This window comes from Narcine bancroftii, unplaced genomic scaffold, assembly GCF_036971445.1.
Source record: "Narcine bancroftii isolate sNarBan1 unplaced genomic scaffold, sNarBan1.hap1 Scaffold_125, whole genome shotgun sequence".
NCBI lineage: Eukaryota > Metazoa > Chordata > Chondrichthyes > Torpediniformes > Narcinidae > Narcine > Narcine bancroftii.
In genome coordinates, this window is record NW_027211860.1 from 104,083 (window position 1) to 176,171 (window position 72,089).

The window sequence follows — 72,089 nt, forward strand, 5'->3', positions numbered from 1 at the left end:
CAATACAGTGACCATGGAAGCAGACCAGTGAGGGGTTCTGCAGCTGAAGGACCCACATAGGTGACAGGCTGTTGGTAAATTGAGGAAAGGAATCTACGCAGGCTGTGGGCTTCTGGACAAAGAAGTCAAGGAACTTACACCACGCTGTGGATTGCTAAATACTGGTTGGAAATTGGCTAAAAGGGTGTCAGGTATCAGACCTGGGATAAGAGTGGGTCCTAATGGGTTCCTAATCATGTCAGAGGTTCAAAAGTGGAGCTCACATTGCCAATGACTTGGATTGGTCTGTGAGCATTGAAAGACAATCCACAGACCATCAGTGACTTGGCCCAGGATTCAGGATGGTGGAGGGGGGGAGCAGGAGAGTATGAATTTTTTTTGCTTCCTTCTCTGACCGCAAGAGGCATTTCAGGCAACTTCTGTCAATGGCGAATCTGTCTGTCTTACAGCAGGAAATCAAATCAATTTTGTATCATATGATACTTTTTAATTACATGACAGTAAATTGTCTCCTAAAATAGAGAGAGAGGTTCAAGTTTCAAACTATTACAAACTCCACTCACCAGAGCCAACTGGATTATACCTCTTCCCATGTTTTTTTTTGCAAGGACACCATTGATTTTATCACAACTCCTCTGCTGCATCTGTCCTGTGACAGATTATATATTTTATATTGTATGTAAATACGTTTTTGATGGACGGATTGTAGGAGTCATGTAGGTCACAAACAAACACTAACAATTCGCAAAACATCTCTTACTTAAAATGCAAGAGCTTTGCTGAGAGTGAGTCATTCAGGCGCCGAGAGCCTTTGCAAAAACAAAACAAGGAGACTGTTTTGCTAAATAATTTCAAAAGCAGGTGTAAATGGATTATTGTTTTTAAAGCAACAAATAAATGGACTCAGAAGTTTTCTGTTCTAAGAAGGTCATGTGCTTTTGCAAGCAGAGAAGAGTCACCAAATAGGCTTTTTTCTAAAAGATAAAGATGCAAACTGGCATCTTGTTGAAACCCGATTTTGAAGACGGGTTGTGAGTTCTCAGTTCAGCCTGTTGAAAAACCTTGTTCTACATACAAGAGGAAATGGCTGGCTAGAAATGGTGTTTCAACTGAAACAAAAGGAACTCAATGGTGTCCTGCAGAAGAGGTTATTATTTGGAAAACCCTGATAGTGAAAGTTTCTTTGGCAAGTCACCAAAGTGACTGATCAGAGGGAATCCGTTTTGTGTGTCCAATGAACAAGAAATCCCTCTCTGAAACCAACAAGGGCCTTCCTGGAGGGTAAACATTTACTTTTAAGCACCAGATCTTGGTGAAAAGTCATAAATGTTGAATTCTGTGCATAGCATAAGAATTGATAGACACCAGTGAATTTGTAGGAGTGTCAAAGCACTTTATACACTTTAAATACACCTGCATTTAGAATTAGGAGTTACATTAATAGTGATAAGTTTAAGGTTGATTGTTTTTTTGTTTAAAAAAAATAAAAATTTCATTTGTTTAAGTATCCATTTGTCTTGGTGATTTTCTATTGCTGCGAGGTTTTGGGGTCCTCTGGGCCTGTAACAGTCCCAAGATGAGGTCTTCTACTCCAGGACACCCAAAATGTCTTGTTTCTTCAATAAATGCAGATTCCCCCTTACTGTCATTGAAAAAGCCTGCACCTATATCTCCAATTCTCTTTCTGCCCTTACCCCACCTCCTCTTCGGCACTACAAGGACAGAATCTCACAGGTTTCTCACTTACTACCCAACAGCTGCCACATCTGACACATTATCTTTTAACACTTCCAACTTCAGCACCATCCTCTAACCTGCAACATCTAACCTGCTCCACTCATATCCTCTTTTCACAGGTGCACGTCTTTCTGTGACTCCCTCGACGGCACTACCCTCTCCACCCACCACCACCTGATGCACTCCCCATTGGAACTACAGAAATTGCCAAACTTGTCCCTACATCTCCTCTCACCTCCATCCAAGGCCACAATCAGACCTTCCAGTTGAGGCAGAGTTTCACATGAACCCCATCCATCCTAATTTCCTACATTTGGATGACTCAGTTGACCTCGATATCTGCAAGATCAAATACAGACTGGGTGAACACTCTGCTAAACACCTGGGCTCTGTGGATCTGTGAACACAAATGTTTCTAATTTAAGTCGCCACTCACCTCTGTCTGATTTCACTGTTTCCATCTCTTGATCTATTGCCCATTTCAATATATTTACTCCTTGAAGGCAGAAGACTTGACAGTGGTGTTTTCTCCATATAGTTTACCTTTGAACAACTGGCAAAATTAAGTGGCAGTTGTTGCAGAATGAATGAGGTTATTGTTCAAAATCTGCCTGTGATCGAACGTATTCTTGGACTGAATAGACATCTGGGCCAAATGGCTATTTAAAGACAATCTGTACATGATTGTACATCCTAAAGTACAATGACTACTTCTATCCACTAAAGATTGTTAAAGAGCAAGAATAGTCAATACAATCACATAAAATTCTTATCCACACAGCACACGTATTACTACACCAAACAATCACTCCTCCTTATTGGTCAGGAAGGGCCTACACTTCCCAAGGAGGCTGAGGAGGTCAAGGCCAACGCCTCTCATCCTGAGATTTTACAGGAGCGCAGTTGAGTCTCCTGTCTGGCTACACCTTTGGATGGTCTAGTAGCTGTAAAGCATCAGTCAGGAATGATGCAAAGAGTTGTGAGGATCACTGGGGTGTCCCTTCCTTCTGTAGATGACATTTACTGGGAGTGTTGTTCAAATAGGGCTCAAGGAACAGTAAAAAGACCATTTCCGTGCAGTGTACAACATCTTTAACCACGTCCATCATCAAAATCAGGACTGCCAGGCTGGGGAATAGCTTCTTCCCACAGGCTGTGAGATGGATGAAAAGTATCCTGTAAGTGCGATAATCACCCCAAATATTTATGTATTTAGCGGCTACTTCGATAGAGCTACTAAAGCAACACACACACACACACACACACACACACACACCAGGCTAGTCAACACAAGACTGCTTTATTCAGACTTTACAGGCTTCTTTAATTTACTGCATGTCCCGGGCTCCATGGGTCAAGGTGGAACATCATTATGAGTTTGCTGCCAATCCACAGGACCACAGGTTTAAATTAAGCCCTGAGAGTGTCCCACGCCTTTCAGCAGGAGAATCCATAGATCAATGTGCCATTCCTCAGCACACAGCACCACGCGTGGTCAGTCAATTAAATGAATGAGTTCCCAGCTGTCTGTCTTATGAATTCACGCACCTGCCAAAGAACCTTGCCCACTCGGCCCACAAGACAACTGCTACATCCCCCCCCCCCCCCAGAACCGTCACCAGAAACTAACCCGCTGTCTTGCTGACCATGGATCCGTTATTTTGCTGAAGGCAAAAACGAGTGGCTGGTGGTCTGTGAACACAGTGAAATGCCGACTCTCCAAAACAAATCAGAAGTGCCGTGTGCCTTGATACAATGCACGATATTTCATCTCCAATGGCCATCAATGTCGGCTAAAGAATGTGAGATGTTGGCAATGGCCCTCGATGTACTGTTTTGGAGGTATTGAAATTCGGAGAGATAATACCGGGAAATTCATTGAGCAGGACAGCGTAGGCATCTTTGTGCAGGGTCTGGACCCCGAGATGGGAAACTCTCCCTTTGCTGCAGACTAGTGGGTATGTTTGAAAAGTGGTAGCATGAACCAATTTCCTCCAATTCACGTCTACTAGCAAGTCATGGGACTTTAAAAAATTTGCACCCATAATGGGTTGTGCAATGGAAGCCAATACGCAATTCCAATGGAATGTCACACCTCCTATCCCAAACATGACCCGTCATGTGCCAAAGCAGGGAATTATCATCCCATTTGCTGTTTGAAGAGCCAGGTATTGTTATTGATGTGGTTTATATTTCAAAATAGGTTGGGTGGGAGCAAACGGACCTCAGCACTTGTGTCTACAAGAAACGTGTCGTCTTGAAGATAAAATAGGCCCGTTCTTGTACCAGCTGCCGAGGCCAATAATAGAAGCTGGTTTTTCGTTTCCTGCCTTTCTTCTGTAATAGGTACGTGGCAGGACACATTTATGGGCATTTTTCCCACAATGGCGATGGTAAAAACACCATTTTTGCCGCCCGTCAGCGTCTTCATCCTTCTTTGACTGAACTGCTCTTCGAGGGAGGCAGTGTGGGTAAAACTAAAATATAAGAAGGGTGAGGTTATTATTATAAGGGTATATTATAGGCCGCCAAATGGGAAGAGGGAACTAGAAGAGCAAATGTGCAAGGAAGTAGCTGAGATGCCCAATAGGAATAGGCTTGGGGAAAAAGAGACCCCCATTCAACGTTGTCTCATATCGACCAATTTATTTTTTAAATGTAGATTATAAGATAGTAGCTAATAGACTTGCAAAGTATTTGACACGTTTAATACGTTGATCTAGCAGGTTTCATTAAGAATATATTTTCTTCTGAAAATATTGCTTGACTGTTGACGTTGTTTGAATCAATCAGTGATAGTGGTATTAGATGCGGAAAAAGCCTTTGATCAAGTTGAAAGGTACTTTTTATTTAAAATATTTGAAAGGTTTAAGTTTGGACCTTTTTTACCTTTTTTGGGTTAAAGCCTTGTATAAAAATCCTTTGGCGAGTATGGTGACGAATGGACAAATTTCAGATATGTTTAATTTAACACGCTCCACAAGGCAATGTTGTCCTTTGTCGACATTGGTGATAGAACCGGTAGCCCAGGCTAAAAGATAAAATGATAAAATTAGTGGGATTAAAATAAATGAAGAGGAATGTAAGATTCATTTGTTTGCAGATGATGTACCAATATATTTAACAAATCCTCAGCAATCATTATGACATCTGCAAACCTGTTTGGTACAATATGGAAAAATGTCTGCTTATAAGGTTAATTGGGATAAGAGGTACATATTATCAATTACAGAGGAAGATTATACTGCTGGTAAACAGATTACACAGCTTAGATGGACTAAGAAAATTAAATATTTATGGCTATTGTTTGATGCGTCTTATCAATATTTGTGTACGTTGAACTATGTTTTACTAAAGACAAAAATTAAAGCTGATTTAATTAAATGAAAAGGTCTTCCTCTGACATAAATGACACATGTGAATTGTGTTAAAATGAATATTTTTCCTTGTATTCATATCTTTTTCAATCAATTCTATGTTCACTTCCAAACATATTTTTTTAAAGAGTTATGCAGCAATCAGAATATTTTTATAGAAAAGTATATTGACTAGAGTATTATTGCAAACATTGACAGGAAAATATGCTTTCGAGACTACAATGGTCTCATTTTCAGAATTATTTATTAAACTATTAGTTAATTATCAGTTAAAATTTATTAATATGATGTTAGATGTTAATCAATCTCCTCGCTGGGCTAAAGAGGCATTTGCACAGATTTCTCATTCTATTATACATCAATGTATATTTTGATGGACTCCTCATCCTTTGCATTATTATAATGTGCCAGTATTATGACACTTAAGTGATATTTGGAATAAAAGAAATCAGGAAATAGGAACTGGAGATAAGGTTTCATTATAAATTCCATTATATCAGGATAAATTCATATCCTTCTTGATGAATAATCTCAATATTTAAAGATTTGCCATTTGAAAGGTATTCAAGTGTTTGCAGATTGTTTTGAAGATGGGATATTTCTTTCTTTTGATAGGCTTGAGGAAAATTTGAGGTACCATTAAATTCTTTCTTTGCATATTTTAAAGTATGTGCTCCAGTAGTGAAGAATTTTTGGCAGGAATTGAAGATGCCTAAGTTAACTAAATTTAAAAATGTAATTGTAAATGGGGCAGAAAGGGATTTATTTCAGAAATGTATTCTTTGTTGCAAGAGAAAATGGCTAAACTGGATTTAGATAAATCAAAGATTTAACCTTAAAATTATCTGAGGAAGGATGGACTACTATGTGTGAAGATAGTGTGACTAAATTTGGTGGACTATAATTTTCAACATCAGCTGTATTAAAAGCCGGAAAAGTTAAATAGATATGGATTTAGTCATTCAGATTTGTGTATTCATTGTGGGACTCAAATTGGTACTTTTTTTTTCAATTCTGTCTGGTTGTGTGATAAAGTAAGTCTTTTTGGAGAAAAAAATTAAAGAGTTTAAGGCGGATTAATGAGAGACTACTTTAATGTTAGATCCACTGCTTTTTTTAAATAGTGTATATTACAACTTTAACAATGGGTTTAAGAATGGATAAATCTCAAATTGAATTTATTCGGTTCACATTAGTATTGGCTAGTGAATGTATTGTTATTACGTGGATAAATTATGTGGATTTAAATATGAATCGTTGGCATAAAGAAAGCTTGTATTTGTTAGGAAAAGATAACATAATTTTCATAATAATTTTTTTTATGTGAAGACATGGTCTAAAATTTACAGTCTTTTGCCTCTCTTCCTTCTTAAAGAGTGGAGTAACATTTACAATTTCCCAGTGCAGACTTGGCAGACAAGGATAGATGGACTTTAAACATGAACATGGTGAGTAATTAGTGAAGCTATTCATTCAGATATACTCCTCACAACAAGGTAATTCCAAAACACACAAGTTATAGGGTTCCACATGAGAGGCGAGGCCAATAGCCGCAGTGATCAAGACAAAGCAGAATCATACACACCATTACTACCAAGATTTACATGAGTAACATATCAGAGTCAATGCGATACTTTAAGATGAGTTACAGCACAGTAACAGACCCTTTAGGCCCACAAGCCTGTGCCTCCCAATTCACCTTCAACCACCCCCCCATACTTTTTGAACAGTGGGAAAAATCCAGAGCCCCCCCCACCCAACGATGGAAGTGCTCAAAAGGCTGTTAGCCTGAAATACTTAGCCGTAATTCATGTAGTGCCCAGAGGCTCTGTGAGAACTCAAACCAATGCTGACTCGAACTGAACCCCTCAATCTGTTGTAATAGTGCCCAGAACACCAAAAAATGGAATCCAATGATCCATGAAAGCCCAAACAATTGTCTCTGCAGAGATGCCGATGATAGGAATTCCATCCTGCCACCTGGTTGTCCTGTCCTCAAATGTGATCAGATAAGTACATTGCCGAGATGGCGGAAGTGGACCTTCCAAGCCACAAGGTGCACATGCTGGACATGGGAATCCAAAACAACAAATTCCCCCAGCTTGAATTTCATGTGCCTGGAGACTTTCGGGCGTTGATCCAGCAAGTGAGTCCTTGCCCATAATCCAACATTCTGTTTAACATGAAGCCAGGTAAGATGTTCCTTAACCAGTTTGATTGATGCTCTTCTACCAGGAAGAGATAGATTGTGAAGAGAAATCTCCTGCCTCATAGCCGCCCACACAAATGGCATAGTCCTTTCTGTTGGGGAAAAAAAATCACAGACCAACTCTTCACCCAATTCATCCAGGGTCACATCTTGAAGAAGGAGACTAGAGTTGATCTGGTTTCACAGGATGAAATCGGGATCAGTGTGCCGTGCATGAACCATGGCAGTGAAATCAATGGCAGTAGTTGAATGTAATGTCACACCTGGATAGGGCACCAGCCACAGCATTCGCCTTTACTCAGATGTGTTGTGTGTCCAATGAAAATTGTAGGATGAAGTCCAAGTGCTGAATCTCTCTGGGCAAGTGGAGATGTGTGCTTCTACTTGCAGTATGCAAAAGAGGCTGGTGGTCTGTACAAATGGTCAAAGGATGACCTTCCAATAAAAAGTTGAAATATTGATTTGGAGATTGGGATTCATGAGGGAATTACAAATAAACTTATTTCCAAATTGTATCTTCTACTTCAAGAGGTATCTCCAAATCCAGACTTGAATAAATAAAAAGATGGAAATTGGATTTGACAACTGAAATTGACCCATTTTGCTGGTCTGACATTTGTTGGGACAGTAATTAATGTTTTCAATAGATAAGTTAATTATAAACTTATTCATCGATTATACTTAATGCCACATCAATTAATTTATTCCAAATTTTTCAAATTTATGTTTTAGATGTGGCACAGAAATTGGTACGTTTATAGATTCTCTCTGGTTATGTCTCAAGGTGACATCATTTTGGAAAGATGTGAGCAATTTTTTGGAACAAATTATAATCATGTTTCCCATCAACACCTGAGCTTTTACTTTTGGGAAATGTAAATGATTTAGAAGCCTAATTCAAGTTCTCAAAATACCAATTAAGTATTTTTTAAAGTCACATTTGCAGTGGCCAGGAGTTGAAAAGCAAATCCATGGAAATCTGAATCCCATCTTAAAATTGATTGTGGGGAAATGCAAAATTGTATTCCCTTAGCAAAATTGATGTTTTATATTAGAAATGGTTATGATACATACATCAAAATATGCAAACCATATTTAGATATGTGTTTTGATATCTAATGTTTTCACTTCCCCACCCCACCACCACTTTTCTTTAATCTTAATGGTTGAACCTTATCATGTTGGTTTAATTCTACTATATCAAATTTCCGGCCTTTCCTTTTGGGAGGGAATAGTTATCACAGGAGCTTTGCACCTAGATCTGTATTTTTTTCTTTTATACTTTTTCTCTCTTCTCACTTTTATGTACAGTACAACCATTTATTTTTTATTCTATTTTGATCATTGAACGTATCATTTGGATATGATTCTATTATTATATTGAACTGTATACAAAACTATAAATATATATTTTTTAAAACAGAAACGTTTCACTGCGAGATAGATAGCTAAGAGTTCTTGCCCACATGTACTATACTTTGCCTGAGCCGGTGACCGCTTGGCTGGAAAAAAAGCATCTCCCAAAGATAATGTCTTTTTGAAGCAGACATCATATCCTTTGAGTTGTTCAGCAAGAGGTCATAGAGATGCTGCGACATTCACCAGGGAACAGTAATAAAAATTCCTCATACCTAAAACCATCACAACTGGCCAAATGTAATGGGGGAGGAAATTCTCAATTTCATGCACTTTCCATTCATCCGGCAAAATACCATGTGGCATAACTCGAGCTCCCAAAAATACAAGATCAGAAACACCAGAAACACTTTCCTGGGATTGATCACGATGCCACATTCCTCAAGCCTCGGAAACAATGAGATAAGGTGGCTCTTGTGCTCCTCTTCATCCACACTTACAACCAGAATCTCCTCGATCAACACAAGCACCAAAAAAACCCAAGGCCAGTGAGTTCATGGTCCATGAACCACTGGAATGTCTGAGCTGCATTCCATAGACCGAATGGTATTCTCAGAAATTCAAACATGCCGAACGGAACCATCACTGCTGTCTTCGTGACATCCGAAGACTCAAATGGAATCTAATAGTAAGCACTTTCTAGATCTATTTTGGCAAATGCACATTTGCCAAGGAGGTTTGCTGAGAAGTCTTCTAAATTTGGAATATTGTTTCAGTCAGGCACGGTGGAATTGTTCAGGGGACGATCATCTCTGCAAGGCCGCCAATCCCTAGTATTTTTCAGAACCATATGCAACCGTGAAGCCCAGCAGCTGTCAGATCTGTGGGCTACGCCCAACTCTTGCCAATCCAATCTTGCAATTTTAAGATAATCTGGGGGTTTTACGAGCCTGCGTCTCAGACCCTGCCTTTAAATGGTGGCTTATTGCATGTCCGTACACTATTACAATGGGATCACGAATCACTTGAGCAAGGCTCGGAAAGGGCAGGAGTCAGGTTGAAGGCTTGTCAGGCAGCAGATGGCATTGGAAGGACAACAAATGCAGCTCACTTGCATTCGAGAGCTGCAGTCCACACAACGTTTTTTCAAATACATCACTGAAAGATGTGACAAGAAATCCACTCCCAAAATGGAATTTGCCACATTTACAACTGAAAACACACCCAAAATGATTGCAAGACTGATATGAAATGTGAGTGACCTCTGGCCATGTATGATTAAGAGAATTATTTGTAGCTGAAAGAACACATGACATATTAGAAAGTCCATGTTCTTCAGGGGTTGGTGGGACCGGCACTGATCCAAAGTGACAGACAGGTTTGGAATTTTACAGAGAGATGCCAAACTAATAACCTACTCTAACAACTGCCGAGTATTTTTCCATTTTCCCAGTTGCCTTCAATAATCTCTCTCAAATGAGAACAAGCTTCCAAGACAAAGGAACAGAACCAGGCCACCAAGCCCATTGAGTCTGCTCCGTAAACACTAAGCTACTCGACACTCCTTCCAATTTCTAGACTTTTCCATATATCCCTTCATGCTCTCACGATGAGATACTTGTATATTTCTTGTTTAAATACTCCCAGTGATCTGACTTCCACTGTTGTATGAGGCAGTAAGTTCCACAGCTCCATGACCCTCTGGCAAAAGAAGTTCTTCCCAATCTCTGTTTTGGATGGATAACCTCTCATTTTCTTGTCCTCGATTCACCCACCAAGGGAACCATCTTACCCGCATCCACCCTATCTAAACCTTTCAAAATACAAAATGCCTCCTTGAGATTTCTTCTTTAATTTCCTGTACTCCAATGAATACAACCCAAGAGCTGTCACACACTCCTCGTACGTTATCCTTTGCATTCTGGGAATCATCCTAGTCATTCTCCTCTGCACCCTCTCCAACAACATCACATCCTTTCTCAGATAGGGGGCCCAAAACTGCACATGGTACTCAAAATGAGGTCTCACCAGTGCCCCATAGAGCCTCATCAACACCTCTTTACTCTTGTACACCATTCCTCTTGAAATGAATGCCAACATAGCATTCGCTTTCTTCATGACCAATTTCACCTGGTTATTAACTTTTAGGCTTCCTTGCACAAGGACACCCAGGTCCCTTTGCACATCCAAGATCTGAATTTTCATCCCATCCAAATAGTATGCTTCCTGTTTATTTCCACTGCCAAAATGTACAACTGTACATTTCTCGGTGTTAAATCTCATCTGCCATCATTTTGCCCAGTTTCCTAATCTGTTTATACCCTTCTGCATCTTTACGGTTTCTACACTTCCCACTCTGTCCCCTATCTTGGTGACCTCCGCAAATTTGGCCACAAAACCATTTAAACCACAATCTAAATCATTAATTTCTTTTTCCTTGGAATATATCTATCCTGCATTCCTTTTATTACGGCCACATGCCATTCCAGAATCGATCATTACTGAACCTGAACATGTTTATTGTGATGAACATCTTCTAATAAATGTTCTGGGTTTAATCTTTTAAAATCTTGTTGTGGTTCCTCTTCATCCCCTCTTTGGAAGCTGAATTCACAAAATTTTCCAAATATTTTTTCAGCAATAATTCTGTGGTACAGAGGATTACTCATCTTTCCTAGAGGTTAAAAGTTCCATTTTGATTTTCTTGTCTCAACTGAACATTGTACAAGGTGAAGGCTGATTAAAATGGATTCAGTGATGATGGCCTTCAAACTTTGCATTATTGCTGTGGCTACACATCTTGAATGATAAAATGGTGTTTCTACTGGGAATTAACTCATGGAAATGTTCTAAATACATTCATTGGAGTTAGGCTTCTGTGACAAGTTTACTGCCCATCGGCAACTATCCTTGAAAAGAGATGAATCATCACCCAACAGAGCAGCCCAGGAATAGGCCATTTGGTGAACAATATCTGTGGTGACCATGATGCTCATTTAAATTAATCCCATCTGTCAGCACATGGTCCAAACACATCACCCATTCCCTCTTGTTCATGTGCCCAACCAAATGCCTCTTAAATCGTGGTGATTTCACCATTATCTTGGCAGCGTATGCCAAACCCCCAATGCACTGTGCAAAACCCTGTCTCACTTTCCTCTCTCATGTTCAATATAGGTATTGTAGTATTTTTACATCTCCCACAGGGGTGGGGGAAGAAGAAATCTACCTTCTCCAGGACTAAAATAATTGGATAAATTTCAACCAGGTCATCTCTCAGCCTCAAATACTCCAAATTTGTCCAACCTCTCCTTAGACCCAATGCTCTAAACCAAGCAACCCCCTGATAAACTCCTTTTGTCATGCAGCAACTAGAAATGCAGAAAACACTCGAAATGTGGCCTAACCACATTTATACTTCATGCCCTGCTCAATGAAGAATACTTTCTTTAACACCCTCCACTTGTGTTGCCTCTTTCAAGGAGCTCGCGCTTGGACCCCAAGATCCCTCTTTGCAACAGTATGACAAGTTCTCTCAAAGTGCAAGACACTTGTCCAGATTAAACTCCATCTGCCATTTCTCTGCCCACATTTATAAGTCATCTGGTTTGGAAGAGAGAATACAAGGGGAACTGGGTGAATCAACAGGAGTGAGAGTGAAACCTGGGGAGGGGAAGGGTGGTGGGCAGGGGTGGTGGGAAGGGTGGTGACCTAGGACAGGGAGGAATGTGTGGAGAGAGATTAGCAAACCAGAATGACAGGATGAAAGCAGTCCCTGGTAAAAGCAGAAAGGGGGAGGGGAAGATGTGACTCCAGCGTGTCGTAGGTGGCAGAAATGATAAAGTGACTGGGGATTGCATGTGGTAATTAGGAATCCGTAATTATTTGAAAGATATTACTGCAAAATATATCAACAATGAGTAGGAAAGTAGCTTCAGTCTATTCTCCCTCTCAGAAAGAATTAGTTATAAACAAAACAATCTTCAGCACAGCCAGGGGCAAAAGGGCTCTTAATTTAGTCTTACAATCAACAGACTTTGAAGTTACCCACCGTAAATGACTCAAAATTCAATTCTCAATTCACTGGTGGAAGTATAAGAGCCAGTGGCTTGCCTAATCAGATTAGCCTTATTCTGAGCATCCATATCGACTTCCACGCCATCAAATGCAACCCCAGTTGTTGATCCCCAATATTTTCTATCCTTACCCACTTTGCGACCACACCTACCTGAAACTGGAACAAACAACAACTAATTTTTCCATGTATAAATCATATGCAAAATAATTTACCCACATTTTCACATCACTGTAGCCACTGAGAGATAACTTCTGCCCATCAGGAAACTGCACCAGCCACTACAGGGTGCTATTTACCTTGGTGTTACTGACTCTTTTCCAGTGTTACTTTCAATCATAATGACATACTCAACATGCACAATATTTCTTTTCTTACTGACCACAACTATAAAGCATTGAGTAAAAATGAGAAAAGCTCAAGTCAACCAGGAGATACAAACTCCTGACCGCAATGTTGAGGTGCACATTTGCTACATTATTGAAGTCTCACACAGCTTACAACAGATATTCAAAGTGAAGCAATAACAGAAATAACAGAATATTACAGCACGGTACAAGCCCTTTGGCCCACGATGTTGTGTTGATCTAGATATTCCTAACAAAAGAATAATACACTGTAGCAGCTACTATGGTAGATGCTACTTCTTTTCTTTTGCTTGGCTTTGCGGACGAAGATTTATGGAGGGGGTAAAAAGTCCACGTCAGCTGCAGGCTCGTTTGTGGCTGACAAGTCCGATGCGGGACAGGCAGACACGGTTGCAGCGGCTGCAGGGGAAAATTGGTTGGTTGGGGTTGGGTGTTAGGTTTTTCCTCCTTTGCCTTTTGTCAGTGAGATGGGCTCTGCGGTCTTCTTCAAAGGAGGTTGCTGCCCGTCAAACTGTGAGGCGCCAAGATGCACGGTTTGAGGCGATATCAGCCCACTGGCGGTGGTCAATGTGGCAGGCACCAAGAGATTTCTTTAGGCAGTCCTTGTACCTTTTCTTTGGTGCTCCTCTGTCACGGTGGCCAGTGGAGAGCTCGCCATATAACACGATCTTGGGAAGGTCCCAAGAAAGTAGATGCTACTAAATAAAGGCAAACACATACAAAGGTAGTCAACTCAATACTGCTTTATTGCAGACATACACAGACCTTTTGTTCCCTGCCTGTAAATTAGCTCGTTAGTGAATACCTTCCGGTCCACAGGATCAGCAGGTTAAGGCTACGAGCCATGAGTGCCCCACGCCTTTAGGCAGGGGCCTTCATCTGATCCACTCACTGTACTTTGCCTCCCAGCACTGTTAGCCCACGATGTGTGAGATAAGTCTGTGCACTGACGGTGGCAGTTCGTAATACCGTACTGTGCGCCCGCTTCAACCCTGTTTTTCTTTCACCCATGTATGCCTGTCGAAGAGTCTCTTAAATGCTCTTTATGTTATTGTAATGGATAAATATATTTGGAGAAGTTGGTAATATTTGGGATTTTGGTAAGATTGAGTGTAGGTTACATAAATACACACACACATTTTAAAACAGATCTTATTTGAAAGACTGAAGAAATATTGAAGATCTCTGGAGAATGTTATTCACATTCACAAGTAGGTGTTTATCGAACTGATGTCATAAAATGAATGACCATTGTTTGGAAATGGAGCCGGATGACTTAAAGTACCTTTCTGCGGGGTGCTTTGAGGAAAATCACTCCTGGGTTTTGTTTATATAGCAGCTTGAGCAGAAGAAATTAGTTCTGTTGTGAGCAATGAACTCTGTGGTAGCGAGAAGAAAGAAGTTACCATCTGGAAAACCCTGACGGGGCAAGTTTCATCAGCGAGACATTGAGGTGAATAATGGTGGTACCTCAGATGTGGAAATCCTGGAACAACAAATCTCTCTCTAAAAACCCTACAAGAACCGTCCTGATTGGTAAACATTTACCTTTCAAGCACCAAAACCTGGTGAAGTTTGTACATGTTCAATTCTGTGCACAGCAGAAGATTTCCATGCATCCAGAGAACTTGGAAGAAGGAGAAGTGAGATTGAAATGTGAACCAAAGAACTTTTCTTAAATTTATACACATTACAAACATGTGCACTAAGAATTAGAAGGGGGTTAATTTGGGTTAGTTAAGTATAGAGTTAAATTAAAATTTCATTCTATTTTCATGTTTAAATTTGATTAAAAATAACTTGTTTTAAAAACCACTTGTCTGGGTGAATGTCTATTGCTACTGGTTTTGGGATCCTTTGGGCTCGAAACAATATCTGCTTGGGTAATGACATTGGGCCTGTTTAAAATAGGAAATGGCTTCTACCAGCAGGAGTTTCTATTTGAGGGAAATATTGATAGGTGGCTGGTCACATACGTTTCCCAAAAATTAATACCCTCTCCCTCCCTAAACCACATTCAGCCCCATGACATCTTTCTACGTTGCATTACTGGGACCACCAAGGACCTGATCCATTTCCCATCTCTCCTTGCAATGCCAATATGGCAGCTGCCATTAAGAACTGACAAATCACATTTTAATTCAGCAAGCAAGATGAAAATCATCCTGACGTCCTGCTTAAAAACAAGGGTCAACAAACCTTCCTAATTTTGTCACTTCATTTTTATTTGGATTCCCATGGGGCATTAGTAAAAAATGTCCCATCCATTGGCTCACCAAATTATGAGTAAAATCATGATCCCTGTTCATGAAAACCCATAACATTCAATGTTACACAGATAATCTAGGAAGAATTCTGTAATAAAGTTGAATGAAACATTGAAAGAATTTCCCCCTTATAAACGCTGAGATTATGGTGCGCCAAGAGACCAGGTGAGCAAAAAGAGGTCAAATCACTGCCACACTCGGATAGTCCAAGATGGCACGGACTCCCCTTCACTGATGAGAAGGAGCCCACTCCTAGCACCATGTATGGGCTGAGGAGCCCTACACTTCCACGTAGCGGCAGCCAGCTGGAGAGTGACAACACGACACAATGACATAAAGCTGGAAGTCGGGAAGTACGTCACCAGAAGTGGGTGGGCCAGCGAGCACACATGGGGAGTTTAAAACAGTATGTGGTAGCACTTCCACAGCGGATGCTACAAGGTGATAACTTCTTACTTGCTGCAACCAAACAGGTCTGCAAGATACACCAACCTAAATAGAAAACATGACCAGAAATTCAAGAGATCATAAATTCAAAAGGATTGGTGAAATATAACCATATAACTATTTACAGAGCGGAAACAGGCCATGTTGGCCTTTCGAGTCCGCACTTGTTCACTGATTTTGTGCACCCTCTTCAGGCATTGGTCCTGGTAGATCTTCATTCAATAACGATGGACGAATTCCTTCTTCAGCTCCCTGAGCAGCGCTCTCTCTTACTCTGTATTGTTAACACCAAAGTCCCTATATTTTTCAAGGCATTCGGACGTAACTGAGAAACATGACATTTTAGACACATGGTACGTCAGGATCAGAAGGGTTGGAGCATTATTGTTCAGGTGACACAACTTTAAAAAATAACATCTAACTTTATGAAGAATGTGATGCTACAACAGGAAAAAGGAATGGAATCAGACACATTCTATGAGCATTGGGAAGCAAAGAACATTGGATTGGTTTTCCATCCCTTCCTAAGCGACTCAATGACCCCGACAGGTCCTCCCCGACCTGCGACCGTAGTACCACGTCGGGGGAGGGTGGGTCCACGATGGTCGCAAGTCAAGGTTTTGACCGCGTGCGAGGAGATCTGAAGTCTTAGAGCCTATTTTTAAAATCAAATGATTTGACAAATGAGAACAGAGACACAGGACACGTCAAACCCAAAATGTGTGGATTGACTTTGTGACTCAGTGTCTGGGGGTCCATGGGCTGGGGGCAGCCATCTTAATTTCAGTGCACATGCGCGAGTCCTCGGTTGGTCCTTGCGCAAAAGGTTCACTCATTGGCCGTCCGTTGGCACATGCGTATCAGCCGCACATGGTCGAACCGAACACCAAGTCGCGAACCCACCACGCATGCGCCAATCTCCTTCTTACCCCCTTGCCCACCCCCTCCCTCTGGGCAGCTCCCAGCCTCGCCCTGTCGGCACCATCAGGCCCTGCACCGACGCCTCGGCTCTGGAGCCTGGCGGGCTGCAGGACCGTGTGGCTGAGGAAGGTCCCGACGCCGCCACTAACTTCTTCCATTTTGCGCTCGCGGCGACGCGACAGACTCCGATCAGGCGATGCTGCCGCCAACGTCCCGCCTCCTCACAACAAGAGCCAATCAACCCGCGAACCCGCCCATCAATCCAACCTGACTCAGCGTCCAATCCAATAGCAGCCTCACCGAATCAACCCATTGGCTCGCACAATTGATGCAACCAATCAGCGAGCGAGCGAACACACAGACGCACCCAATCAGCATCGCAAGACAGAAAGCAGAGCCAGAGGAAGGAGCAGCAAACCATTTGGCCCATCAACTTACAACTACCCCAACAACTCAATCAAATCCTTGGGAAACACGGGATCACTTTGTCCTGGCTCCAAGATTCCTCTGATCTCAAGGAATACATTGTACCCCAACTGCAAGGGAGACTATTTATTATCAATCTTTTCCTTCATATTTATTACCACTTACAATTTAATGCCTGTTACTTTTTTCAAAGTATCTGCATCTAAGTTTGATGCATATTATCCCGCTACGAATGGATATGGCAATAAACTCATCACAAGTCCATGGATCCCAATTTCAAATGAACCTTCAACAGGGAAGAGAATTCCAATGATATTACATTTTCATTGAAGACATTTCTTCAAGTCCAAGCAGCCGATCGGTTATTGGGAAATTGTGACACTTGGTGTTCGGCTTCTTTGCATTATCCTCTCTCGATCCAAGCTACCGTGTCCTCTCATAATGTTGTCAGGTCATCTCCCTCGTTCCCAACGACAAAGAGATCCATATTCAAACTTTCCTCCTATCACCCGCTTAAAACAAACCAGAAACAAGTCTGACGATCTTTGCTGCACTTCTCACGCTTTAGGTAAGGAAACCATACATGTGACTCCCGATGTAAATGAGGAAGACCATTTGATGTTTAATTGGAGCATGCGCGCTACTGTGAAGGGTGGAAAGAAGGACACACACTCAAGAAATCAAAGTCAAAGACTCCTTTATTACACTGGCAGCTCTACTTCTATTCTCTCCCCGCTACTGTCAACTAGAGTGTTGTCACATCCGTGTCGGCCTCCAATTGGTCAGTGTTCCCATCCTTGTTGATTCCTGCTGTGTGGGTTCGCCCCTGGGACGAACGTTGTTGGTCCCCATTGACTCTGCGTGGTCACCACATTCATCGGCCATCTTGTGTACAGGGTGGCATCCCAGTTAACATGATCCCCCACCACCCCAGAACCAGTGATTGGAGCACTGTTCGCTGCTTTTGGTCACCTATATCTGCATTGTTGGGGCTGAGTGGAGACCAGTTTGCTAATGTCCAGATGTGGTGGCTTGAGGTGTTCAATGGTGAAAGTCTTCACAGTTACCGTGAAGTGTGGAATGAACGATACACACCCAAGAAGTCAAAGTCGAAGAATGGTTTGTTGAACAGGAATCTCTTGTATACCCTCCCGCTGCTGACGACAGGACTTAAGAGACGTCAGCACTGGCCTAGGATTGGTGGGTGTTCCCGCCATTGCTCATTGCTTCCCGCTGTGCAGGATGTCACCTGGGATGAAGTTTGTTGGTTCCCGCGTGATCTTCGCAGTCACCGGGTTCGTCAGGCATCTTGTGTACTGGGTTGCGTCCCGGTTAGCGGGAGGCAACAACCATATATTATGGAAGAATGTGGAGCCCATATTTACAAAGGGTGGGTGTGAATATTCCCTTTCTCCTTTAGGCCTCAGTTTATGAAAAGGGACAATAAAGTAATCAATGCTCCCGTTGGTGGTCCCTTGTACTCATTTTTCTTCTTTTCCTTTTAGCAAGGGGATGGAGGGGGCAATGGGGGTGGTCTATGGGGAGATTTCTTTCTTCTTTCTTTTAACTATGCCACATGTATTTGTATTTGATTTGTTTCATTATTAAGTATGTGAATTCTTTGGAACCAGACTGTTGGAACACCTTTTCCAATTTCCAAATTTGTTTCCAGCTCTTCTATTTCTGACATGTATTTCTTCTTCATCCCTTTTGTATGTGATATTGTTTGTCCCCATAATATACAAAACTAGTGGGCGAGGAGGCACAGTTTGACTTCCAGAATAACTTTATCTGGTCACTAATATCCTTGCCAAAATCTGGTTTTTGAAGATGGGTGGGGTTCAAAGGCCATCTCTGTGAATTAGTTGTTTTTTTTCTGGCATCAAGATAGACAGGGTCAAAGGTTCAAGATAAGTATTCGCACGAATGTTCTCCGAATTTGCTGTGTTGATAACAAAGAAAGGCCAATCCGAGTCGAGGAATAATGGGGGGATTGGCCTCCACACATCTATCAAATTTCAATCTTTCAGAAAATCCAAGGTAGTTTTGGCTGCTTTTATTTGGGATATTGTCGAGGTTGACTTGTCCAGAACAGGATCCAGCAAAAACTAAAGTCACCCCTCCAAGTATATTTTGTCGTTCCCCCGATACCCTGAGAAAAATATCCTGAATAAAGAATCATCACTGTTAGGTGGAGGGAAATTTAAAAGTATCCAGGATTCTGAGTAAATCTGACCATCAACTAATACATCTCAGCCTTGTGGATCAATCATCGTCTCTCAAAGTGTTGTTATTGATCGCCCTGGCCTTGGAGTGAAAGAATGACGATGATGCCTGTCCTACCGATTCTTTCCTCAGTTTCTTATGCTCCTGTGTGGGAAGATGGATTTCTTATAGAAAGGCAATATCAATTTGCAGGTTTTTTTCCTGTCAGATGGACTGGCCACTGACTTCACCAGCAGGCCTCGAAGTGACCCCGCCATTTTCATCACCATGAGACACCTCGATCTATTCTGGAGGTTTCCATTTCTATTCCTTACCGTGTTTGCTTTCAGATTTACTTTTTATGTCATTCTGCTGATCCAAGTTCTTTCCTTCTTTATTTGTAAGTATTTGGACTCCTTTTTCTTGGCAGCCAGCCCCAAGAATAGTTTTCTCCACAGATGTTGGAATTTGCTCAATAGCTGAATCTAGTTGCTTCGACTTTGGTCTGTGGTCCATACTGCAGCTGTCTGACCATAAGTGGGGTTGAGGGTGTTTAAAAGATGTAAAATGTATGTGTTTGGAGAGCCCCTGGGCCAGCGTCCGTCTCACTTCACTACATCATGTGACCCTCACGAGGAGATTTTGATGAAGGTTTGCTTGGATGGGAATTTGTGGAGGTACACCACCGGCCTACTGCAGGGGGAATCTTCTGTACCTGTAAGGGGACTGGACAACACCTGGCCGGCTGTCAATCAGTCGGCCTGAATGGATCAAGCCCCACCCAATCGGGTGTCAATCACCCTATGGGATATAAGCCTGCGCCAGCTTCCCAAAGCTCACTCAGAGTTACTACAGCTACAGCCAGCCTGGCTCTGTGGAAGTCTTTGTGATTTAAAGCTTGTTGTGCAGTCTTGTGTGTGTCTGATTCTGGCTAACAGCGCACCACAATTTAATCCACAAAATTTTCCCATGGCTGCCATGGAAAAACTCCTGAGTGCAGGGAGCCTTGAAGTCGTCCCAGAAGCCCAGACATGCTTCGAGATCTGGCAGCACGCGGTCGAGGCAATCATCGAGGCACACGCAGGCGGCATCCTGGACTCAAATCGGAAGAGGCTGGACCTACTCCGGTCAAAGCTGGGTCCCCATGACTTCCAGGCACCAAAGGCTGCCCCACGTACAAGAGCACAATGGACACTCTCAAGAAATTGTACAAGCACCCCACGAATGTGGTCTGTGCAAGATACCTCCTCAGCTCCCAAGCCCAGCAACCCGGGGAGATGGCTGAGTCTTACCTGGGACACATGCGAGAGTTGGCCTGACTGTGTCTGGCTGAACCCGGGGAAGGCTGATCCGGGACCCATTTATCTGAGGGCTACACTCGAGGGCCATCCAGCAGAAGCTGCTGGAAGATAATATCTACACCCTAACTAAGACAGTGGAAGTGGTCCGAACCCTGGAAACCTCAGCCCTGCACATCGAAGCATTCGATTCCAGGTTCCCCCAGGCTCCCTCATGGCCTTCTCACACTGCAGCTGCAGCCCTAGACCGAGCTGGGGAGGAGAATGTCGCTGCGGCAGGTGTCTCTCAAAACCAGCCAACAGCTCAGCGGCCCTCTATGACCTCCCTGCTACAACTTCTGCCTTCCCTGACTACAAAGGTGCAGCATCCGGCTCCGCCAGCGACGATTGCCGTGTGTGCCCTGAGCACCTGGACCAGCCCCCGCCCCAGACAGTGACGCTTGGCGACAACTACAGCGATGTCATTTCAAGCTCATGGTGTGACGTCACTTCTGGCTGATGTAATGACGTCGATGCCACCATCTGCAATGACGTCACTTCTCCCGGCACAATGAACATGAGTGGGGAAGGAGGACAGCCACACAGCGGGCCCCCACGTGCTGATGCCAGATTGGGTCAGGCAGTGGACGACACGGAGGGCTCCTGACAATGATGAGAATGACGTAGTCAACACAGGTGATTACCAGGCCGCTCTGCCGATGCTCTCCATGCCTCTGTCTGCCATCGGCTGCCGCACGCTGCATCCTTCAGCCAAGGACAACGCCATCTGGGCGTACATCCCCATCTCCAGGCAGTTATGGGGCGCGCAGGACCTCCTTGACCACCAGGAGCCGCTTCAGCCCTGGGGAACAAACATATTTATTTATGAATATTTTCAAAAATATACTTATTAAATGTTTCAATATCATAATATATGAAACTTTTTCTTACAAACAATAAACAAAAGCCAAAAGATCCCTCCCTCCCTTCTTCCAAACAAATGAATCCGCTCACCATCAAAGTTTATATATCTTTAAAATATATAGTATCCAATTGGGGAAACCATGCTTAAATAAATATAATAGTTACATTTATTGTCCTTTTTCTTTTTTATGTCTATATCTGGGCCCCAATGTGGTCCAGGTCTGGCTGCCAGATCTTTACAAAAGTGTCATATTTGTTCTTTACGTTAGATGTGACTTTTTCCATGGGTTTACAGCTGTCCATTTCTGCCATCCGTTCTGCGATAAGTCGAGGGGAGTCCGACGTCCAAGTGATCGCACCACTTTTTTTTGCTCCAGCCAATGCTATTTTTATCAATGAGATTGTATATTTGTTAAATTTTTTGCTGACGTCCATAACATTACCTAGTAGATAGCACTCTGGGCTGCCCGTGAAAGCCATTCCTATTATTCTGGTTAATTATTCGGTGATGTCTTGCCAAAATGGCCTCACCTTCACCCATGACCACGTGACCCATCAAAAGGTTCCTGTCTCAGTCCCAAATCTTTTTTTGTTTATCATTTACATCAATACAAGCATTAACTCAATAAAGAGGATATCTTATAACAACAGAATACAAAATGATCCAAAACCTTTGGTCTATTTTCTCCCCACCCCCTCCCTCTTCCTCCCTAAAGAAAGAGAAAGAGAAAACACCTCAATCTATACAGTAGGTATTATTCCCAGAGTTATTTGATTTTCTAGCTAATAATTATTAACCATGAACTAAGAAGAGTGGGTGATGTGGAGGATGTGGATGGAGTTTTATTCTCCATATCCATGTACCGTTCCCGATCTGATTCCTTCAACCAGAAGTCATTTTTTTTCTAATGTGACACCGTTTTCCATTTCAATGTCCCATCCCTCGTTACAAAACTCTCTGCTCTCCACGTTAGTGCACATTTCTTCACTGCTGCTATTGCTAGACTCAGAAAGTTTGTTTGATATTTATCTAACTTCAGTTTTGTATCTGCTTCATATATGTGACCAAGCACAAATATTCTCACGTCCTTTTGTATTTTAATCTTCATAATTTGTCCTTATAATTTACTGAAATCCTTCCAAAATTCTTCCACTTTTACAAAGGTCCAAACCGAATGGAAAAAAAAAGTCCCGATCACCTGATTACATTGAAAACATTTCTCGGAATAATTGGAGATAAGTCCATTTAATTTATATGGACTATAGCAGAATTGATGTGGAGATTTTTATTTTTATATCTGGCATTAATCATATTTGTAACTCTCTTGACACAATCTTGACCCTATTCTTGAATTTGTATGTTTCAATCTTCTTTCCACCTTTGTTTTAATTTATATAAATCATTTTCCTCATATTATATTTGATGTCTAGAAAACATCCTTCCCACATCTGAAACACATTTCTGATATTTAGGTCATTTCTCTAGGGTAAGATAAAATTGGTGTAAAATATTAGACTGAACCAGTCCATATCCTGCTTTTCTAATTGATGTCGTGCTGTCCTTACACCAATCTGACCAGCTTCTTTCTGAAATCGTCAAATCCAAGTCCGACTCCCATCTTTTTCCTGTGAACTCTGCTATCCTGGTTTTGAATTTTCTCTCAGGAGAGCATCGTACATTTCATTGATAAATTTGGGTGTATTCCCTATCCAGACTCTTTGTTCCATTTCACTAATTTTAGGTGGGGTCAATGTTGGTCCCCATCTTTCTATTAAGAACAATCTAAGCGAGAGGAAATAGAAGGTCCCATTGGCCACTCCAAATTTGTGTTTAATTGTTTGAAGAATTTCTTCCGTGTAGCAATCTTCAAAATATCTTATACCTCTGTCATAACCCAAATTTAATATTCTATTGCATTTGGTCATATTTTGACACACTGGTACTTTTCTTGAGATCCCTACCTTTTTTCACTACATTAATTTCTTGCCATGTTCTGATTGGATATATCTGTCTTTTTTTTTCTCATGATTTGATTCTCTATTTATTGATAAAATACTTTGCTTCCCACCTCCATTGTTGTCAGGTTCGTGTGAGTCCCATAGGTTAAGAACCAGACCAAAGCAAAGGTACAAAGCACACATTTATTTCGGGGATGGAAACGGGACAAACCTCAACACGCACAGTACGCAGGGGGTAAATATACACTTCCAATAACAAGGGAGAAACCAACAGAGACTGGGGGAAATTACATGAACGTAAACATTCAACAGTTAGGATCAAGGTTATACTACAATCCCCCACCCCTTGACCAGTACAGACACGGCTCCAGCTACCTGACCTTGAGACTCACCCCAACCCAGTGAGGAAGGTGCTACTTTTGAGCGACGAGGAGTCGAAAGAGGCCGACCAAAGGGGCACATGGTCCTTATTAATTCTCGGGGCAGTACTGGGAGGGCCAGTCACTCAGGGCAGGCTGGGCCCCGTTGGCTGCTGTGGCCAATGGCTCAAAGCTAAGTGCAGGGGCTCAGCAGGGGTCAGTCGAAGTGATTCACCTGGGCCATTTGGGTGAATGTCAGGGCTGAGTCTGAGTCTGGGCGGGCTGCCTGGACTGCAGCTCCTGGTGATTTAGGTGGGCCAATTGGGTGAAGGTCAGGCGTGAGTCTGGCCGGGCTGCCTGGACTGCAGCTCCTGGTGATTTAGTTGGGCCAGTTGGGTGAAGGTCAGGGCTGAGTGGCTGGGCTGCCTGCACTGCAGCTCCTGCTGATTTAGGTGGGCCAATTGGGTGAAGGTGAGGTGTGAGTCTGGCTGGGCTGCCTGGACTGCAGCTCCTGGTGATTTAGTTGGGCCAATTGGGTGAAGGTGAGGCGTGAGTCTGGCCGGGCTGCCTGCATTGCAGCTCCTAGTGATTTAGGTGGGCCAATTGGGTGAAGGTCAGGGCTGCGTCTGGCTGGGCTGGCTGGAGTGCAGCTCCTGGTGATTTAGGTAGGCCAATTGCAAGGGTCACCTTGATGGCTTTGGGGTGACCTTGATTGGCAGGTAGTGTGTCCTCTGAATATGAGTGCAGCATCGCCACCTGGTGTTGGACGCTGCCTCTCCATAACACACACACATGTGAATGCATAAATGCGCACACACAAACACACACACAATCATACAGATGTACACATGCATACATGCATACACACTCACCCACTCCTGCACACACTCACACACAGGCATGCAGACTTATGTACACACACACAAGTGCATGCACACATATACCCGCATACAAACATCCAGACACACATTCATGTGCACATACAAATGAACAGATACACACACACAAGCGTGCAGACACACACACATGCACCTACGCCTCCATCCTCATGAACTCATGCACAAAAACATGTACGCATGTGTCTTGGGTAAACTTATACCTCTCATTTTGTTCATTTTAGATTGGTCACAGTGTTTGAGCTACCAAAAGAAAATAGACACACACACCGAGAGCAGTTCAATTTATACAAATGTTTATTACTAATTCAAAAGCTGATTTCACACTACAATATGCAAGCCCTTCCCAACTATACTTATCAACGCTTGGACTGGTCCCAACTGCCGAAGCAAGGCAACGACTGCACACTTGTAGTAGGTTGTCAGGGCGCTGGTAGCAGCTTCTCCACCTCCACCGACCGGGATGTTGCACGGACTCTGGCTGTTCTTCCTTCTTGACAAGGGGTGTTCCCACCCCTCGGAGAGTCCAAACTTCAGCAGCAGGACCACAGGCTTATATACCCCAAAAACAATTAATCATGCGCCTACTCCTTCTAATATTTGTCAGTCAAAATCAAAACTGAACATTACATTCTACAATTTAGAAGATTAATTATTATGGAACCAGGATGTTATGATTTCCTGGTTTATCTCGTAGATACAAAGACTTATTAAAACTTCTCGAGCAAGACAGGTTGTGACCAATTCGTCAATTTCAGAGTGTTGCATTTGACAATTGCTTTCCCTGGGCCTCACAGTGGAATTCCATTTCAAAGTGTATCTTCAGATAAGTCCCCATGGCTGAGTTTAATTACATCTGCTAGTTCTGAAAGTAAGGTGACCTGCGTGTGGACCCAGTGTCGTCAGTTCCACATAAGCAAAAAGCATCTGGGTACATGGTTTTAATCACCAGTTTACCTATCTCAGCTGCACCATTTCATCAGATGCAAGGATCGACAATGAGATAGACAACAGACTCGCCAAGGCAAATAGCGCCTTTGGAAGACTACACAAAAGAGTCTGGAAAAACAACCAACTGAAAAACCTCACAAAGATAAGCGTATACAGAGCCGTTGTCATACCCACACTCCTGTTCGGCTCCGAATCATGGGTCCTCTACCGGCACCACCTACGGCTCCTAGACCGCTTCCACCAGCATTGTCTCCGCTCCATCCTCAACATCCATTGGAGCGCTTACATCCCTAACGTTGAAGTACTCGAGATGGCAGAGGTCGACAGCATCGAGTCCACGCTGCTGAAGATCCAGCTGCGCTGGATGGGTCACGTCTCCAGAATGGAGGACCATCGCCTTCCCAAGATCGTGTTATATGGCGAGCTCTCCACTGGCCACCGTGACAGAGGTGCACCTTAGAAAAGGTACAAGGACTGCCTAAAGAAATCTCTTGGTGCCTGCCACATTGACCACCGCCAGTGGGCTGATAATGCCTCAAACCGTGCATCTTGGCGCCTCACAGTTTGGCGGGCAGCAACCTCCTTTGAAGAAGACCGCAGAGCCCACCTCACTGACAAAAGGCAAAGGAGGAAAAACCCAACACCCAACCCCAACCAACCAATTTTCCCTTGCAACCGCTGCAATCGTGTCTGCCTGTCCCGCATCGGACTTGTCAGCCACAAACGAGCCTGCAGCTGACGTGGACTTTTTACCCCCTCCATAAATCTTCGTCCGCGAAGCCAAACCAAAGAAAAAACAGCATGCACATGCACTCACACATGGTCTCACAGACTCTCACACACAATTGCATAAATCAAGATGAAAGTGGGAAAATGTTTTAGGCAGAAAAATAGATCAAAATGATTGGAAAATGTTACGTAAAGATAATCCCACAACTGCGGAGATCAGGCCGGCACAACGTGCGGTAATAAACAGAGGCATGGAATCATAGAAGATAGGAGCAGGAGTAGGTCATTCGACCCTTCGAGCCTGCTCCGCCATTCAATGAGATCATGGCTGATCTGAAGTTCAGTACCCCATCCCCGCCTTCTCTCCGTAACCTTTAATACCCTTATACTGAAGAAATAGATCTAATTCCCTCTTAGATATATTTAATGAACCTGCCTCTACTGCCCTCTGTGGCAATGAATTCCACAGATTCACCACCCTCTGGATAAAGAAATTCCTCCTCATCTCGGTCCTAAATGGTTTGCCTATTATCCTCAAACCATGGCCCCGGGTTCTGGATTTTCCCACCATTGGAAACATCCCATCTGCATCCATTCTGTCCAGTCCTGCCAGAATTTTATATGTCTCTATGAGATCCCCTCTCAATCTTCTAAACTCCAGCGAGTACAATCCCAATTTGCGCAATCTTTCCTCCTAAATCATTCCTGCCATTCCAGGTATCAGCCTGGTGAATCGCCTCTGCACTCCCTCCATTGCAAGAACATCCTTCCTTAGATAAGGTGACCAAAACTGCACACAATACTCCATGTGGGGTCTCACCAAGGCCTGTACAGCTGCAGTAAGGTATCCTTGTTCCTCTACTCAAACCTTCTTGATATGAAGGCCAACATACCATTTGCCTTTTTAACCACCTGCTGTACCTGCATGCTCGCCTTCAGAGACTGGTGTACAAGTACCCCTAGGTCTCTCTGCACTTCCCCATCTCTTAATATATTGCCATTCAAATAGTAATCTGCCCTCCGGTTTGTATTACCAAAGTGGAAAACCTCACATTTATCCACATTGTAGTGCATTTGCCATGTATCTGCCCAGTCCCTCAATTTATGCAAATCACACTGGAGCTTCCTGACCCCCTCTTCCGTGCACACAACCCCTCCTAGCTTAGTATCATCTGCAAATTTGGAGATATTACATCTAATCCCCTCATCCAGATCATTAATGTAAATTGTGAACAGCTGGGGTCCCAGTACAGATCCCTGTGGCACCCCACTGGTCACCGCCTGCCACTCAGAAAACTCACTAACATGATCCCCAGGATCGCAAACCAGCGCGGTTGGAAGCTCGGGCAGTACAAGACACATAGCCCTAAAATGGGGCTGGCCAGGCTGCCCATTACCAAAGCAAGATCAGGCTGGGGAAGAAGGCAAGAATGCAAGAATATTCCCATGGGCGGGAATCCCATTTACGTTAATCATGCGGCTGATTTCAGCCAATCAAGCCAATGGCGGGAACTCCCACTGTATGAAAGTAGCCTATCCAGCCTCAGTAAAGTCAGAGTGTGTGGGTTTCTTCATAGTAGACTCTACAATCACCTATGTGAGTTGGGCCTTACAATCAACCTGGCCAAATGCCAGTTTGGACTGAGCACGATTGACTTCCTGGGTCACAGGATTACCAAAGACGGGGCCACACCACTACCCAGCAAGGTGGAGGCCATCCGCAAATTCCCGAGGCCCAGAACGACCAGAGGACTACAGGAGTTTGTGGGGATGGTCAAGTTTTCTCACAGGTTAATCGCTGCAGCTGTTCGAGTGATGTGCCCAATTTTCACCCTGGCAAAGGATTTGACCTGGGATGACTCCACACGAGTATTTGTGGAAACTGCGCTCCAGTCTACCCAGGCCAAACGCACCCACAGCTCTCACAGACGATGCCTCAGGAACAGCAATTGGTGAAGTTCTGGAGCAGCAGAAAGGAGAAAGTTGGCTTCCGCTAGCTTTCTTCAGCAAGCATCTGCAGCCCTCGGGATTTCGACAGAGAGCTACTGGCGCTGTACTTAGCCATCTGCCACTTCTGGTACTTTCTCAAGGGAAGGGCTTTCACGGACCTCAAGCCACTGACATTCACCCTGGCTAAGATTTCCGATCCCTGGTCGGTACCCCGATGGAGACACTTGATTTACATCTCGGAGTACACCACTGATGTGACACATCTCAGGAAAAGACAACATGGTCACGGACGCCTTGTCAAAGCAGAGTATCTACTGTCTGGCTAATGGACTGGACTTCGTGACACTGGAGAAGGCACAGGAGCAAGACGACGAGATCCCTCAGTATGGTCCGCCGTCATGGGGCTGCAGCTTCAGGACATCCCAGAAGATACAGGTAACACTGACCTCCTGTGTGATGTGGCCGCCAGACTGGTTTGACCCATCGTCCCAAAGGCATGGTGGCGACGAGTTGTCAACTCCATCCACAGGCTGGTGCAGCCATCAATCAGGACTACGGTCCTGCTAAAGACCAGGAAGTCAGTGTGGCATGGATTGTGGAAACAAGCCAGTGGGTGGGCCAAGACGTGCATGCAGTCCCAAACAGACAAGATACAGCAACACACCAAGGTCCTCCCGCAGACTTTCAAGTCAATGGAAGGAAGGTTTGACCACATCCACGTGGACATAGTGGTGCCCTCACCAATCTCACAGGCTTTCCACTGCCTGTTCATGGTGGTTGACCGTTTCACCCGGTGGCCAGAAGCAATCCCCTGGCTGACACATCCACCAGGTCCTACTCCAAAGCACTCCTCTAGTCCTGGGTACCAAGGTTTGAACTACCACACCACATAACCTCTGACATAGGAGCCCAATTCATCCCCAGCCTGTGGACTGATGATGCCAACCAGTGGGGCATTCAGCTACACCACATGATAGCATACCACCCGCAGTCCAACGGGATGGTGGAGCACTTCCACAGGCACCTCAAGGTTTCCCTTAGGACCAGACTCAAGGGCCCCAACTGAGTGGATGAACTTCTGTGGGGTCTGCTCAGCAGTCATACAGCACCGCAGAAGAAGAAGACCTCCACACACCCTCCACCGAGCTCGTCAACGGAGCACCACTCATGGTCCCTGGGTATTTTGTCCCACTGTCCAGAAGACAACAGGAGGATACAATCACCTTCCTGGACAGTCTGTGTGTACAGGTCGGTAACCTGGCTCCGATCCCACCCTCCAGACACAGGCAAGCCAAATTGAACATCTCCAAAGTCCGCAAAGACTGTGAGTCCATGTTCATGCACAGAGGGCCAATACCGTCCACCGCTACAGAAGCCTTATGAAGGCCCCTTCCAAATCATCCCAAACAACGGAGCCATCTTCGAATTAGACATTGGTGGCAAACCATAGGTTTCCACCACAGACAGGCTCAAGCTGACACACGCGAACCCGACAAACCTGTGGAGATGCCAGCACCTCGTCGCAGAGGCAGATCTCCAAAGGCATTAGGGACTGCATCCAAGGACACTAGGAACTGTAGCAATGTTTCTTAGGGGACGGGGTGGGTCATGAACCGCCACCATGGAAATCAGACTGGCACAACGCACAGTAACAAACAGCGGCATAACTCATTAACTTGACACCCGTATCACGAACCAGCATGTTTGGAAGCTAGGACAGTACAAGTCAGGCAGCCCTAAAATGGGGCTGGCCAGGCTGCCCAGCTAACAGAGCAACACCAGGCTGGGGAAGAAGGGGATTCATATGGAAGAATTTTCCCGTAGGCATGAATCCTGCTTATGTTATTCATGCGGCTGATGTCAGCCAATCAATCTAACGGCGGGAACTCCAACTGTATAAAATGCACCTTTCCAGCCTCTATAAAGGCAGAGCTTCAACTCCCAGAGCTACAACGCAAATTATTAATGTTACCTACAGATTTGTACAAAATCATTGTTTGCATCAACTCTATTTCCTGCCTCAAAAATGAAAAAAGATTTGATATCTTCAGAATTATGTCTCAGATGTGATAAAGAGATAGGTTCTTTTTGTCATTTGACTTGTCTGTGTCTTAAGGTTCAACCATTTGGGATATAAATTAAAGTATTTTTGGAGAAAAAATATTAAGGTTAAACTTCCATTGGATCCAATGTTAATTTTGAGGGGAAATATAGAGATGAAAATGAAGGTTTACAATGTCTCAAACTGAATTTTAACGATCAACTTCAGGTGTTTGAAGGAAATGTTCAGCCATGATTTGGAGATGGTGGATGGATTTGGGGATTCAGAGCTGGGATCTCAAAATGAGATCTTGTATTCCTCTGGAAAAATAACATCATTTACATGATAAATATCACTTTGGTTTGGAAAATATGGAGCCATATTTACAAGAGGTTGGTTGGAAAACTGAAGCTCTCAATGGCTCATCCTGGTGGAGATTTGCAGTTTCACGGCAGTTGGTTCGAATTTATATTTCTCTTTGATAATCTCCTTTTCCTAATTTTTCTTTTGGGTCGAAGGGGATGCTGGGTAGGAAGGAGTTGGTGGGGACGGTGGGGTAATGGAGAGGGAGGAGGTGATGGGTAGGGAGGGAGTGGTGATGGGGAGGGAGGTGGTGAGGGGTAGGGAGGGGTGATGGGGTGGGAGGTGGTGATGGGTAGGGAGGGGTGATGGGGAGGGAGAGTTGGTGGGTAGGCAGGAGTGATGGGAGAGAGGGGTGATGAGTTGACCCCCAAGTCCCAAATGCTTTGGTGCTCTTCAAGCAGTGGATGAACTGTTTCAATAACTTCCTCGATGCTGCTGCTGAGGTGGTCGACATCGACAAGAAGAAGTTAAAAATCCTCAGGCACGAGTCGGCCAGTGGGCCTTCCTGACAATCCAAGGCAGTGCGACTCACAACGAGGCAATGGCTGCTGTACAAGACTAAAGTGAACGTGGTATACCTCCATTACCTGCTGACGTCCAGAAAGCAACAGCCTGGTGAGTCCACTGAAGAGTTTGTCTGGTCCCTGGTCACACAAGGAAAAGACTAGGGAAACCCATGTCCACTATATTCCTGACCCAATGCGTGGAAGAACTGATTTGAGACACCTGCGTGTGGGATTTGAGGTCAGATTATATCTGGCAACGACTCCTCGAGGAGGACTCGCTCTCACTCAAAAGGCTCTTCCCATCTTGGGAAGGCCTCCCTGCAGATGACAACAATGAAGGGATGCCTATCCTGCATCAGTCACCCTCAATCAAGCCAGTCCTCACGCGATCTCAAACTCCATGATGTGGATCAAGGTGAATGGGCACAAAACAAACGGTCTTTTCAATAGCGGCAGCACGGAAAGCTTCTTGTACCCCGACATGATCCAGAGACTCTCCCTACCGGTCCGACCCATAACCAGGATGGTTTCAATGGCTGCAAGGGACCAACAGACCAGAATCTGGGGGTATCTGTGTAGCATCGCTTATGGTGGTGGGGGGTGGGGGGAGTGTTATAACAATTTCGTATTGTTAATTTGGCCTCACCTCAGCGCACCAATCCTCCTGGGCCTCGACTTTCAGAATCAGTTCAGGAGCGTGATGATGGCATTCAGGAGACCCTAAGTACCGCTGACCATCCACAGCCAACAGTGCCCGACACTGCCTTGTGGTCCCAGCACACAGCCACCGGCACCGTCCTGCGGACTCAGTACCCAGTCTCCGGCACCATACTGCAACCACACCACGCTACGGGTGCTGCCCTCCATCGCAGTTCGTGATCCTCACCCTGGATTGTAAAACAATGGCCACCTAGAGTACATGCTATAGCTTGGAAGACATGCAGTTCATCCGGGCTGAGGTTCAATGACTCCTGGCAGAGGGAATCATAGCCCCTAGCACCAGTTCCTGGAGGACGCAGGTCCTCGTGGTCAGAGGTGCGGTCAAGCCCTGGATGGTAATTGATTATATTCAGACCATCAACCATTTCACCCAGTTGGATGTGTTCCCGCTTCCCCGTATTGTCGACTTGGTCAATTAAGTTGCTTAGTACAGCATTTTTTCGACTGTGACCTCAAGTTAGCCTACCATCAACTCCCCCTTCGTCCAGCTGATCAAATATATACAGGCTTTGAGGCAGACGGAAACCTCTTTCATTTCCTGTGGGTGTGTCTCGGGGTTACTAATGGTGTTTCTACCTTTCAGAGAGTGATGGAATGGATGGTGGAGGAACACGGGCTGACAGCGACGTTCCCCTACCTTGACAATGTCACCATCTGCAGCCATGACCAGCAGGACCACGACGTGAATCTCGCAAAGTTCATGCATATGGCCAAGTCCTTCAAGTGCGTGTTCAACACGCAGCGCCTGGCCCTTCTTGGATGTACCATGGTTCATAGTGTCATTGCCCCCAACCCAGACCGCATACAACCCTTCATGGAGTTCCCTGTCTCAAACTCCCAGAAGGCGTTTAAGAGGTGCCCAGGGCTATTTTCATATTATGCTCAATAAGCTTCGCCGATAAGCCCAACCCCCTAATTCGTACAAACACCTTCCCATTATCGGCGGAGGCCCAGGCTGCTTTTGACCAAATTAAAGGAGACATCACAAATGCCATGATGCATGCCGTGGATGAATCTGTCCCCTTTCAAGTGGAGAGCGATGCCTCCGATGTCGCACTGACTGTCACGTTAAACCAAACAGGCAGCCCGATTATCTTGCACCCTGCACAGTCCCGAACTTCCGAACTCTGGTACTCCTCTGTCAAGAAGGAGTCTCAAGCGATCGTTGAAGTGGTGGCCACTGGCGACACTAACTGGCCGGTAAAAGATTTACCTGTCGACTGACCAGAGGGCAGTGGCCTTCATTTTCAGTGTCAAACAACAGGGTAAAATCAAGATTGACAAGATTCTGAGGTGAAGGATAGAATTGTCCACCTACATCTATGACATCTTGTACCAGCCGGATAAGCTCAATGTCCCCTCGGATGCCCTAGCCCGAGAGACGTGCGCCAGCATGCATCTCGACCATCTCCACATCCTCCATGACCACCTATGTCACCCCGGAGTCATGAGGTTGTATCATTTCGTTAAAACGTGAAACCTCCAGTACTCTGTAGAGGATGACTGGTCCACGACCAGACACTGACAAATGTGCGCCAAGTGTAAACCTCAGTTCTACCGACCAGAAAAGGCACACCTCATCAAGACTGCCCGCCCTTTCGAATGACTCAGTATCGATTTCAAGGGCCCCCTCCTGACCACAAATAGGAACGCCTATATCCTGATGGTGGCGGACAATTTCTCCAGGTTCCGCTTTGCAACCCCCTGCCCAGATACGACCTCAGCTATGGTCACCAAGGCCCTGAGCAGTATCTTCTCTCCTTTTGGGTGCCCTGACTACATCCATAGTGACCGGGGGACCTCGTTCATGAGTGAAGAAATGCAACAGTACTTTTTTGGCCTGAGGCACAGCCACCAGCAGGACCACCAGCTTTAACCCCAGAGGTAATGGCCAGGTGGAAAGGGAGAACAGCACCATCTAGAAGGCAATGGCCCTGGCCCTCAGATCTAAAGATTTGCCAGTATCCCGCTTGGTAGGACGTCTTGCCCAAAGCCCTCCACGCCATCTGGTCTTTACTATGCACCGCTAATATGACCACCCCACGTTAACACCTCTTTGCTTTTCTTAGATCACCGAATGGTTCCTCCATCCCTCCCTGGCTGACCACCCCAGAGACGGTTCTGCTTCGGAAGCACGTCAGGGGCCATAAGACGGACCCACTGGTTGACTCAGTGCATCTCATCCATGCAAACCCACAATACACCTTATGGGGGGGAGAGATCAGCAGCGTGAGTCGGGGGGGGGGCGTGGGAGGATACCGGCAGTGTGAGTCAGGTGGGGGTGGGGAGAGACCAGCAGCACGAGTGCCAGGCAAAGAGGGAGGGGAGAAGACTGGCAGCGAGTCGCATATTAAAGGTAAAAGAGCCACGTGTGGCTCACGAGCCGCTGATCGGCCACCTCTGCTCTAGCTGTTGGTGGTGGTGGGGGGGGGGGTGGGGGTGCTTTTCCCACCCCTGGTTTGCTGGGTTTTGTCCTGCTGCTGTTGTGTTACTATATGTAGCTGTTAGTATGGTTGTGGTGTCACCCCCGCTTGTTGATTGTGTTCTGGTGGGTTCCATTTTTATTAAAGGGGGTGACTGTAGAGATATGATTGTATGTGCTGGCTGCCCCTCTCTCCGGGTGTCCTTCTACCTTGGCTCCTCCCTTAGTCCTGCGCATGTGACCCCAGCCATAAAGGTCGAGGCCCCTCTCCTTCCCGCTCCTTCCTAGCCTTGGACCCGGGCCAGCAGTCTCTAGTACAATAAAGCCTATCATTCCCCTCAGTCTTTGTCCGAGTCATATTGGGGCTAATGAGAGCGCCCAAGAATGATCTATTTAAAAGACTGAAAGGAACATGTGACAAAGCATCTGACCAAATAAGGATAAGACTAAATAAAGAGTTTGGGGTCGCAAAATCAGGGGAATGGGAGAAGTAAACAAGGGCGGGCTTTAAGACGAGGAGAGGAACAGCTTTTGAGAGGTTAAATGAACAGTTCCTCAGTTAAATGACCAATTCAATTAACCAAGGAGTGGTTTATGAACACAAAGAAATGCATAAAAATGAAAGTAAATATATCAGTGAATGTCCCTTCTCTGAAGGACACCCGCTCTTGCAAGAACGTTGAATAAAAGGTTCTATCACTTCACCCACTGACTCTGTGAAATTATTTCTTCACTTAGCTGGGTTTCTCACAGGAATCAGTTACAATTTAATTCTGTTTTCTTCTTCAAATATAATTAACAACTACTTTTCTTGAAGTAACCCTGTGCTGTGGTGCCTTTCTATTGCTGCTGGGTTTTGGGGTCCTCTGGACTCCGTAACAATATGTACTGGAATGGAGTAATTCATGTTCTGTTCTGTGATTTTAGATGAAATATTAAGAAAGAGAGAAAGTGTTGGGCCTGGACAAGAAGGGCCAGGCTGCCTGTTTCAGAGCTGGAATTGTGAGATGGTTCTAGGAATCATCTTTGAATATCTGTACCATGTCCAAAGTCTGGTAATTCGTCGTGTAGAACTGTAAGGTCAGGCAGATTTTACACCTTAAAAGGAGATTTTCTTTGTGGGGGGGGGGGCGTTTCCTCAACTTATAATCATATAAATTATAACAGATCAACATCAGGCAGCTTTTACACCTGAAAAGGAGATTTTCTTTGGGGGGGGGGGGTTTCCTCAACTTATAATCATATAAATTATAATAGATCAACATCAGGCAGCTTTTACACCTTAAAAGGAGATTTTCTTTGGGGGGGGATGTTTCCTCAACTTATAATCATATAAATTATAATAGATCAACATCAGGCAGCTTTTACACCTTAAAAGGAGATTTTCTTTGGGTTTTAATTGGCTGGTTTCAGTGACATCACAATCGCCATTTACTCTATAAACATCGTGCAGTGGGCAAGTTGTCAGACTACTTCACGACTCTTGGATATCCTGACGACTTAGCTGAACACATATCACGATGCCGCAAAGAATTACACCGATTTACTTCCCATCACATTGGACCATTCATCGAATGAGTACGATCTCAGAGGAACAAGATTTCACCATCTTCCTACAAGATGAGGGAAGTTCAGGTCACTGTCACCCCAGAGAACATCCCATTCGAATTGCTTGGGAGGAGGATCTGCCTCGAAGACCATGGCAGATCCTCCTTAGAAAGATCCTGAACCGGGTGGCAGTGGCCTGCAGAATGTGCTGCGGTCACTCATAGACCATTCCCTGACCGAAAAACATCCTTGTGCACCAGTCAGTTGCTTAAATGACAACATCAACATTACGCTGCCCATCATCTCTGCATCGAAAGTGGATAATAGGTCTAAAATTTTAATAAAATATGGAAGGTTCACTTTCAAAAAACCGAGAGTGCAAGTGTCCTATCTGCTTTTACCTTGGCAGTTCATGCCCTCTGCATATGAAGTGAATGTGCTGGGTAGAAGAGTTAAGATGTTATTATAACTGTATTCTGAAAGATAGAGCAGACTTTTAAATGATTGTTGTGAATGACTAAGAAATGAGTATTGGGACACTCACACAGACAGGTCAGCTACAACTCACAACATTCCAGACAACTCTCCATTCTCACCTCTTCCCTAAAGCCAGCTCCTGGTCCTCTGCACAATAACACGAGGACCTGCTGTTACACGAACCAGCTGTCAGATGCAGCCCATTCATAAATGGCTTCCCGCCCACAAACAGCTGACGGTGCGACAAGCTTGTCAAAGAGAATGTGGAAACATCATAAGCCTGCAGACCGAGCAAGGGCCCTGATGGCTTGGCTTTAGTGTCTGGAATTCAACTAACCTCGTTCCAAATCATGAAGACTCTCCTCCTCTCCCCGACTCGCACTGCCGGTCTCCCCTGTTGGAACCAAGGGGTTAAATAATCATGGAAAATATGCCTATGTACTATTCATTATATATTCATTAATCCATTACTATGTAACAATTTACTATTTACTTCAATTATACTGTTTAAGGGAAATATTAATGCAATTAAGTAACAGCCACAGTATGTAGAAAAGTTGGCTGATTATAGTATGTGTAGAATTTGCTGCCTCCAAATACAAAGAGAGAAAATACTTTCATCCCCAAAGTTACACTGCTCATTGTAAAGCACACATGGGAGTAAGAGGATAGCAGATAGGAGAAGTTAGACAGGATGAGGTTGGAGGAACCATAGGGACAGTGATTTATTCTGAAACAGGCCAGTGACAGGAAGATAAGTGTATTGCAAGGATAAGCGATAAGAGTACCATGACTGAGAATGTCAGAGACAAATAAAATGGATAAACCAATTTAGTAGGAATGATGTCATAAGGGTACACGGGAGGTGTTGATTACAACAGAAGACTATGGCCAGCCGAGAACAAAGAAATAATTAGAAATATCTGGGGTATGAATTGACTTCTGATCAAAACAACAGGATGTTCTGGCCTTGGGGATTAAGATAGGAGGTCCACACCATCGATAATTGCAGAGCAGGAAATTGCTTGAGATAAATGTTATGCAAGGAGTCTATCAAAGAAAGCCAACTCTTGGTCAATGTAAAAATGTTGATCTATATAAACAGAAGAGACTGGACAGTAGGTGTGAGTCTTGGGGAATAGCTCACCGAGAAGGTGATTTATGAACCAATGACTGAACCAGAGCTCTGTTAAGCTTTATTCTTGTACTATGTAATAAACTGATTGTGAAACCGAATACCTTCTCCTATCACTTCATTCAACGAGCACGGTGGACTCAGACGACACAGACCAAATTGAGGGTAGGATAAGGCCAGAGTCCGACACAAAATAAACTCTGCTGCCCCAATAGCTACCCGAGTGTTACCCTGGGCAGGTGTCACTATTTCCCCTTTTACAGGAGGGCCACTACCTGGTGATGCCACCCATGCCTTTTGTCCGACATTCTCTAGCTCGGGAATGGGATCAATGACTGTTTTTCCTCTGGAATAGGCTGTCGTTCAGAAGTCAGTGGAAAGGTGTGCGTCCCTTCATTGGGCGATGATTCAAATGGTTGACTGCCTGCTGCAGCACATGGCACCACCCCTTCAGGGTCCCCAGTGGTGTTAAACAAATTTGTTCCTTCAGTAAGCCATTCATTCGTTCAACTAACCCGGCAGCCTGCGGGTAATAAGGAATATGGTGGACCCATAAAATACTGTTGTCAGCTGCCCAATCACAGATTGCCTTCCTGGAGAAGTGTGAGCCATTATCAGACTGAATTCCCTCTGGTACATCATAACAAGAAATTAAATGGTTTAGTCCTTGGATAGTGCTAGCTTGGTCAGCCATCTTGGTGGGAAGAGCAAATCCAGGCCTGAAAAGGTGTCAACCATTACTAGGATGTAATGTTTGCCTATACAGTCTGGCATAGCGAGCTCCCCGTCTTATTCGGCCATGCAGACCAGGAGGAACGGTGCGGAACTTTACAAGCTGGCATGCTGGGCATGTCCGCACAACCCGGCGGACATTGTCCTGATGGATGGGTAAGGCATGTGTACGGGCCCACAGAGCTGATCCCTTCTCCCCCAAATGGCCACTCTGTTCATGTGCCCATCGAGCCAGGGGGTCGGTATCGGCGCGGCTGATAGTGGCAAGCTGATCTGCTACTGCATTTTGTCGTGCTATGCTCGTCGTCACATTCGTATGGGCGTCAACATGATATATGGTTATCTCCCAATGATGGGAAGCATCCCACAACAGCTGCCACAACTGTTTGCCCCATACTGGGTGGTCATGTATCAGCCAGTCGTTCTTTTGCCAATCAGGCATCCATATCACTAGTTCATTAGCCACGGCCCAGGAATCAGTAAACAAGCGAAGAGGGTGATCATGGGGGTCTAGTGGTAAAGTGACCACCTTCAACTCAGCATACTGACTGGAGCCACCATCTCCCTCCTCCAATAAATGAGTTCCTGACTTGGGATGGTAAGCCACTACCTTCCACTTCTGCTTTCCTTGCACCCACCGGCTGCTACCATCAGTAAACCAGGCATCCTCTTGTTCTGCTGGAGTGAGCGAATCATATGGTTTACCCCTCTGAATTGATGAAGGAGGTAGGGGAGGGGGCAAGGCGGGTTCAACGTCCTCATGACGAGACGGAAGATCAGCCACCTGTTCATGTATGCGGCCCACCCCTTCAGGCCCTCTAGTTGCTCAACTCTGAATAGACCACTTCCATTTAACAATAGAAGACTGCTGAGCCCACCCGATCTTTAGATTAGCGTCATTAACCAGAACCCAATTCATTATTGGAAGTGCAGGTCTCAATTGAACATCTGCATCACTTGTCATTCTTTCAGTTCCAGCAGGGCCCAGTAACAGGCTAGTAACTGTTGTTCAAAAGCAGAATAACGAGTGGCAGTCTCAGGCATGCTATGTGACCAGAATCCCAGCGGGACTCAGCAACCCTCTTGTTTCTGCCAGAGGCTCCAGCAGGCCACATCATCAGTAATGGAGACCTGTAGTTCGTAGGGGGTATCTGGAATGTGGGGAGCAATGGGCAAGGCCTGAAGAATAGCCTGCTTGGCGGACTGGAACACCCTTTCCTGATCGTCACCCCATACAAAGTCTGTTTTATTTCGGGTAACCTTATACAGAGGATGTAAAAGCAATGCCAAGTGTGGAATATGGCGTCGCCAATATCCCAATAACCCCAGGAAACGCTGGATCTCTTGTTTGTTATTAGGAGTGGCCAAGTCTGCGATTTTATTGCGAACTTTATCGGGAACCACTTGTTCTCCAGCATGCCACTGAATTCCAAGGAAAATAAATGTCTGGGAAGGGCCCTGTATCTTGGCGGGATTAATGGCCCACCCTCTTTGCATCAGGGTATCTTGGACACTCTCCAAACCTTCCTGTACCATCTCTTCTGTGGCCCCTTGGATCATGACATCATCAATATAATGGTGAATTGAGAGGGAAGGCGATACTGGCACCATCACAGGATCCCACTTAGCCTGACCCACTACTAGTTTTTTTTGCATTAGCGAGATCAATGACAGCATACCATGTTCCCGAGTTCCCAGTAGCAATGTTTTCAATAAGGGTAACAATGTCCGGAACTGCTGAAGCAAGTGGTGGGGCATGTTTGTTCAAAAAGCAATAATCAACTGTCATTCTCCAGGAGCCGTCCGGCTTCTGGACCGGCCAAACAGGGCTATTAAAGGGCGACGTTGCGGGTCTCACTACCCCTTCTTCTTGCAAAGCATCGATGGTGGCAGTAATCTCTTCCTGCCCCCCAGGGAGACAATATTGTGGAATGCACACTGGTTTCATGAGGGGTGGCACCATCACAGGATCCCACTTAGCCTGACCCACTACTAGTTTTTTTGTAATAGTCCGAATTCCAAATGCAAATCCCCCTTGGCTAGTATTAAGGGCCGAACCGGCCAACATATTAATACCCAGGATACACTCGTCAGTAGCAGCCACCAGGTCATGTAACCAGATAGGGGAAGAGCTATCACCCACCGTGGCACGGACTTTTATTTCCTTTGCCAGGGTGACCGCCCCTCCCAACCCCTCAATTTGAAAGGTCAGTCCAGTCCAGAGGTCGGGGTTGTTAGAAACAGAATTTACCTTTAAATAAATTGCTCGAGACAAAAATTGAGAACAAAGAACATTTATTATAACAACAATGCAAAGTTGGGTGCTTCCCCTTACACATACACTGGGGCTCACCCAACTTTTATACAGTCAATTTCAGTATCAGAATACCCTCCCCCTTACATTCTTCTGCCCCCTGAATGAGTTTGGCATAGGCAATCTTTCCTGCCTACGTGTAGTTTCAGTATACTTGGAGGACCAGGGGGTATCCTGTTGGTGTCCCTTCATGTTATTGTCCTTATTCACACCTTCCTGATTCTCGGGGCTACAGTCTCTTGGTATGCAGAGTTGGCTCATCCTGTCTAGGGTTGGCTAATTTAATATGTATAAATCTGTGAAAGGTTAACTAATTAGATATGTAGGACTTGGTACTTCTGTCTAGGGCTAGGAGACCCTTATCTGATCCAGACTACCTCAACTTCCTACATTCTATTGTTCCTTACCACTCCTTATCCTAGACTTATGGTGGCTCTTGTCACAAAGACTAGAAGATTCTTATGTTAATCGTGCTGACTCTGCTTTCCTGCATCCTAATCCCCAAGCTCATCCTGTTTGTACTGGTTACAGCCATTAACTGATGTATGAATTTTAGTTTCCTTCATGTTCATAATTTTAGATCAGTTTTCGCATCTCTCACAATCCTCACTTTTCTTTTAGATCAGTAATACTGATGCTGTAAAGTGTAAGGTGTTGTTTTTCCCAGCTGGTCAATAACCGAATTGTAATCTCTGTGTCATTGGAGAGTTAAGGCTTTGGGGTGTCGTGTTCTGCAGAAGGGTTCGATGAATTTAAAGTCTTTAGGTAGGGGAGCACCATAAAGGTCAGAGTAGCAAGTCCAGCTGCTATTAGGGTTGTGAGTATCAGGCTCCAGTTCTCAGTAAAGAGTCTAGTCCATCCCACATCAGTCCGAGGTTGCCAAGTCTGAACATGAGCATGGGCAGATTCTCGTTGAAGTCTTGAAGCAGTGTCTTTAACCGCCCAACTGTTGGAAGCATTGTCCTGAAGAAGTCTGTGAGAAATGCTGCCTTCAGCAGCGAACGAGTCCTGAAGAAGTCTGTGAGAAATGCTGCCTTCAGCAGCGAACGAGTCCTGAAGAAGTCTGTGAGAAATGCTGCCTTCAGCAGCGAACGAGTCCTGAAGAAGTCTGTGAGAAATGCTGCCTTCAGCAGCGAACGAGTCCTGAAGAAGTCTGTGAGAAATGCTGCCTTCAGCAGTGAACGAGTAGCGAGAGTCAGGCGGTTCCGTTGAATTGTGGCTAGTATCTGACATTCCTCTTCAGCCCCGAACCCTCGGGTCACCGATCTCCGAAGGCTGTCTGGAGTCTGATATTGAAATGCCAAGCAGCTTTAGAGTACTGTAGCAGCTCACGTTGTTTGTAACTGGTGCTCCCCTTCACGGGGTGTTGTTTGTGATGAAAAGAGACCAAGCTGGGGGGGATTGTTTCTTGTGATTTAACTGTGTGTTGCAGCTTGCCTGTTAAGTTTAGTCCGAGTATCAGTGAGGTTGTGAGTAGAAGCCAATGTGTGTGAATGAGAACATGTATTCTCTCCCTGTGTGCGAAATGTACATTGATTAGTAATAATACCTATGTAGGCTGTTAACTGACTATCGCTACTCTGTTCCCCTGGTCCGTATTGGAAAGCCTTATGAAAAAAATATCTGTCTGAAATCTATGCCCTGTCTACACTGTAAAGTAGCACAATTGTAACCTCTGCTGCCCCTATTCCAGGAGGACTTAAAACATAACGAGTAATTAAGTGACATAAACAGTTAAAAAAACAATACAACAATAAATGTAACATCACGGCACTTTGTCGCGGTGCCGTGTAAGTTTCAGGTCTGAAGGATGAGGAACATCACACCAGGTTGAGGGTTGAGTCTGTGTGTCGTGATGTTGTGGTTCGGAAGCTGGTTTGATTCTTTGAATGTGGGTCCAGCCTTTTTCTCTTGTTCGTACGGCGGTGTCTGTAATTAAAAGTACATAGTAGGGACCATCCCAGGCAGGTTTCAGTTGGTTATCTTGCCATGCTTTGACATAAACCCAATCACCAGGTTTAATAGAATGTATAGGAAAGTCTAAGGGTGGAGTTTGGGCTAATAGTCCCTTTTGTTTCAAGTCGTGGATGGAAGTAGAAAGCCCTTGTAAAAATTTTGAAATGTATTGGTCATTAGCCTCGGGGATGGGAGAATCAGTGTGGAATCCCATAAATGGAAGCCCAAACATCATCTCGTATGGTGAGACTGCAATGTCTTTACGAGGGGCTGTGCGAATTCTAATCAGGGCTAATGGTAACGATTTAATCCAGGAAAGACCAGTCTCTTCATGAAGTCGGGTGAGTTGAAGTTTCAAAGTTTGATTCATACGTTCGACTCGACCCGAACTTTGGGGATGCCATGGGGTATGTAGTTGCCAGTCTATTCCTAGCTTCTTGCAGACACCCTGGAGAACCTGAGAGGTGAAATGCGTACCTCGATCTGAATCAATGGTCTGCATCCTACCGTATCGTGGAATGACACATTCAATGAGTATTCTGATAACAGTGCTGGCGCGATCATTCGGGGTGGGAAAAGCTTCAACCCATCGTGTAAAATGATCGACCATGACAAGGAGGAATTTGTAAATACCGATGTTAGGAAGTTCAGTGAAGTCTATTTGTATGCGCTGGAACGGGCGAACGGCAATGTCGCGACCGCCAGGCAGTACAGGGCGCATCGATTTCTTATTGATTCTCTGACAGATGGGACAAGATCTAGTAGCGAGTTTAGTAATAGTGTATATGCCAGGGCAGTGAAGGGAACGTCCAAAGGTATCAACAAGTGACTGGGTTCCCCAATGTGTTTGTTGATGTAGCTGATCTATAATTTGGCGAGTTAGGGCTTTGTTAAGGACTTGCCGTCCGTCTGCTGTCCACCACAACCCGTCGGCAGTCTGGCGAAACCCTTTATCTTTCATTGAGACCTCATCTTCCCATGAAAAGATGGGGGTCTTTTTAATCTCTATTGGTGTGGGCAGTAGCTGGTGCATGTGAATCTTTTCTCTGAGTGCCGCCTGTTTGGCAGCTGCATCAGCCTGCCTGTTGCCTCTAGCTTCAGGACTGTTACCAGTCTGGTGTCCCCACTCATGTACTATGGCAATTTCGGACGGGAGTGTTAAAGCATCTAGGGATTGGATAATTAAGTGTTCATGGGCTAACTTCTGTCCTTTGCCAGTTATCATCCCTCGTTCTTTCCATATCTTACCGAAGGTATGGACTACACCGAAAGCATACTTAGAGTCAGTGTAGATAGTTCCTACCTTGTTCTCTAGTTCGTGGAGTGCTCTACAGAGGGCATATAGTTCACAGGATTGTGCTGACCAATGACCAGGGAGGCGACCGGCTTCGATCACCAGTCCTTGCTTACCATCCACTACACTATACCCACTATAGCGGGTTCCTGCAATGCAACGTGAAGAGCCGTCAATAAACAATCTTTCTCCTTCATTTAAAGGGACATCAGTTAAGTCTTCCCTAATTTTGGTTTGTAAGTCGATAACTTCTAAACACACATGTTCTAAATCGTTTGAGGATTGGTCAGTAGTTGGAGAGATGAGGAAGGCTGCTGAGTTGAGAGTTTTAGTTGTAAGTAAGGTCAAATCGTTGCTATCCATTAGGATCGTTTCATATTTTAAAATTCTAGGGTCCGTGAGCCATCTCCCAGCACGTTGTAAGAGAATATTGCGGACTGTGGGAGGGGTGTGAACTATCATAGGGGCGCCGAAAGTAATTTTTTGCCCTTCCTCAACTAAAATTGCAGTGGCTGTGATGGCTTGTACACATTCTGGCCAGCCACGACAAACGGGGTCCAAAAGCTTTGACAGGAAAGCCACTGGTTGTCTATAGCCTGCCCTGTTTTGGGTGAGCACTCCTGTGGCTGCCCCAGCTTTGGTATTAGTATATAAGTCAAAAGGTTTGTTTAAGTCGGGTAGCGCTAAAACTGGGGCACGCGTAAGGCAATGTTTAACGAAGTTAAAATCTTTGATCTCTTCATCCGTCCAGTCAAGATGTTCGGTTCCTATACTGGGAAGTTTATCATAAAGGAATTTGACAAGGTTAGAATAATTTTCCATCCAGATTCTACAGAATCCCACTAACCTAAGGAATTTCCTGAGTTCCTGGGCATTTTTGGGAGGGGGAATCTGCATAATACCAGTTATTCTCTCTGGGCTAATTTTCCTGGTTCCCTGACTCACTAGATGTCCTAAGTATTTAACTTCGGATTGCACAAATTGTAGTTTGGACTCGCTGACTCTCAGACCTTTCTTCTCTAGAAAATTTAAAAGTGCAACAGTAAAATCTTTAGCTAATTCATAAGTTCTCGCTGTAATTAACAAGTTATCAACGTATTGTATGAGTTGGCAATTTTCTCTCCGAGGAGCCTCATCTAATATCTGTTCTAGGACCTGACCGAATAAATTGGGCGATTCTGTAAAGCCCTGAGGAAGGACAGTCCACCGGTATTGGTTTTTACGGCCAGTAAAGGGGTTTTCCCATTCAAAGGCAAACATGTCTCTGCTCTCTGTAGCTAATGGACGTCCAAAATGCATCCTTGAGATCAATGACACTAAACCATTGATTATGGGAATCAATTTTACTCATAATGGTATAGGGGTTAGGTGTCAGAAATAAAACTTCTCACACATGAGTCTCTTTAAAACTGATGACACGACAAGCTTTATTTACAAGTCTGCAGAGTTGGACTCAACTGGTTTCTCACCAGTTAAGCCCCGATACATACAGTGCATTGATTTTTATACCTTTATTATTTGCCCTTCCCCTTCTTATTAATACTGTTTTAATTGGTTAGTATTACAAAAACATTCTAAGTATAACTGCATTATTAATTATCACGTTCGTTACGTACGCTGTGAACTCTACATTCACTAAATTCTGTTTCTCACACTTCTTATCAATCCTTTGTCTCCTGCATGTCTCTCACTATGACCATGAAAAGATAGGTTTAAAAAAACATATTCAGCAGCTCCTTCTGTCCTTGACTGCTAGTAAACTCTCTGTCCGTTCTGGCTTCCCTGTTTATGATTAATCATCACATTTTAACTTAAGTCTTTTTAACCTAAATTCTCTATATCACAATCCACCCCTTTCTCTCTTTAAAATGTGTTGAATATATGTATAGATATGAATGGGGATTCTAAGCTAGGGAAGAGAAATGTTTTATGATACGTTAATCTCACGCTGAAATAAAAGTCTTACAGGGTCTCCCATCCCCCCTGGTTGCATAGCTTGTTCGACCATGGAAATCACCAGGCTGCGTAGACAGGGAATAATACAGGGCAAAATAAGTAGGAGGAATAAAATACCTCCGATGACCCACAAGAAGGTACGCCACCAGGTTCCTCCAAACCATTTGTCCATCCAATTAAATTGTGGGAAAGGATGCCAGGTTTGAACCTGTACGAATATTATCAGCGATTTTACGAACGGCTTTTCCATTATCATCAATCTGTAAGCAGCAGTTAGTCAAATTAAGTTTGCCACATACACCTCCTTCCGTGGCTAGGAGATAGTCTAGGGCTAGACGGTTCTGATATATAGCAGAGCGCATTTGACCTTGCTGGGATGCAAGTAATTGCAGGGCTATAGCTGTTTGATTTGTAACAATTTCAAGCACTGCTTGTAAGCGAATTATGCGATTTAACATATATATAGGAGTACGATAACCCCAAGATCCATCTTGAGCCCATGTAGCGGGACCATAATATTGAATTATGCGCTCTGGAGGCCAATCATCTCTCCATTCTCCCAAATGTACCGTGGTAGAGCGGGGTTCACGATGTAATGTATCAAAGACCTTCACGCCTAATTTATGACCGTGATCGTGGGGTAGAAGGAAAAATTCTGGGCGGATTATTCCTAGGAAACAAGTTCCACTCCACTGTGAGGGAAGACGAGTATAAGCTTTATTACCACATACCCAGAATAATCCATTTGGGGATACTCCATACCCCCTTTCCCAAACTCTTTTAAGAACAGGATTTGATTGGTATGGTCCTGTGATGGTGGAAGTGGTACAATTCCAAAACTGAATACTGCTATTAGACAGGGGTAGGCAATTAGTTTTAAAAACAGTGGATAAGAACCAAGTCTGAGGTTTAGGAAACCAAGTGAAAACACCAGGCGAAATGCGAATCCATACAGCCTTGCAGGGACTTAGGAGAAAGTCCTTAGGAGAGAGCTGGCAAATACCCAGTAGGAGAGAGACAATAAAAACCAGAGGGGACGTTAGAGAGAGACCAGGTTTCTCTTGATCTCATTCGGTTAGTTGTCCAAATGCGGGAAATCATGGTCAATGAATTGAGAGGTTCTCCCCACCAAGGCCATTGTTCTGACATCCGTGGACCCCCGCAGACCCAACAATTAGTTACATTAAAAGTTCCTGCAATTTTAGTTGCCAGATCTACAAAAAGGTTATCTCCCCCAATTGCATTACCGAAACTTACATGGTTATTTGGATGGACTCGAACTAAGTCCGGCTGTCTTAAAGGGACAGGCAATCTCGAGTGTGGAGTGTAACTTCTCATTGGAACAGTACGTTGGTGTATGCAAAACCAGAGTCCATCAGGGCATGGTGGGCTTGAGTCACCTTTCCAACCGTTAAGAGGGAAAGGAGTGGTATTAGGAATCTGTATATAATGACCCATATTATTTCCTTCTTTTTCCACACAAGGGGTATATGGATGTTGGGTGGTATTTTCTGCCCAGCATTTCTCAGGAACTGAGGTATGGGAAATGAAATTACCTTCCTTTCTTCCCCAAATGTGGTCCTGAAACAGGACCACTGTATCTCTGCATTTCTTACATTTCACACCTGATAAAGACATAGGCAAACTAAGAAAAATCAAAGAACATAACAATAACATTGTGAATTAAGTCTTTTTGCGAAATCGTAAGGTAAGAGGTTTTTCTCCAGGAATACAAGTCCAATCTGAGTTCGTATCAGGGTCCTGTGGCGCCTCTACAGGTCCCTTAAATCTGGATGCGTGTGTCCACCCCTTCTCTCCTGTTCGTGCTGCAGCTTCTGTAGTTAAGAGAACTTGGTATGGACCTTCCCACTGGGGCTGGAGTTTTTCAGTCTTCCAGGTCTTGATAAGAATCCAGTCTCCTGGTTCCACTTTGTGTAAAGAAAAGTCTAGAGGCGGTGTTTGTGCCAATAGTCCTCTCTTTCGTAAATCTGTAAGAGAGCGTGACAGTGCCTGTAAATAGTTCCTAACAAATATATCCCCTTCCCCCAAGGTGGGACACCCCTCAACTGTACTCCAGAAGGGAAGCCCAAACATCATTTCATAAGGGGACAGCCCTACATCTTTTCGTGGGGCAGTACGAATTCTCAATAAGGCTAGGGGCAGACACTTTATCCAAGGCATTTTAGTTTCCACCATTAACTTTGTCAATTGGATTTTTAGTGTTCCATTCATACGCTCGACCTTCCCTGAGCTTTGTGGATGCCAAGGGGTATGTAATTTCCAAGAGACCTGTAATGCATCACAAATCAATTGCTGGATTTTTGAAGAAAAATGTGGACCCCTGTCTGAGTCTATAGAATCCATTATACCATATCTGGGGATTATCTGCTCTAGGAGGAGGCGAGCTACTGTAGAGGCTGTAGTATTTATTGTTGGGAAGGCTTCTACCCATCGGGTAAAGTGATCTATTATCACCAACAGATATTTCCATCTTTGAACTTGAGGTAACTCTGTGAAGTCGATCTGGATACGTTGAAAAGGGCGTATGGCTAATGGTTGACCTCCCATGGTCCCTGTCCTCATTATCTTCTTATTAATTTTTGTGCATAGGTAACAATTTTGCACCTCTTGTTGGGCCAAGGTGTAGATTCCGTTACACACATATTCTCGAAGCACTGTGTCACATAAGGCTTGGGTGCCCCAGTGGCTCTGTTGATGCAGGTGTTTTAAAATATTGCGAGTTATTTCTTTATTTAGAACAATTCTTCCATCTGGTGTTTTCCATGTTCCATCAGGTAACTGGCTTGCGCCCAGCTGATCCATGTTCTTTTCTTCTTTAGCAGTGAAAATGGGAGCTGTCTTTATGCCTTGCCTTATTGGGATTAAAGTCAGCAAACGGACTTCTTGTTGCATGGCTGCTCTTTTGGCTTCTTCATCAGCCAGTCTGTTTCCAATTGCTGTCGGGTTATCTCCCCTTTGATGGCTTGGTATGTAGACCACTGCTATTTCTTGGGGTAATGTTAAGGCTTCTAGAGTCAGAGTAATCATCTGTTCGTGTGCCAATTCCTTTCCTCTTGATGTAATTAGACCACGCTCCTTCCAGATCTTACCAAAGGTATGCACTACCCCGTATGCGTATTTGGAATCTGTGTAAATCGTTCCAATTTTCTTTGCCAGTATTCTGAGGGCTCTCTGCAAGGCATATAGTTCACAGGATTGTGCTGACCAGCTTCCGGGTAGTCTCGTGGATTCTACTACTTTCCAAGTATTTCCTTCTATTATAGCATACCCATTTCTTCTCATTCCGTCAACACATCTGGCGGAGCCGTCAATGTAGAATTCATATCCTTCTCCCAGCGGAGTATCGCAAAGGTCTTCTCGGGTCTTGGTCTGAAGATCTGTCAACTCGACACAGTCATGCTCCACCTCTTTCTCTGTTTCACTGCCGTATAAAAATTGAGCTGGGTTGCAGCTATTAATTTTTGCAAACTGTAAATCTTCTCCAACCATTAAAATGGTTTCATACTTTAATATGCGAGAATCAGTCAGCCATCGATGGGCAGTTTGTGTTAATAAAACACTTACAGAATGGGAGGTGTACACAGTCATCTTTCCTCCAAAAGTAAGTTTACGTGCTTCCTCTACCAACAGAGCAGCAGCCGCTACTCCCTGGATACACGTCGGCCATCCGCGAGACACTGGGTCCATCATTTTGGAAAGGAAAGCTACTGGGTGTCGCTGACCGCCTTTTTCTTGTGTTAAAACTCCCACAGCTGTTCCTTGGTTATGAGTGACAAATAGCTGGAAGGGCTGTTTTAAAGAGGGCAGAGTGAGCACTGGGGCTCGTGTTAGGTGATGTTTCAAGTCCTCGAACCATCCCTCCTCCTCCTGGGTCCATTTCAATGGATAGTCATTTTCATTTGTCAGTTTATCATACATAAACTTCACCAAAACTGAGTAGTCCTCTATCCATAACCTACAGTATCCTAAGAGTCCCAGGAATTGTCTTATTTCCTTCTTATTACGGGGTAAAGGCATTCTAGTGATTCCCGCAATTCGTTCAGGGGTAATCCGTTTCTGTCCTTTACTTATCTGGTGCCCCAGATATATCACAGTTTTCTCAACAAACTGTAACTTGTTTCTGGACACTCGTAGACCCTTTTTCCCCAGATAATTCAAGAGTCTAATGGTCTCTCTCCTCATTTCTTGTTCCTTGGGTCCTGATAATAGTAAATCATCCACATACTGCATTAGTTGGGAATCATCAGATTGTGGATAGTCCATCAGGATTTGTTCTAGCATTTGTCCAAACAGGTTTGGAGATTCAGTGAACCCTTGGGGCAATACAGTCCACCGAAACTGTCTCCGTCTACCTGTCCATGGATTTTCCCATTCAAACGCAAACATATCTCTACTTTCCTCTTCTAACGGACAAGTCCAGAAGGCATCCTTCAAGTCGATAACACTAAACCACTCATGGTCTGGGGGAATCCGACTCATAATAGTATAGGGATTAGGTACCACTGGGTGGCGGGTCTGAACAATAGCATTCAAACTTCTTAGATCCTGAACTAGGCGATAGGATCCATCTGACTTTTTTACTGGGAGTATAGGGGTGTTATAAGGTGACATGCATTCTTCTAATAGTCCGTCTCGTATTAAAGTCTCAATTACCGGTTGTAGCCCTTTTCTCCCTTCCAAAGAAATAGGATACTGACGTTTCCTTACCGGCTGATGACCTGGTATTAATGTGACATGTAAAGGTGGGATGTCCAGACCTCCTCGATTTCCCTCCTTATACCAGACTCTCTCGTCAATCTGCCGTTCATCCTCTTCCTTTAAAGCGCAGAGGTGGACTCGCACTTCTCCGTCCACAGGGAGAGCACCCAAACCTAGGAGAGCCTGTAAGTCCCTTCCTAGGAGGTTAAATCCAGCCGAAGGTAATAACAAGAGGTCTTGTACCCCTTCTCTTTCTTCCAGTTTCACTGTTACTTGGGGAATTATTGATACCATTCTGGGAGCCCCTTCTATCCCAGAAATTGTCAAATTACTTTTTATAGGCTCAGTTCCGATTGGCACAGTTATTACACTACTTCGTTCCGCTCCTGTGTCCACCATAAACACCACCTCTTCTCCCTTGGAACCAATTTTTAGTTTTATCAGGGGTTCCCTCTTATATTTGGTCCCTAACATTTGGAACCCCTGACACCCCTAATCTTCTTCCATAAGTTCGAGGGCACGCAATTCCCTCTTGTATCGGGGGCATTCCCTCTTAAAGTGTCCTTCCTCATTGCAGTAATAGCACTTAACGAATCTCCGGGGTCTTCCCTCTCTTGGATATTTTGGATTGTTTAGAGGAAGGTTTTGTTTTCTTTCCCCTCTGGATTCAGCATTCATCTGTCGGATAGTCTGTACCATAACCTTTGTCGCCTTCTTTTGATCTTCTTCTTCTCTCTGCACATATACTTTTTGTGCCTTTTTTAACAGTTCACTTAGGGGTTTTTCACTCCAGTCCTCCTCCTTTTCTAGTTTCTTTCTAATGTCTTGCCATGATTTGGAAACAAATTCAATTCGAATAAGCTGTTCACCCATTGGTGTACTAGGGTCCACACCAGCATACTGTTGGACATTCTTTCTCACCCTCTCCAAAAAATCAGTAGGGGACTCATCTTTCCCCTGGTGGTTCCCAAATGCCTTGGTAAAATTGTGACCCTTTGGCACAGCCTCCCGTATCCCTTTAATTGTCCACTCTCTATATTGTCTCATACTTGCCAATCCCTCGGGTGTTCGTTTGTCCCACCTGGGTTCATTTAAGGGATATTTTTGTTCATGGGGTCTAGGGTCCCCAGGTTGTTCATATTCCCACATGAGGAGGGCAGCCCGTCGAATCATCTGCCTCTCCTGGGGTGAAAATAATGTTCCGATTATTGCCTGCATCTCTTCCCACGTATATGTGTTTGGTCCCAAGAATTGGTCAAGCTGTTCAGCCAGTCCTATAGGATCTTCCAATAACTTTTTCATTTCTTTCTTAAATCCCCGCACCTCTGTACTAGTTAGGGGAACATTCACATATCCCGTTCCCCCTCCCGGTCCTCCCATAGGAACTTCTCTCAGGGGATTTAGGTTTATTGAAAACTTTGATGGTCCTGGACCAGTCTGGGATCTTGTCCAGGGTCGGTTTACCGGTGGAAGTTTAGGGTCCGACTCCCTTAATTCATCCTTTTTATCCCGGCCCCCTTCGGGGCAATCAGATTCATCACCTTTCCCCTCCGGTAATAAGCTTTCCTCGGGCGCAGTAGGCACCGGGGGAATATAAGGAGGGGGAAGGTTGTCCAGAGGTTCCCATTTCTTTTCTCCTGCCACTCTCAATTTAAAACATTCTGTTAAGGATCCTGGCCAGGGAACCCAACAAAATGCATATGCTGACTCTTCTTGATTCACCTTTGGTCTCGAATTTACATATATGTTTAATGCTTGTCTAACCCAATCCTCATCAGATCCAAATTTCGGCCACCAGACCGAGGAACCTTTAATAGGTTGTTTTGACCAAAGGAGACAATATTGGACCATCTTTTTCTTGTTTTTGTCCCGATATCTTTTACTATCCCAATTTTCAAACATTCTCCCCAAAGGGCTGTCAAGGGGTACTCCCAGGAATTGTCCTGAATTTTCAGACGAGCCCTTAGATTTTGATCCTCCCATTTTCCCACCTAGATCTGTTTATCGTTGCTGAGGACCCTCTCGCTCTGGACCCTACTCCCTTCCTCTCAGACGCCTCGTCGGAGGTGCTGTCCCTCCTTCGGTTACCGCTGAGGTTTTCCTGGGGTTGACCCCTCTCTTCTCGGCACTTCGTCGGAGGTGCTGTCCCTCCTTCGGTTACCGCCGAGGTTTCCCTGGGGTCTATCCTAGAGTCCCGCGACAGGGTCCTCACACAACGACAAAAGATGTATACTTAATCTATTCCGTTAGGTTTTTATCCAAACAGGTGTATCCCGTTACACCTGTTACCCAATCCCCACACCACAATCGTAAGTCGTCACTTACCGGTGTCTTCCCGGGGATTGAACCGTCACCCTTCTCCTCTCCGTCTTGTCGTGTCACCCTGTCCGGATACCACTCGCTCAAGCCGCCCGAAGCGACGAGCAAGGGACTAGGAGCCGCTGAACTCAGCGGGGTGCACCGCCTCCGATGTCCCTCTTCTCGCCTCCCCTCACGGCCGGAGTGTAGATCCCGGACGAGTCCCCATTTGTCAGAAATAAAACTTCTCACACATGAGTCTCTTTAAAACTGATGACACGACAAGCTTTATTTACAAGTCTGCAGAGTTGGACTCAACTGGTTTCTCACCAGTTAAGCCCCGATACATACAGTGCATTGATTTTTATACCTTTATTATTTGCCCTTCCCCTTCTTATTAATACTGTTTTAATTGGTTAGTATTACAAAAACATTCTAAGTATAACTGCATTATTAATTATCACGTTCGTTACGTACGCTGTGAACTCTACATTCACTAAATTCTGTTTCTCACACTTCTTATCAATCCTTTGTCTCCTGCATGTCTCTCACTATGACCATGAAAAGATAGGTTTAAAAAAACATATTCAGCAGCTCCTTCTGTCCTTGACTGCTAGTAAACTCTCTGTCCGTTCTGGCTTCCCTGTTTATGATTAATCATCACATTTTAACTTAAGTCTTTTTAACCTAAATTCTCTATATCACATTAGGTACAACCGGGTGACGGGTAAGAATGAATTTGTTAAGCTCCCTCAAGTCCTGTACTAAGCGGTAGGTGCCGTCTGGTTTTTGAACAGGTAAAATCGGGGTATTAAAGGGAGACATACAGGGTTTGAGTATGCCATCCTGAATCAACTGGTCAATTATGGGCTGTAAACCTTTTTGGCCAGCCATCGGAATTGGGTACTGTTTCTGTCTAACAATTTGTTCAGTATCCTTTAAAGTGACTTGTAGTGGAGGAATGTCGAGGATTCCTCTATTGCCTTTTTCTGCCCATTCTCTCGGATTTATAAGTTTTCGATCCTCCTCGCTCAAAACATAGAATTGTACTCCAATGCCTGATTGTAAAGGTCTGGTACCGATAGCCAATTGGTCCTGTAAGTCTCTTCCTAGCAAGCATACTCCAGCTTGGGGAAGTAATAGATGATCCTCGATTATGATCTTATCCCCCATTTGGATTCTGACCTCTCGCAATACCGGGACTGTAAAGTCTCATCCTCCCACCCCTAAAACTATAACTGTCCCTTCTATTCTAACCCCCTTGGGTTGGTGTAGAATGCTAGATCGGGTGGCTCCAGAATCGTCTAAAAATATCATCTTGTCACTGTGGGGTCCTATGCATAAATTAACTAATGGTTCTCCGTGCAGCCCCACGGTGTGTATTGGCTGAGAACCGTGACCCCCCTATGCGTAATCAGCTTCCATCAGGGCATAGGAGCGTGTGTCCATTGCTCGCAGTGGGCATTCCTTTTTAAAGTGTCCTTCCTTTTTACAATGGAAACAGATAAGAGGTCCTGTTTCCCAATCTCTCCCAAAGTTTCTAGGGGGCACCCGTCATCCCCGGAATCCTTCTCTACTCCTCCACCTGCTGGTGTCCCCACTTCCCCACCCGTGGCTCCCCTCACCGCGTACAGAGGTTGGCCCGTAATCCCTACCTTTTTCGTGATGCTCATCTACTATTCCTTTGACTGCTTGCATTAAAATTTTCGCTTTCCCTTTCTGTTTATCTTCCGCCCTCTGGACAAATGCTTTCTGAGCAATCTGTAGTAGCTGGGTAATTCCTTGCTCGTGCCAATTTTCTGTGTTTTGTAATTTTCTTCTAATGTCTGGGGCTGAGTTGGTAACAAAACCCGTTAGAACCAATTGTTCCCCTGCTGGAGATTCTATGTCGAGACCCCCATATTGTTGAATTGCCATGCGCAATCTATTGAGAAATGCAGAGGGGGTCTCCTCGGGACCTTGGGGAACCTCAAAGGCTTTTTTGAAATTCTGTACCTTGGGGACAGATTCTCTGATTCCTTTGATCAAATTAATCCTGTATTCTTCCATCAGTGTGCGACCACCACTAGTATTTTTGTCCCAATTAGGTTTTGTGAGGGGAAATTTGGCTTCTCCAGGTATCGCCTCGTGTCCCCCTTGGTGTTCCTTATCCCAGACTCTAATGCCTGCCTGTCGGATCATTCCCCGCTCATCTAAGGTAAACAGAGTCTTAAAGATGGATGTTAATTCCTCCCAAGTATACAGGTTTGGTCCCAAAAATTGGTCTAACTGTTCGGCACATCCCTGGGGATCTTCTATCAGGGAGGTCAATTCTTTCTTAAAGTTACGCACTTCAGTGCTGGTCAGGGGCACATTTACGAACCCAAGACCCTCTCCCACGGGAACCTCCCGCAGGGGTCGCATCCAGCTGGTTTCTGGTTTATTAGATTTGAGTTCCTGCTCCCTGGGAAATGAATGGAAGGGTTCTGCCCTTTCTTCCTGAAGGATCTCATGCTGTTCTAAATTACAATGAACTCTCTCTCCTGTCAACGGAGATGGTAATCGAGCGCTCTGTGAGCGAGTCACCACACCATTCCGGTTCTCTTCTTTCTTCTCTAGTGGTGGGGGAGGAGGGGGAGGTGCAGAAGGGTAGGTCATAGGAGGAGAAGGAAAGATAGGAGCCGGCATAGGAGGAACATAAGGTGGAGGGAGGGAATGTAGCACATCCCACCCCTGTGATTCAGGGACAAAAGGTTCCTCCTCTCTCTTATCCCTGAGTTCTTTCTCATTCAAAACCAGTTGGTCAATCGATCCCTTGAGCCAGCAGGCTGCATATTCCCTGCTCTCAACATTGTCCCTCTGGTTTTGATAGAGCCAGATGTTCAAAGCTTGACACATCCAGTCATCCTCGGATCCGAACTTTGGCCAGTACACGGAGCTCCCTTTAAGCGGGCTTTTAACCCATTCAATACAACAATACCTGACGATTGTCAGTTTGTCTTTCCCACGGGTCCTTCCCGTGCCCCACTCAGATAACATCAACCCAAGCGGGCTGTACGTAGCTATCTGGTTTTCACATCCTTTACCAGGACTCTCTTCCTTGCTACTCATACTTCCCATACTGACAGGCAATTAAAATTCCTCTTACCGGGTTCCAGTAGCAATGTTCTAGCGCGCTTCCTCCCGTCGTTTGTTCTCAATGCCTCTTCTCAGATATCACTCGCTTCTTCCACTGACCAGCCACCCGTTGCCCGTTTGTCCAGCTGAATCAGCCGGGGTGCACCTACTCTCGTCGTCGGGGCACTCTGTCAGTGGAGGGAGTGTGATCCAGGACGAGCCCCCATTTGTTAGAAACAGAATTACCTTTAAAGAAATTGCTCGAGACAAAAATTGAGAACAAAGAACATTTATTACAACAACAATGCAAAGTTGGGTGCTTCCCCTTACCCTGGGAATACACACATACACTGGGGCTCACCCAACTTTTATATAGTAAATTTCAGTATCAGAATACCCTCCCCCTTACATTCTTCTGCCCCCTGGATGGGTTTGGCATAGGCAATCCTTCCTGCCTATGTGCAGATTCAGTATACTTGGAGGAGCAGGGGATATCCTGTCGGTGTCCCATCATGTCATTGTCCTTATTCACACCTTCCTGATTCTCGGAGCTACAGTCTCTTGGTATGCAAAGTTAGCTCATCCTGTCTAGGGTTGACTAATTTAATATGTATAACTTTGTAAATCTGTGTAAGGTTAACTAATTAGATATGTAGAACTTGGTACTTCTGTCTAGGGCTAGGAGACCCTTATCTGATCCAAACTACCTCAACTTCCTACATTCTTTTGTTCCTTTCCACTCCTTATCTTAGTCTTATGGTGGCTCTTGTCACAAAGAAGATTCTTATGTTAATCGTGCTGACTCTGCTTTCCTGCATCCTAATTCCCAAGCTCATCCTGTTTGTAGTGGTTACAGCCATTAACTGATGTATGAATTTTAGTTTCCCTCATGTTCATAATTTTAGATCAGTTTTCCTATCTCTCACATCACGAATGTGAATCCTGTCTCAAAGTTTCTGCCTCAGTCTATCATACATCAACGTTAAACTTTCTCCCCCCCCTGTGAACCTGGTGTAATATAATCTGCCTCAGTCTACCGTCCATTACCGTTAAACCTTCTCCCTCTGTGAACCTGGTGTCACAGTGTCTGACGCAGTTCATAGTATATCACTGTTAAACCTTCTCACAAATGTGAATCCTACTATAAAATAATGCTCCCCTTCTAAGTCTTGCTGTATTCGAATCCCCACCTATTTAAAAAATTCCAAAAAAAAAGAGAAAAATCAATCCGAAAACAAGCTACTCAAGAGTAGTAGCCCCCTAAAAATCTGGGTGTGGTAAAGTCCACAAGTGGCAGGTGACTAAAGGACTCAGTGTCACCCACCCCCAGTCAGACTTTCACAAAGTACTTGTGAGAGATGAGAAAAACTGACATTGCAATATGAACATGAAGAAATGAAGAAAATAAAATTGATACATAAGTAAATGAATGAAGCCAGTGCAAACAACATGAGGCATGGATATTAGAAGGCAGGAAGCTGACACTGTCTGAGTAAGATAAGAATCTCCTACACCAGCAAGTTCACTGAATGAAGGAGAGAAGGACAGACAATTGAGAATAGAAGTAGAGTTAGTCTGAACGAGATAAGGGTCGCCAAGCCCCAGATAGAATTAGCAAGGCTTGCATAAATAATTAGAAGACCTTAGACAGTATTAGCAAGTTATACATATATAATTAGTAAGCCATACAACACATTTTTCAAGTATGCATATTTAACTAGTAAACCCTAGACAAGATTAACGAACCCTGCAGATGAAGGGACTGTAGCCCTGAGAGTCGGGAAGGTGTGAATGGGGACAAGGGCTAGGATGTGAATAAGGACAATGGGAATAATGGCATAAGAAGACACCGACAGGATACCCCCTGGTCCTCCAAGTACACTGAAACTGCATGTAGGCAGGAAGGATTGCCTCTGCCAAACCCATCCAGGGGGCAGAAGAATGTAAGGGGGAGAGTATTCTGATACTGAAATTTACTGTATAAAAGTTGGGTGAGCCCCAGTGTATGTGTGTGTATTCCCAGGGTAAGGGGAAGCACCCAACTTTGCATTGTTGCTGTAATAACTGTTCTTTGTTCTCAATTTTTGTCTCGAGCAATTTCTTTAAAGGTACATCTATTTCTAACAAATGGGGGCTCATCCGGGATCACACTCCCTCCACTGACAGAGTATCCCGACGACGAGAGTAGGTGCACCCCGGCTGATTCAGCTGGACTCACGGACGACGGGTGGCTGGTCAGTGGAAGAAGCGAGTGATATCCGAGAAGAGGCATTGAGAACAAACGACGGAAGAAACGTTAAGGAAGCGCGCTAGAACCTTGCTACTGGAACCCGGTAAGAGGAATTTTACTTGCCTTTCAGTATGGGAAATACAGGTAGCAAGGAAGAGAGTCCTGGTTCAGGATGTGAGGATCAGATAACTACACACAGCCCGCTTGGGTTGATGTTATCTGAGTGGGGCACGGGAAGGACCCGTGGAAAGGACAAACTGACCATGGTCAGGTATTGTTGTAGGGACTGGGTTAAATACCCGATAAAAGGGAGCTCTGTGTACTGGCCAAAACTCGGATCCGAGGATGACTGGATGTGTCAAGCATTGAACATCTGGCTCTATCAAAACCAGAGAGATAACCTAGAGAGCAGAGAATATGCAGCCTGCTGGCTTAGGGGATCGTTTGATCAATTGGTTTTGAAAGAAAAAGAGTACAGGGACAAGAGAGAGGAGGAACTTTTTGTCCCTGAACCACAAGGGTGGGATGTGTTACATTCCCTCCCTCCACCTTATGTTCCTCCTATGCCGGCTCCTATCTTTCCTCCCCCTCCTATAACCTACCCTTCTGCACCTTCCCCACCTCCCCCACCACTAGAGAAGAGAGAAGAGAGCAGGAGTGGTATGATGACTCGCTCACAAAGCACTCGATTACCACCCCCGTTGACAGGAGAGAGAGGAGACTTTAATTCAGAACAGTGTGAGACTCTTCAGGAAGAAAGGGCAGAGCCCCCCAATCCATCTCCCAGGGAGCAGGAACCCAGACCTAATCAGCCAGAAACCAACTGGATGCGACCACTGCGGGAGGTTCCCGTAGGAGAGGGTCTCGGTTTCGTTAATGTGCCCCTGACCAATACTGAAGTGCGTAACTTTAAGAAAGAACTCACCTCCCTGATAGAAGATCCCCAGGGATGTGCTAAACAGTTAGACCAATTTTTGGGACCAAATCTATATACTTGGGAGGAGTTAACATCTATCTTTAGGACCCTGTTTACTTTGGATGAGCGTGGGATGATCCGCCAGGCAGGGATTAAAGTCTGGGATAGGGATCACCAAGGGGGACTAGATGCGGTAGCAGGAGAAACTAAATTCCCCTTGGCAAGATCTAATTGGGATAAAAATACCAATGATGGTCGGGTATTGATGGAAGAATACAGGGTTATTTTGATAAGAGGAATCAAGGAATCTGTCCCAAAGGGACAGAATTTCAAGAAAGCCTTTGAGGTTCCCCAAGGTCCCGACGAGACCCCCTCCGCATTTCTGAACAGATTGCGTGCGGCAATACAGCAATATGGGGGTCTCGACATAGAATCCCCGGCAGGGCAACAATTGGTACTAACTGGTTTTGTTACCAACTCAGCCCCAGACATTAGAAGAAAGTTACAAAAGACAGAAAATTGGCATGAGCAGGGAATAACCCAGCTTCTACAGATCGCACAAAAAGCATTTGTCCAGAGGTCTGAAGATAAGCAAATAGTGAAGGCAAAAACATTATTCCAAGCAGTCAGAGAGCTAGTAGATGAGCGACCTAAAAAGGATAGGGTCTGTGTGCCAGCTCCTGTATGCCGTGAGGGAAGCCACGGGTGGGGAAGTGCGGACCTCAGTGGATGGAGGAGTAGAGGAGGATTCCGGGGACGACGACCCTTCCCGGGGCACCTTAGAAAACCAGGTAGAGATTGGGAAACGGGAACATTTGTCTGTTTCCATTGTAAAAAGGAAGGACACTTTAAAAAGGATTGCCCACTGCGAGCCAGGGACACACGATCCTATACCCTGATGGAAGCAGACTATGAATAGGGGGGTCACGGTTCTCAGTCAATACACACTGTGGGGCTGCACGGAGAACCATTAGTTAATTTATGCATAGGACCCCACAGTGACAACATGATATTTCTAGTTGATTTTGGAGCAGCCCGATCTAGTATCTTACACCAACCAAAGGGGGTTACAATAGAAGGGACAATGATAGTTTCAGGGTTGGGAGGAAGAGAATTCACAGTCCCTGTATTAAGAGAGGTCAGAATCCAAATGGGAAATAAGGTAATAGTAGAGGATCTTCTACTACTTCCCCAGGCTGGGGTATGCTTATTAGGACGAGACTTACAGGACCAATTGGCTATCGGTACCAGACCACTAGAATCAGGCATCGGGGTTCAATTTTATATTTTAAGCGAGGAAGATCGAGAACTTATCAATCCAAGAGTATGGGCAGAAAAAGGCAATAGAGGAGTTTTAGACATTCCTCTCCTCCAAGTTACTTTAAAAGACTCGCAACAAACAATTAGAAGAAAACAGTACCCAATTCCTATGGCTGGCCGCAAAGGTCTGCAGCCCGTAATTGACCAGCTGCTTAAGGATGGTATACTCGAACCTTGTATGTCACCCTTTAATACCCCAATTTTACCTGTCCAGAAACCTGACGGTACCTATCGATTAGTACAGGACTTAAGGGAGTTGAACAAAATCATTCTCACCCGTCACCCTGTTGTACCTAATCCCTATACGATCATGAGTAAAATCGATCCCCAGAGTAAATGGTTTAGTGTGATTGACCTCAAAGATGCTTTCTGGACCTGTCCCTTAGCAACAGAAAGCAGAGACATGTTTGCCTTTGAATGGGAAAACCCTTTTACTGGACGTAAAAATCAATACCATTGGATTGTCCTTCCTCAGGGCTTTACAGAATCTCCAAATTTATTCGGTCAAGTCCTGGAACAGATATTAGATGAGGCTCCATGGAGAGACAATTGTCAGCTAATACAATACGTAGACGACTTGTTAATTACGGGAAGAACATACGAATTGGCTAAAGAATTTACTGTTGCACTTTTAAATTTTTTAGAAAAGAAAGGTCTTAGAGTGAGCGAATCCAAATTACAATTTGTTTAATCAGAAGTTAAATACTTAGGTCATCTGGTAAGTCAGGGAACTAGGAAAATAAGTCCAGAGAGGATACATGGTATTCTGCAAATTCCCCCTCCCAAAAATGCCAAGGAACTTAGGAAATTCCTTGGCTTAGTGGGATTCTGTAGAATCTGGATGGAAAATTATTCTAGCCTTGTCAAATTTCTTTACGATAAACTCATGACTATAGAGACCGAGCCTCTAGTCTGGACAGACGATGAGATCAAAGATTTTGACTTCGTTAAACATAGCCTTACGCGTGCCCCAGTCTTGGCACTACCCGACTTAAATAAGCCTTTTGATTTATATACTAATGCCAAGCGAGTAGCCACCGGAGTACTAACCCACGACAGGGCAGGCTATAGACAACCAGTGGCTTTTCTATCAAAGATTTTAGACCCCATTTGTCGTGGCTGGCCAGAATGTGTACAAGCCATCGCAGCCACTGCTGTTATAGTTGAGGAAGGACGGAAAATTACTTTCGGCGCCCCTATGATAGTTCACACCCCTCACACAGTCCGCAATATTCTTTTACAATGTGCTGGGAGATGGCTCACAGACCCTAGAATTTTAAAATATGAAACGATCCTAATGGATAGGGATGATTTGACCCTGCTCACGACTAAAACCCTTAACCCAGCAGCCTTCCTCGTTGCTCCTAATTTGGACAATTCCACAAATGAATTAGAACATGAGTGCTTAGAAGTCATAGATCTACAAACCAAAATTAGGGAAGATCTAACTGATGTCCCTTTAAAAGAAGGTGAAAGGTGGTTTATTGACGGCTCTTCACGATGCATTGCAGGAACTCGCTACAGTGGGTACAGTGTAGTGGATGGGAAGCAAGGACTAGTGATTGAAGCCGGTCGCCTCCCTGGTCATTGGTCAGCGCAATCCTGTGAATTATACGCCCTATGTAGAGCACTCCACGGCTTAGAGAACAAAATAGACACTATCTACACTGACTCTAAGTACGCTTTTGGTGTAGTCCACACCTTTGGGAAGATCTGGAAAGAACGGGGAATGATAACTGGTAAAGGACAAAAGTTAGCCCATGAACACTTAATTGTCCAATCCCGAGATGCTCTGATGCTCCCGACCGAAATAGCCGTAGTACATGTCCGAGGACATCAAAGTGGTGACAGTCCTGAAGCGAACGGCAACAGACAGGCTGATGCAGCTGCCAAACAGGCTGCACTTGCGGAAAATATTCACATCCACCTATTACTGCCCACACCACTAGAGATTAAAAAAAAAACCATCTTTTCACGGAAAGAGGAGGTCTCAATGAAAGATCAGGGATTTCGCCAAACTGCCGACGGGTTGTGGTGGACAGCAGACGGACGTCAAGTCCTTAACAAAGCATTAGCCCGCCAAGTGGTAGATCAGCTACACCAACAGACACATTGGGGAACTCAGGCGCTTGTTGATGCCTTTCAACGATCTTTATACTGCTCCGGTATATATACAATTGCTAAACTTACTACTCGCAGCTGTCTGATCTGTCAGAGAATCAATAAGAAATCTATGCGCCCTGTACTGCCTGGCGGTCGCGACATCGCAGTTCGCCCGTTTCAACGCATACAAGTTGATTTTACAGAACTTCCTAAAATTGGTATTTACAAATACCTTCTAGTCATGGTAGATCATTTTACATGATGGGTTGAAGCTTTCCCCACCCCAAATGATCGAGCTCTCACTGTCATCAGAATACTTATTGAATCTGTGATTCCAAGATATGGTCTGATTCAAACCATTGATTCAGACCGAGGAACACATTTTACCTCTCAGGTTCTCCAGGGTGTCTGCAAGAAACTGGGAATAGACTGGCAACTACATACCCCATGGCACCCCCAAAGTTCAGGTCGAGTTGAAAGAATGAATCAAACTTTGAAAAATCAACTCACTCGACTTCGTGAAGAGACTGGCCTCTCCTGGATTAAATCTTTACCATTAGCCCTGCTTAGAATTCGCACAACCCCTCGTAAAGACCTTGCAGTCTCATCATACGAAATGATGTTTGGACTTCCATTTATGGGATTCCACACTGATACCCCTATCCCTGAGGCTAATGATCAATACATTTCAAAATTTCTACAGGGTCTTTCTACTTCAATTCACGATCTGAAACAGAAGGGATTATTAGCCCAAACTCCACCCCTGGAATTTCCTATCCATTCTATTAAACCTGGTGATTGGGTTTATGTCAAAGCATGGCAAGATAACCAACGGAAACCTGCCTGGGATGGTCCCTACTGTGTCCTTTTGATTTCAGACGCTGCCGTGCGAACAAGAGAAAAAGGCTGGACCCACATCCAACGGATTAAACCAGCTACCGAACCACAGGATCAAGACAGTCAAACTCAAACCTCCACCTGGCGTGCAGTGCCTCATCCTTCTGACCTGAAACTTACACTACGCCGTGAAAAAGTGCCGTAATGTTGTTTTTATTCTTTACAAGAATTGTTTAATTGTTAAACAATTGTTTAATTGTTGCTTCTCCATTTCTGGGACATCACTTAATTACTCACAATGTATTAAGTCCTCCTGGAATAGGGGCAGCAGAGGTCACAATTTTTTTCCTTTAGAGTTTAGACAAGGTGTAGATTTAGTTTTTAGCCATAGTAAGATATGTTTTAACAAGGGATTCCAATACGGACCAGGGGACCAGAACAGCTGTAGAGACCATCACTTAACTTCCCACATAGATATTAAAGGTATGAGTTCTAAACCTGTAGCACAAAGAGAGCGATATGACACAGACACACTGAATGTTAGTGACCAATGCACCTGTCAGAGAGAGAGAGAGGACTTTTGCTAATGTACACAGACAGGCTTCGACTCATAACTTCAATTCTACTCAGACTGTTACACACATCTCTAATCGTAATGCACAATCCTCCCCAGACTGGTCTTTTCTCAAACATCCTTTGGGTTCCGCCGGCATTTACAATCCTTACTACTGCATCGTTAAGGGAAGTTCCAGTTATAAACGGCAACAGCGGCTACAGATCGCTAACGCTCCTTGCCATCTGAAACATCTAATCAGACTCCATGCAGCCTTGGGCATTATCATCCAACACAACACAATGGCCCTGAGGTTACGGGCTGAAGTTAAACAACGTTTACCAGACACACTTCAACAACACCGCCTGCCTCTCGATTACAGCTTCGCTGCTGAACGCAGCACTTGTGAAAGACTCCTTAAAGACACTACTCACAACGGGCAGGCGGTTAAGAACACTTCTTCAGGACGTCAAAAAACTTCCCATGCCCAGGGACAGACTTTGCCACCTCGGTCCTCTGCGGGATGGACTGGACTTTTCACCGGTTACTGGAATCTGATACTCGCAACCCTTTTAACAGCTGGACTCATTACTCTCACCATCTTACTGCTTCCCTACATACAGACTGGTACACATCGTTTAACTCATCAACCCTTTCGTCAGAACACTTACACCCAAAGGATGTACGCTTCCCAACATCTTTCTGAGGACATGGAAACTGCTATCCGTTTATTGACCAGCTGGGAAAACCGACAAGTTCCACTTTACCGCATCAGTAATACCGATCTAAAAGAAAACGGAGGAATGTGAGAGACCAGTAACACTGAGATCAGTAACACTGATCATTGCGTGAGATCAGTATTACTGATCTAAAAGAAAAGTGAGGATTGTGAGAGATGAGAAAAACTAACATTGCAATATGAACATGAAGAAAATAAAATTGATACATAAGTAAATGAATGAAGCCAGTGCAAAAAACATGAGACATGGATATTAGAAGGCAGGAAGCTGACACTGTCTGAGTAAGATAAGAATCTCCTACACCAGCAAGTTCACTGAATGAAGGAGAGAAGGACAGACAATTGAGAATAGAAGTAGAGTTAGTCTGAACGAGATAAGGGTCGCCAAGCCCCAGATAGAATTAGCAAGGCTTGCATAAATAATTAGAAGACCTTAGACAGTATTAGCAAGTTATACATATATAATTAGTAAGCCATACAACAGATTTTTCAAGTATGCATATTTAACTAGTAAACCCTAGACAAGATTAACGAACCCTGCAGATGAAGGGACTGTAGCCCTGAGAGTCGGGAAGGTGTGAATGAGGACAAGGGCTAGGATGTGAATAAGGACAATGAGAATAATGGCATAAGAAGACACCGACAGGATACCCCCTGTTCCTCCAAGTCTACTGAAACTGCACGTAAGCAGGAAGGATTGCCTCTGCCAAACCCATCCAGGGGGCAGAAGAATGTAAGGGGGAGGGTATTCTGATACTGAAATTTACTGTATAAATGTTGGGTGAGCCCCAGTATGGGTGTTTATTCCCAGGGTAAGGGGAAGCACCCAACTTTGCATTGTTGTTGTAATAAATGTTCTTTGTTCTCAATATTTGTCTCGAGCAATTTCTTTAAAGGTACTTCTATTTCTAACAGGACCTACTCTGGATTTCACCAATCTTTTCCTCTTGACATATCTATAAAAGCTTTTGCAGTTGGTTTTTATGTTTGCCGCAAGCTTACTCTCGTAATTTATTTTTGCCTTCTTGATTAATCCCTTTGTCCTCCTTTGCTGCATCTTGAACTGTTCCCAGTCTTCGGATTTGGTACTTTTTTCGCCAATTGATATTCTCTCTCTTTGGACCTAATGCTGTCTCTAATATCCCTTGTTATACACGGTTGAGTCACCTTTTTTGGTTTATTTTTATGCCAAACTGGTATAAACGATTTCTGGAATTCTTCCATTAGATCTGTGAATGCTTTCCATTGTCTATCCACCGTCAACCCCCCCGCCCCCCATAAACACCACCCAATCAATCTTACTCAACTCCCATCACATACCATCATAATTCCCTTTATTTAAATTCAGGACCTTAGTCTCGGTTTTAATTTCTTCACTCTCCATGTCGAGTGTGAATTCGATCATATTGTGATCGCTGCTACCCAAAGGACCTCGTACAACAAAATTGCTGATTAGCCCCTTTTCATTGCATAATACCCAGTCTAAAATGGCCTGCTCCCGAGCTGGTTCCTCGACATATTGGTCTAGATAACCGTCCCGTAAACATTCAAGGAACTCCTCCTCCTCAGTATTTTTACAAATTTGGCTAGTCCAATCAATATGTAAATTAAAGTCTCCGACAGCTGTTCCCTTATCTAATTTCTCTTTTTATGCCTTCCCTCACCTCTACATTACTATTTGGAGGCCTATATACCACCCCCACTAACGTTTTCCGCCCCTTGCTATTCCTCAGTTCTACCCATATAGATTCGGTATCTTCCAAGTTAATATCCTTTCTGTCAATCGTGTCGGTCCCTTCTCTCACCATCAATGCTACCCCACCCCCTTTTCTTTCTTGCCGATCCCTCCTAAATATCGTATACCCCGGGATGTTAAGTTTCCAGGCTTGCCCACCTTGCAGCCATGTTTCTGTAATCCCAATCAAATCGTATTTGTTTGTCTCAATGTCCACAGCCAATTCATCTACCTTGTTCCGAAAGCTTCTTGCATTAAGATATAAAGCCTTCAAATGTGCTTTTTTTTACCTTCCCTGCTCTTTCTGATTTTTTTACTTTCGCTGCCCAACCTAAATTTTCCTATTTTATCTTTCCTGTCCTTTGCCCTATCAAACAGGTTCCCATCCCCCTGCCAAATTAGTTTAAACCGCATCCGACGGCTGTACCAAACCTAGCTGCCAATATATTGACCCCTTTTGGGTCTAGGTGTAACCCATCCTTCTTGTAAAGGTCATGACTTCCCCAAAAGAGATCCCAATGATCCAAGAAGCCAAAACCCTGTCTTTTACACCAGCCCCTCAGCCACACATTCATTTGTCTTAACCTTCCATTTTTGTCCTCAGTTGCACTTGGCACAGGTAGCAATCCAGAGATCACCACCCTGGCGGTCCTTTTTCTTAGCTTCTGTCCCAGCTCGCTGTAATTCTTTTTTAGTACCTCCTCCCTCTTTTTATCTATGTCATTGGTACCCAATGAGGCATGTACCAAGACATCAGGCTGCTCACAGTCTCCTTTCAGAATACTCTGGACCCGATTTGAGATATTCCCGTACCCTTGCACCAGGGAGGCAGCACGCCATGCGGGTATACCTATCTGGCTCACAGAATCTCTTGTCTGTACCTCTAACAATGGAGTCCCCAATGACCACTGCATTCCTCCTCACCTTTTATCAACTTGATCCTGAATGTTGAATGTGTATGTTCATGTAATTTCCCCGTCTCTGTCGGTTTCTCCCTCCTAATTAGAAGTGTAGAGGCTTGCCTAACATATCAACCCTGTTGTCCTGTTTCCATCCCCGAAATAAATGTGTGCTTTGTACCTCCGCTTTGGTCTGGTTCTTAATCTGTGGGACCCACACGAATGTGACAACAATGGAGGAGGGGAAGCAAAGTATGTCAAAATGTGTTATTACCTATGAACAGAGGCAATAGAATATTAAATTTATGTTATGACAGAGTATATGATATTTTGAAGATGCTACATGGAAGAAATTCTTCAAACAATTAAACACAAATACGGAGAGGCAAGTGGGACCTTCTGTTTTCTCCCGCTTAGATCGTTCTTAAGAGAAAGATAGGGACCAACATTGACTCCACCTAAAATTAGTGAAATGGAACAAAGAGTCGGATGGGAAATACACCCAAAGTTATCAATGAAATGTACGATGCTCTCCAGAGAGAAAATCCAAAACCAGGATAGCAGAGGTCATGAGAAAGATGGGAGTCGGGCTTGGATGTGACGATTTCAGAAAGAAGCTGTTCAGAGTGGTGTGAAGATTGAAATATACAAATTCAAGAAGAAATAGGGTCAGGATTGTGTCAAGAGTGTTACAAATATGATTAATGCCAGATATAAAAATAAAAATCTCCACATCAATTTTGCTATACTACATATAAATTAAATGGACTTATCTCCAATTATTCCGAGAAATGTTTTCAATGTAATCAGGTGATTGAGACTTTTCTTTCCATTCGGTTTGGACCTTTGTAAAAGTGAAAGGATTTCAGTCTATTATTAGGACAAATTATGAAGATTAAAATACAAAAGGGTGTGAGAATATTTGTGCTTGGTCAGAGATATGAAGCAGATACAAAACTGAAGTTGAATAAATATCAAAATCATTTTCTGAGTCCAGCCATAACAGCAGTGAAGAAATGTGCAGCATGAACGTGGAGAGCAGAGAGTTGTGTAACGAGAGATGGGACATTGAAATGAAAACTGTGTCACCATGTAACCATATAACCATTTACAGAGCAGAAACAGGCCATGTCAGCCTTTTGAGACTGCACCGGTTCACTAGAACAACTCCACTAGCTCAATCCTCCCGATTTCTGCCAATATCCCTCCAACCCCCTCACCTCCATGTACACATCCAACCTTCTCTTAAATGACAGAAGGGACCCTGCCGCAACTATCTCATTCGGAAGATCATTCTATTCTGCCTCCACTCTCTGAGTGAAGAAGCATCCTCTAAAATTTCTCCAGAAGTTTTGCCTCCTTACCATTAACTCATGGCCTCTTGTTCCAACCTTCCCTTCCCTCACGGGAAAGTGTCTGTCTATGTTTCGTCTATCTATTCCTTTCATAATTTTAAATAGCTATATTGTCCCCTCTCATTCGTCTACGTCCCAATGAATAAAGTCCCAGTCTCCTTAATCTCTCACTGTAATGCAGATGCTGTAAGCCAGGCAACATTCTTATAAATCTCTGCACCTTCTCCACCTTATCTATATTCTTCCTATAATTTGGAGACCAGAACTGAACACAATTCTCCAAACATGGCCTCACCAATGCCTTAAACAGCTGCACTCTAGCCTATGCTATGATTTATGAAGGCCAGCATGTCATATGCCTTCTTAACCACCCTGTCTACCTGGGAACCCACCTTCAGTGAACTCTGTACCATAACTCCAAGATCCCTCTGTTCCTCTTCATTCCTCTACCCCCTCCCCATAACTGCATATGTTCTATTTGTATTTTTTTTTCCGGAATGCAGCACCTCACACTTGTCAACGTTAAATTCCATCTGCCATCTTTTCCAAACAAACCAAATCCTTTATTCCAAGAAAGTCTACCTCACTGTCCACCACTCCCCCTATTTTCGTATCGTCTGCATATTTGCTTACCCAGTTAACCACACCCTCCTCTAAATCATTAATATTAATGATAAACAACAAGGGACCCAGCATCGATCCCTGAGGCACTCCACTTGTCACAGGCTTCCAACATGACATATAGTTGCCCACCATGACTCTCTGCTGTCTATCTCCCAGCCACTTCTGAACCCATCCCACTATCTATTAATCCCTAATGACTGAACCTTCCTAAATAACCTTACATGCAGAACCTTATCAAAAGTCTTACTAAAATTCAAATAGATCTCATCAACCATCCGACCTTCATCCACTTTTCTTGTCAACTCTTCAAAAAAATTCAACAAGATTCATCAAACATGATTTTCCTTTCACAAACCCATGCTGGGTGCCCCTGATCTATCCCTGCCTATCCAGATATTTGTACATACTATCTCGAAGTATATCATCCATAATCTTCCCCACTCGGAAGTCAAACTTACTGGCCGATAATTACTTGGACTCCACCTACTGCCTTTTTTGAACAACAGAACTACATTTGCAACCCTCCAATCCCACGGCACCACACCCTCCTCCAGTGATCTTTGAAAAATCGCTGTCAGTGCCCCCGCTATTTGTTCCCTGACCTCCCTTAAAGTCCTGGGAAAAATCTCATCAGGACCAGGAGACTTATCCACTTGAATTGACCCAAGAAGCTCCAAACCTCTCACTTTACTAATCCTTATCCTTTCCATAACTAACCCCTTTGCCTCTCTTATCTTGTATTGCCCAATGTCCGTTTCCCTCGTGAATACAGACGAGAACAAATTGTTCAATATTTCTCCATCTCATCCGGTTCCTGACATAGTTCACTGGTCCCATCATCCAGTCGACCTATTCTATGTTTAACCCTCCTTTTACTGTTCACATATCTGCGCTGGATGGGTCACATCTCCAGAATGGAGGACCATCGCCTTCCCAAGATCGTGTTATATGGCGAGCTCTCCACTGGCCACCGTGACAGAGGTGCACCAAAGAAAAGGTACAAGGACTGCCTAAAGAAATCTCTTGGTGCCTGCCACATTGACCACCGCCAGTGGGCTGATATCGCCTCAAACCGTGCATCTTGGCGCCTCACAGTTTGGCGGGCAGCAACCTCCTTTGAAGAAGACCGCAGAGCCTACCTCACTGACAAAAGGCAAAGGAGGAAAAACCCAACACCCATCCCCAACCAACCAATTTTCCCCTGCAACCGCTGCAATCGTGTCTGCCTGTCCCGCATCGGACTTGTCAGCCATAAACGAGTCTGCAGCTGACGTGGACTTTTTACCCCCTCCATAAATCTTCGTCCGCGAAGCCAAGCCAAAGATCTGAAAAAACCCTGAGGATTCACCTTCGCCTTATTAGCTATGGACACCTCATCCCTTCTTTTTGTCTTTCTAATTTCCCTCTTCAAGTTCTTAAGAGTATGTCAAAATGATCACTGGATCCGAAGTTCTCCCTAACGCTCACCTCCGTCACCTGCCCCATTGCATTCCCAAACAACAGATCGAACACTGCTCCCACTCTAGTTGGCATCTCAACATATTGCTGCAAAAAGCAATCCTGAACACAATGCATAAATACTAAGCCATCCTGCCCTTTTACTGACTGTGTTTCCCAATCGATGTTTGGAAAATTGAAATCCCCAACCAACACCACCCTATTTCACTTGCACATTTCACCTATTTCCTTGCACATTTGCTCTCCTCGTTCCCTTTCCCCATTTGGAGGCCTTTAATAATCCCCAAAATAATAACCTCACCCTTCTTATTTTTCAGCTCTACCCACACTGCCTCTTTTGACGAGCCCTCCAGTCTATCTTGCCTCAGCACTGCTGTAATATCCTCCCTGACATGTAATGCCCACCTCCCCCTCTTAATCCACCAACTCTGTCACATCTGAAGCAGCAAAATCGTGGAACATTCAACTGCCAGTCACAACCTTCTTTCAACCATGTCTCGCTAATGGCCACACATCATAATGCCACATGTCAATCCACATTAATCCTCGCATTAAAATAAATACAACTCAGGGATCTCCTACATCCTACCTACTGCATATCCTCCTCTATACCATTCTCACAATTTTCACTGCAGTATCTGTTTACTACTTCCTGCTTTTCCTCCCTCAAATTATCTAAACTTGTCTCTTTCCTTATCCTACTAACCCTCACCCTACTGTCCTGCCTAACTTGAAACCCTGTCCCCAACCATACTAGTTTAAACCCCTCCTGACAGCCCTAGCAAATGCCCCCGCCAGGAGTCTGGTCCCTCTGAGATTAAGATGTCACCCATCATTATGGTATAGGTCCCAGCTTCCCCAAAAAAGGTCCCAGTTGTCCAAGAATTGAAACCCAGTCTCTGACTCCACCCCTTGAGCCACATGTTTAACCTCCACCTAATCCTAGGTGCTCGCTGGAAGTGCTAGCTGCCTGATGTTACTCTCGGAATAAGTGAAACAGGAAGGACCACAGTGCTAGCCTGAAAGAAATAAGTTATCATCTGGAGAACCCTGATGGGCCAAGTTTTATCAGCGACACATTGAGCTGACTAATGGTGTTAGATCAGTTGTGAAAATCCTGGAACAACAAATCTCTCTCTGCAAACCCTACAGAACTTTCCTGAGTGGCAAAGCCTGATAAACTTTATACATGTTCAATTCCGTGCACAGTATCAGAATTGCCTACAACCAATGAACTTAGAAGAATGAGAAGTGAGATTGAACTGTGAACCAAATAACGTTTCTTATATTTACACACACATCATACATGT

The 72,089-nt window shown here is 44.4% G+C and overlaps 2 long non-coding RNA genes and 1 pseudogene across 3 annotated transcripts in view; all 3 read right to left on the bottom strand.

Moving 5' to 3' along the window:
- Positions 1-4,559: 4,559 nt before the first annotated feature.
- LOC138750373 (uncharacterized) lies at positions 4,560-36,911 on the bottom strand. Of its 2 annotated transcripts, XR_011349294.1 has the most exons (3): positions 36,848-36,911; positions 21,370-21,527; positions 4,560-4,768 (listed from the first exon to the last, which is right to left on the bottom strand). It is a non-coding gene; the product is annotated as an uncharacterized lncRNA (long non-coding RNA). The 2 variants fall into 2 exon arrangements; XR_011349295.1 differs by lacking the exons at positions 21,370-21,527; positions 36,848-36,911 and adding an exon at positions 14,671-15,059.
- Positions 36,912-38,375: 1,464 nt separating this feature from the next.
- Positions 38,376-39,913, bottom strand: LOC138750365 (uncharacterized; annotated as a pseudogene).
- A 26,453-nt stretch (positions 39,914-66,366) lies between these two features.
- Positions 66,367-72,089, bottom strand: part of LOC138750367 (uncharacterized) — a 12,357-nt gene continuing 6,634 nt past the window's right edge. Inside the window, exon 3 of the long non-coding RNA XR_011349288.1 lies at positions 66,367-68,186. This is a non-coding gene — a long non-coding RNA (uncharacterized lncRNA). The remainder of the gene's footprint in view (positions 68,187-72,089) is intronic.